The 72089-nt window shown below is 35.7% G+C and overlaps 5 protein-coding genes across 5 annotated transcripts; 1 reads left to right on the forward strand and 4 right to left on the reverse strand.

Moving 5' to 3' along the window:
• Positions 1 to 5535: 5535 nt before the first annotated feature.
• Positions 5536 to 7040, reverse strand: LOC142541652 (uncharacterized). The gene is made up of 3 exons (XM_075648134.1): positions 6219 to 7040; positions 6075 to 6146; positions 5536 to 6012 (listed from the first exon to the last, which is right to left on the reverse strand). The coding sequence occupies exons 1-3, from the start codon at positions 6825 to 6827 to the stop codon at positions 5662 to 5664; spliced, it is 1032 nt and encodes a 343-aa protein (XP_075504249.1). The 5' UTR covers positions 6828 to 7040; the 3' UTR covers positions 5536 to 5661.
• Positions 7041 to 18780: 11740 nt separating this feature from the next.
• Positions 18781 to 21419, forward strand: LOC142543305 (protein REGULATOR OF FATTY ACID COMPOSITION 3, chloroplastic-like). Its single transcript, XM_075650489.1, has 5 exons — positions 18781 to 19136; positions 19650 to 19704; positions 19833 to 19889; positions 20341 to 20418; positions 20730 to 21419. Exons 1-5 carry the CDS (start codon positions 18873 to 18875, stop codon positions 21134 to 21136), a joined length of 861 nt encoding a protein of 286 aa, XP_075506604.1. The 5' UTR covers positions 18781 to 18872; the 3' UTR covers positions 21137 to 21419.
• Positions 21420 to 21638: 219 nt separating this feature from the next.
• Positions 21639 to 26146, reverse strand: LOC142543304 (galactokinase-like). Its single transcript, XM_075650488.1, has 13 exons — positions 25764 to 26146; positions 25482 to 25669; positions 24794 to 24840; positions 24494 to 24588; positions 24295 to 24377; positions 24025 to 24093; positions 23614 to 23799; positions 23097 to 23231; positions 22745 to 22879; positions 22431 to 22501; positions 22259 to 22336; positions 22043 to 22184; positions 21639 to 21954 (listed from the first exon to the last, which is right to left on the reverse strand). The coding sequence occupies exons 1-13, from the start codon at positions 25924 to 25926 to the stop codon at positions 21844 to 21846; spliced, it is 1503 nt and encodes a 500-aa protein (XP_075506603.1). The 5' UTR covers positions 25927 to 26146; the 3' UTR covers positions 21639 to 21843.
• A 6253-nt stretch (positions 26147 to 32399) lies between these two features.
• LOC142541653 (peroxidase 40) lies at positions 32400 to 34113 on the reverse strand. Its single transcript, XM_075648135.1, has 4 exons — positions 33834 to 34113; positions 33530 to 33721; positions 33103 to 33268; positions 32400 to 32957 (listed from the first exon to the last, which is right to left on the reverse strand). Exons 1-4 carry the CDS (start codon positions 34089 to 34091, stop codon positions 32545 to 32547), a joined length of 1029 nt encoding a protein of 342 aa, XP_075504250.1. The 5' UTR covers positions 34092 to 34113; the 3' UTR covers positions 32400 to 32544.
• Positions 34114 to 64958: 30845 nt separating this feature from the next.
• Positions 64959 to 66274, reverse strand: LOC142542006 (protein ANTAGONIST OF LIKE HETEROCHROMATIN PROTEIN 1-like). Its single transcript, XM_075648454.1, has one exon. It carries the CDS (start codon positions 66024 to 66026, stop codon positions 64959 to 64961), a length of 1068 nt encoding a protein of 355 aa, XP_075504569.1. The 5' UTR covers positions 66027 to 66274.
• Between the last annotated feature and the right edge of the window lie 5815 nt (positions 66275 to 72089).

Consider the following 72089-nt stretch of genomic DNA (forward strand, 5'->3'; position numbering starts at 1 on the left):
TCACACGCCAAACCCATGTTGTTCTGACAGATAAGATAGCCCACACCAATACACTCGAGTGTGGTGCGCTTCTCGAGGTAGCTCGTGTAAAAAGTACCAGGGACCTTGCATGATAGACCGGACTCTTAATTGCCCGGGAAGAGAATAAATACCCGGCTGATGAGGAGAGTGCCCGGCATATTGGCTCTGATTTGGGCTATCCAATTAGTCCCTCGGGTCATCCATGACCCGGACTCTTATGGAGGTATCATATTTGAACTGTTATTTCTGGAAAATGTGCAATGCTAATCTCATAGTCATAATACACAATGACTGATGTAAGTGCATACCTAATATCAATATGTGCAAGTCACTCCCACAACATGTATGCTTCACCGTTGACAAGCATTGCCTGTTATATAATGGAGAAGGTATTATACAAGTGAACAATGCCGATAAATGGCAACTAAGGAAGAACAATGTCAAATATAAATATTGTTTTCCATAAAATCACTTAGCATTGCAGAGAAAAACTAACCATAGAAAATACGTGAATGCATACCGTTTTTCCAACAATTAAGTGAACAAAAAACATGGCTTAACATGAATATGCACAATAGTATCTTACAAATCATTCATTACTCTTCCTACATGATATACAGTCGCAAATATTCACATATCATCGTAAAAAATCAAATAGATTGAATCTTATAAAATTTGCAAACTAATTGCACACAATATATATATCACTTACTTCAAAAGTTAAGAAAGTACATGTCATATGGTGTTCAACGATGAAATGTTAAATTAGATGAAAGAATACATACACAACCAAGTGCAAAATATCACATCTTATTGAGAAGGAATATGATGACTACAAAAAATAAAGAGCCATATGAACCCAAAACAACAACAAACTTGTTCACGCGCATAAGTGAGCTCTTCATGCACTGATTTGGTACCACACATCTTGTAGCCGACAGTCCATTTCAGTAGATTTATTCATGTCATATGACTGAGGTTGGTTTAAAGGACAAGCACATGGGCTGGATGTGTATCAAAACAAGTCAGCAATCAAAGAAAAAGAACTACCCAAAATATACCGCCAAAAATCTGTGATTTTCTCTTCCGAACACATCCCTTACCACATAATGTTCCCAAATTCAAAATTAGACGAACAATAATTTCGCAGACTCCGGAGATTTTTTTTACTCGCCAGATGATGAACCTTTCTTCAAGGGGTTTGTACAGTAGGGATCTCAGATGTGATTTGTTTTCTATAGTTGAAAAAAATTTAATTATTTATGGGTAAAAGTTAACATAAATAACTCACAAAACAACGTATTCTCCGCTTCGTGTTGTTTATTAGAGGCGTATTGCAAGCATTTTTCTGCGTTTTTCAGTTGTTATCTATGTTTAAACACCAAAACAGAAAAAAAGTCGCCAAATAACAACATTTTTATCTAAATAATACTCAAAACTACCCATATTCACCTGTCGGTTTTCGTTACTTCAAGGGTTTCGCGAGTATCTTTCAGATCTCTTCGCTGTGAGTGAGAAAAGCTCGTCAAAGATCAATCAGTTAACGTTGTCTGTGATTTGTTTTCAGTAGGAGTATTCTTATTGTGTGGAGTTGGTGGGTGAGAACACAAGCAAGCAAAATTTGAGGGTATTTTGGTCAAAATGTACATAATTATTACTTTATTTCAATTTTAAAAATACAAAAATGATTTCCGTACAACTAAATTCGTATAACAATTCTTATAATATAAAAAAATTGATACAAAAATTTTATTTATCAAAATCTCATGATAAATTCATTACAAAATCTAATGAGATTATAACAAAATATAAAACATAATAATAAAATCTCATTATATAATTTATAAATATCGTTATACGATGTATTATTATATATTTAACATTACTCTTAAAAATCACACCAAATATAATATAATTATCACAATACATCTCTCTTTATCAATCATATTATTAGTCACTAAATTCCTTACTAATATACAAAATGTTAGATATACATTTTATATTATACATCTTGACTTATATTAACTTACACAATTCTTTATTAGAGCATCCACAATGGTGGGTGTTATAACACCCATCAACTCATCAAATATCGTGGGATCCACTGTCACATACTCATTATAACAATATATCTCTTTTACTCACATTCCTTTTAACATTCAAACTCATTATTTATGGGTCTCACAGTCCACTCAATCATCTTAAAATTTTTTTATATTAAATATATATGTTTTAAATATATTTTACATTATTTAAATCATTATTCTAATTTTTAAAATAATCTTATGGTCGATTTGACTCTATCTTTTCCCTTTCTATTTAAATCATTACTTGTAGATATTGGTGAACATATCTCTTTTACCCACATTCCTTCTTCTATGGTCGATTTGACTCTATCTTTTCCCTTTCTTCTTGCTGCCCTTTGTCCCATTGGACGAGTATCTTCATCATCCAGGTCTATGCTTACCTCTTGGTTAGAGGAGGTGTTGCTTGCTCCCGACTCTGAAGTCTTCGTCTTCTTTGTGACCACATAGTGATCAGTGGACTGTGGAGTAAACATCGGACGGTCTTTGACAATTCTCCACATATGCTCGAGATTAAATGCAACACCATTGTTTTCGGATCGATATCTTTCACACGCAAACCTCAATATATCTTCGTCACTGTGACCACTTCCGATATGAACTGTAAACACTATTATAATTTGCGTTGAATCGATATACCTTATTTTGGATTTTATTGTGCCAAAGTGACCCTATAACATTTGCACTTCTGGTGTTTGAATCTGAGGGACGATTCTCATTGTAGTAGCTTGCAACATGTCCCCAAAAAGCATCCATCTTTTGATCATTGTCGATTATTGGATCATCGCTGATAGTGACAAAAATTCTCGCTAAGACCTCGTCTTCAATCTTTGTCCAACTTGAACGCTTTCTTGAACCCTCAGCATTTGAAATCGTTTTTTTCTAAATTGACCACCTCAATTGGGGATTCACGATCGGAAAGTTGCATTTTCGGGACAAAAGTCGGAGTTGCAGGTTCATTCGACATTGGAGATGTGAAAAGCATAACATTTGTGTGCGGGGTACTATATCCATGAACAACCGGCGGCGTGAAATACGGATGACTCATCTTTTGCCAATATTTGGCTGGAATCGATTGATATGGACCTCGATGGGCATTATTCAAATGATTCATAGAATTTTCAAAATATTGGAAATTTTGAAGATTTTGGGGAGGAAACGTCATATTTGGAAATGGAGGTGGTTATTGATAATTTGGTGAAATTTGTGGATTTTGGGAAGATGAATATTTTTGCGGGTTGTTTGTAGAATTCAAGAAATTTGTAAAAAATGCTTTATTATTTTTCATCCATTTTGGATAGAAAATAAGATTTTTGGAACTTAAAAAAAATAGATGGGAGAATATTATAGAGTAGAATTGGAGAGTGTAGTGAGTTGGAATGAAAATATGTGTACACATTTGTGGGTATTTATAGAAGAGAATTGAAACTAGCCGTTAAATCGTCGTTACAAATATTTTGGATTTTTTATAATTAAATTCGAATTTAATTCAATTTTTTTAAAAAAAAATTGACAACGGTATGAAAATCGAAAATTATTAAAAAATTTACAACGATATGAAAATCCAAAATTAATGAAAAAATTTTAAAAAATAATTTCAAAATACGTGGGGCCCGCTTAAAAACAAATTTTAAAACCAAAACAAGCCGCCCCACGCATTTTGTCTGGCACGCGCCAAATACAAAAAAAAAATTGAAAGAGGAGCATTCAATCTCTCTCTTGTGAGAGCACCCATTTTGGTGTATTAATGGGTAATTATTACCACCAATTAATATTCATGCACCAATGTGGAGATATACATTATTAATCTTGGCTGCCATGTCAGCATAAAAATTTATCAGAATTAATCTCATTAATTCACATAAAACAAAAAATCCAAACGACTCTTTTGATATATTATTTATTCTTTTTATTTTGTTCTGAAAAATAAATATTTTCAAAAAAAAAATTTATTTAAAAAACCAAATGATATCAAAGAGTTAAACTGTTTTTTAATTTTTTTAATAATATTTTAATCAATATTGAAATTAAGTTATTTTTAAAATAATAATACTATTTATTTTCAATAATATTTATTGTAAATTTTTAAACAAAATTAGAAAGATATTTAATTAATATAAAATAAAAAAATGAATAAATGGACAATGAGACCCATAAATAATGAAAATTGATATTAAATGAATGTGAGTGTGTATTAATAATGAGTAAATGTTAATATAATGATTATGTGGCTCGTAAACCCCACACTTTTTGAAGAGATGGAAAGTTAATAACATACATTAATTACTACGGATGCGGATGCATCACGCCTACTCACAATAGAGGAGGATTGTGAGTGCTCTTAAATATAAAACTACCTATAAAAAAAAATAAATATCTTGTCAGGATAATTTTGTAATTAATAAAAAAATGTAAATCAAGATATACACTAAATGCATATCTAACATTACTTTAATTATATATAATAGTAATTATTTAACTTGAAATATCATAATAAATACTTGATTAAAAATGATATTTTAGATTTGGGGAAATTGCATATACTACCCCCGTGATATCCCGAGTTGGCATAAATCCCCTCGTGAAAAATTTATCATCTAAAAACTCCCTATGTTTTTTAATGTCCAGCTTATGCCCCCTCGCCAGTATGGTTTATACAACACGCGCATAAAGTTGCGAATTGTCATTGTTTTATGAGTTTTTTTTGTCTAAAATGCCCTCGTTCGGTATAGAAATAGAAGACCTCTTCTTCTTCATTTCGCGACTTCTGCATTTTCCCATTTTAAAAACCCTAGATTGATCCAAAATTATGAATCCAAATGTTGATGTAAGATATCCCCAAACTCCACTGTGCAAGTGCAATGTTAGGGCAGAGATTAGAGTTGTTCAAACCGAAACCAAACCATCGAAGGGACGTCTGTATTATTGTTGTTATTTTAAAAAATGTGGCTATTTCCGCTGGTGTTTGCCTGAAATTGTACGAGGTGTTGATGTTGGAGGTTCCTCCGAAGTGAAGTCTGAGATGGACGCTGGGAATGCATCGACCTCAACGCCAAGGCCAGCAACCGAGAGCTCACCCGACAACGGCAATGAAGAAGTGATACTTTAATTTAAGATTTTAAAAGTCCGATCCAACACTTAATGCAGATGCAAGCTTTGATGAGTTTGTGTAATGGATGCTAGTTATTTAGTAATAAAGTTCCTTGTGTTAGGTTGATGTAATTTGGGGTTATTGTGTTTTGCTTGTAATTTGAGGTAAATGCAATCTACAGTAACTATGTATTGTTGATTATGAAAAATTTGTTCAATCAACTCTAAGGTAATCTGAAATATTAAGTGTTTCGATTTATATCTTTGTTATTTTAGTATTTTGCATCTTTTTTTAGTATTTTAAAGCATGAATGCAACATGAAATGCAAATAAATACCATTGACATAAATAGGTTGCAAATGTCAACTTTGCAAGTTTTGACATCAAAGTTTTCCTTACAATCAAAGGTACACTGGTTCCAAAAGTAACAAAACTACACAATGAACTTTGTTAGCATATCAATGTTTTACATCAAAGTTTTCCCTCCACATGATGCATTTGCCACTGCACTCACATTTTCACTTCCCATTGCACTTGCTGTTGCATTTTCAATTGTTCTTGCACTTGCGGTTGCACTTAAATTTTCACTTGCCTTTGCACTAGCACTAGCACGAGCACGAGCAGTGATAGAATTACCACTACAAGACCTTGCCTTCGGTGGTTTTGTTGCACTAGAGGATTGTTCTTGCTGTGAGGATGATGGATGTCGTTGTGAGACTAAAGTATACCGTGAATGAAATGGGCTTGAAGACAGTGATTGACGTTGTGATACTGGAGGTGAAGTTGCTGCTCTTTGACTCTCGCTAGGAGTTGTGCCCTGAAAATATTTTGCAAAATGAAAGTTCTATGAGTTTTCTAAATAATGCACAATATTAATACCTGATTAAAAATTGTTCTGAGACTCTTGGATGCATTTGTCTTTCTTCCCCTGCTTTGAATTCTTGATGAGCCCTGAAAAATGAAGACAAAGTCAGTCATTTATTCGTTACTCAAGCATCAACAAACACAATCTCAATCTCATACCTGATAACAACTAGACCTATCATGCGTAGGATTTGTGCAACTAGATTTATTATGGCTTGTTTCCAAGCAATTATAGCATGTGTGGGTCAAACCTTGTCTTGTAGAAGTCTTTTGTACCTCATCCACTCCCTTTTTCCTTTTTTTCTTAGGCCTTCCAGCTCTTTTCTTCACCTCGGATGGCCCTAGAGGCTCATATTCTGTCTTACAATAATCATCTTCACCTGGTACTGCATGAATCATGTAAGAATATGTCCTTAAGTAGGCTTCCTTCTTGTAATATTGGTGAACAAATTCAGAAACCTGCATCCGATGTTCTCTTATTGCTGCACAAGCATGTGCACAAGGATATCCACACAGTTGAAACCTCCCACAGCTGCATTCTTTTTTTGCTAAATCAACAACATTTTGTCCATTTGGAGTCTGAATCTGGTACTCCATCATTCCACAAAAGAAAACAACACAATTTCTGCTCTTTTGTTCGTTCTCATTCAATGTTTTAACAATGTTAGGACAAATCTCACCCCCGTACTTCTCTATTCCCTCCCTTTTCACCTGAATTCTTGTCATTAATTTGGTTCTAATCCATTCAAACATAGAGATTATGGGCATATCTCTTGCCTCCAAATAGCTCGCTATTAAAAGATTCAGTCATGTTATTAACAGTAACATCGGAAAATGAAGAAATAAGGAAATGAGACCTGGCCCAATGAGCAGGTGGGATTTTGTTCAACCATTCAGCTGCAGTCTCATGATCTGGAGAAGTCTTTCTATCAGCTGCTTCTATTCTTTTCATCCACATAGCAAACTCATTCTTGTTTGTTGTACTTGCGGCTGTCCACAACATTCCTTTCAATTCTAAACCAGAATGCTTTCTTGCAAAATTGTGGTACAAATGGCGTACACAAAATCTATGTTCACACTCTGGTGCAAGCTCATTAAGCGCCTCTAACAGCCCCTTTTGTCCGTCACTGATGAATGTCCATCTCTCGAATCCGATGTCTTCCAACAACTCACTAATGAAACATCTCCAATTATCAAAATTCTCTACTTACACCATTGCCATTGATATTGGGAAACAATTTTCATTTCCATATCTGCCAATAGCTACTAGAAGTTGTCCACCGTAATTTGTTTTCAAGAAACATCCATCAAGACCTATAACAGGTCGACAACCAGCTAAAAATCCAGACTTCAATGCTTGAATACTAAAATACATTCTTTGAAATGTAGGCACAGAAAATGAGTGATCCTTTTTCACTAAAATCTTGCTACCTGGGTTATATTTCCTAACAGTCTCACAGTAATCCCAAAGTTTAAGATATTGATCTTTAAACTTTCCTTTAAGTTTTTCTTGGCCCTGTATGCTTTATATTTGCTCACATCTACATTACATTTTCTTCTGATAAGTCTTTTAAGCTTGTCCACTGGAATTGTAGGATTCTCGCACACAATCATTTCAATCCTTTTAGACAAATATTTATACGTTGCCAACTTGTTGCTACTGGCCCTAACACATATATGTTTTCCAGTAAGAGTTTTTATCTGAAATGTTGGCCCTCCCATTACCAAACTGGCATGCAATCTCCATTCACATCCAGCCTTGCACACTGCAGTAACCCATTCTTTTCTCATTCTTTTTAAATACTAGCTCCACTCCAGATCTCACAGTCCAATCAACAAGAACACTTCTAAATTCATGCACGTCTTTGAATTTCATACCCACTACCAGTTCAAACCTTTTCATGTTCATTCTCTCAGAGAAGACATGATGTTTTGGACAAGAATCATCATCATCAGAACTTGCCAAACTAATAAGTTCATCCTCTAACTCAATGTCGCTATACCAACACTCTGTGGCCTTTTCATTATGTGGCTTCGGTTGACTTCTTCTTTTATCATCTCCTGCATCATTCTCTGTAGAAGAGTCTGAATCAACATCCTCTTCAGATTCATGAAAGCTACCATCTAATGAGTCTTCATCATCTCCAATTGAAACATCATCAAGTCCAATGTCATTATCATCTATCGGGTCACTCCCAAATGACTCACTTGTCCCCCCTTCATTATCATCAGTTGCATTCATTACTTGTGGTCCAGCCTTTGTATCATCACTTGGATTACATCCAACACCAATAATTGCATCTTTCAGTGGGGTGAAATTATTCTCTTGTGACCACAATGTTATAACACTATGATTCCAAAAGCAATTACACATCGTACGGATCTCTGCATCACCAACAATCTTCACCATTTCAGTGGTAAATGCATTTTTTGGCAATTGAAAGAAAAAATGCACATTCATTTGTTGTCCTCCAGCCGCTTTTAACATATCAAACAAGTCATCCAGGCAAAACCTATCAAGATCAACATCTGGAATCACAAATTTCTTACCATCTCTGTATAAGTTGTTGTGCTGCTCATCAAATTTCCCACCATGCCACAACTAATCCTAACTGTCGATTCCATGATGTCTCTATACTGTAAAGAAAAAACATTAACTTACAAAGGAGATCTACCATACACAAGTCGCAAAGAGAATTCTCATTTCAAAGGAGGGAAAAAGTTAAATTTAAGCACAAATTTTATCAGAAAAACAATAACTTACTGAGATAATCGATGAAAAACCACCCAGCACAGGTCATAAAGAGCACTTCGTTGACAATATCATCTCCCAGCTCCAACGCTTGGTTTCGAGAAGGTTAGGGCAAAAGCTTCATCGGATTCCAACCCAGCAAAAATGAAAATGAAATAATTGAGCTTATTATTTAAGGAGGGACATTTTGGACAATAAAAAGTTTTGTTTGACTAAAAGCATGGTTGGCATGCGTGAGCTGGACATTAAAAAACACAGGGAGTTTTTAGATGATAAATTTTTCACGAGGGGATTTATGCCTACTCGGGATATCACGGGGGTAGTATATGCAATTTCCCCTTTAGATTTTGACTAAACAAAGTAAAAAATCATTTAGTTTGAAAAACAAATGTCCCAAAAGCTAACATCACAATTAACATAAATGACAAAAATTTGTGTGAGACGATCTCACGGGTCGTAATTTGTGAGATGAAAATCTTATTTAGGTTATCAATGAAAAATTATTACTTTTATGCTAAGGCATAGTTTGGTACATGAGATAAGGGAGGGATAGATAAATATCCTCCTTATCCCATGTTTGATACCTTTTTAAAAAGCCCATGATAATATCATGTGCCCTTGATAAATAATTTTTTTGAAGGATAAAATGTCCCTTCTATTATGTGTGATAATTTTAATTTAATGATAAAATACACTACAAATGACTTAATTGCCCTCAATTTATAAATGATTTTTATAAATCTATGCTAGTAGGTAGAAATTAAAATCAAATAAATATTTTTATTTATTTTTATATATTATATAATATGATAATTATATAAATGAATTCGAGATAATTATATAAATAATTTTTATAAATATCAATAAAATTATTAGTATCACTCGATTAACATTAAAAATTGATATTTGACTTGACTCACAAAATCAATAGCTCAATTATCATATTATATAATATATAAAATTAGGTAAAAATAAATAAATCATGCAAGCACTATCGGCGCATGAATAGATAAAAATATGAACTCAAACAACTTTGAAATTATAAAATTTATTATGATAAGGTTAATTTTGTCATTACAATCTAATATGTAAATTTAATCACTCTTATTAAAATCATACCAAATATTAAATATAATATTCTACATCTTATTTATCCTTATATTATATATCACATGTTTATTGAAATCTCTGCATATTCGTTTTCTTAAAAAGTACTAGAATTTTTATTTTTATTTTTTTAAAACCTCGCATAGCATTCGGCCGAACCATAAAATTTCATAAAATATTTTTGACATCATTTTAAAATAAACAACCAACTAACATTTTTCTAAATCTAAAAATAACATTTGAAAAGTATAGCACATACTATAACCTCTCAAAAACCACTCATACTCATGATAAAAGTCATAGAATCTTTTAACATAAATCATAACATATATGCGGAAACTAGCGTCGGTCCTCGGGTCATGTGCACCTTCAGTCCAGTCGGATCAACCATCAAGACCTCCCTTAGCATTATCATAATAACATGCATCCATCACACCTAGTGAGTCTAAAGACTCAACACACCATAATCTTTATAACAAGTACTACGTAATACATCTAACATATAAAAAATACTTGTACTTAAAATATCGTTTTCATGAAGATGCATAAACATAAACATTTTCGTAAACATTTTCATGATGCATAAAACTTTAAATATAAACATTTTCATAAAATACTTTTTCATGACATGCAATCATAAACCTTAACTTTTTCCTTTTTCCTCAACATGACATGACATAAAACCTTTAACATGATCATGAACATTTTCCTTTTCTTTTTCTCTTTTCTTTTGTTGAATTCAGATCGTTAATTGTGACTTTCCTGATCATGCTCATGAGGGTCGATGGATCCATCTACATAAAACCACAGTACTGGGCGGCGGGGGACACCAGCAACACTCTCACCGGTCAACTGGGCCCTGGCCTATCATGATTCAAATAGAAATACGATCGTCGGGGCTCCCTCTGGGGCCTTTTACCATAAATGGGCTCCCTCTGGGGCCTTTTCCCCTCACGATATTCCCATTCTTCCGTTACCACAAAACCGTTACCACATATCCGTTACCACATATTCGCAATGATGGAAATACGATCGTCGGGCTCCCACTGGGACCATAACCCTCACGACGTCGCCAACATTAACGAATTAGTCACAATTATTTCACATCCTTCAACATTTTTCATTCACATCACTTTAGAAAAATCATGAATATCATTACGTTTTTCATTTTTGAAACCAAGCATGCAACATGTATTTTAAATGTCTTCTTAAATCATAAAAATCCCTTAGACATTTAAAAATCATCATTTAATCATGAACAATTCATAAACATTTAAAAATAATCATAATATCATAAAAACAGCATTTAGGGCACTGTCATGACCTTTACTAATTTCTAGGTGTAAAAAGACCGTTTTACCCCTAGACTCGACATTTTACGATTTCGACTTTTTCTTGATTTCATTGACTCTAAAATGTCCCAAATAATTATTTAAGCCTACATGAATTTTCTCATAATTTTATTTAGCTTAAATCGATGACTTTTAAATTAATCTTCAAATAAGACGTACTAATGCGTTTTAATCCCGAATTAAACCAAACCTTAATATAAAAATCCCAAATTAAAAACTTAGACTTCTAATAATTATTAATCTTAACCCTAATTTTTCATAATTTTATAAGGCATAAACTAGGCGTTTCAATTAACTCGTTAATTACCGTTTCGTGTGGCGATTAAATCCCGAATAAATCCAAAACTCATTATTTTGATCCCAAATTTTAAACATAGCATTTTTACTATTTATTCTACCCTTTCCAGTCATGAGCCACACCCGTGGGCCCATGGCTCAATTTTTTCCTTCTTTAATTTTCGTTTTTGACACACTAACGAACCTACCGAGCCATCTCCCAATTTACTCGAGCCACGCCCGAGCCACCTTGAGCCAAAACCTAGCCAACCCATCTAGGGACCCTACTGACCAAGCCCAGCCCGAAAAACAAGCCCCTAGCTCGCTCAAACTCCCTGGAACCGAGACCCAAAATTCTGCATGCTGTGTGTGTGTGTTCCTTGATGCAATAGGACTCCTAACCCAACTAAGACTCTCCCAGCCGAGCCACCACCGAGCCCACACGACCCTAACCTTCCCTGGACCAAGCACAGACCTTGCCCAGACCAGCCATGCCACTTGAACTCACGCACAACCCACCTAAAGTACACAGAAGCTACACGCACTCATGTTATCACTCACGCTACAAGACTCCCAGCCCCCTTAGGACTCCTCTAGCCCCTGAACCAGTGATCACCTTGGACCCTCACCCACCCTGGACCATTCCCAGACCCAGCCCAAGCCTAGCCCAGCCCCTTAACTCAAGCAGCGAACTCCTTGAATCAGGAACAAGCTGCGCGCCCCCCTCCTCGTATGCGGCTGCTGTCAATCATCGCGTGGAGGCTTCTACCCAGGCAACCACTGAGCCCAGCCCTTCCTAACCCTCACTGGACCATCCTTGGCCACCGTCCAGACCACCTAGCCCAGCCCCTACCAAGCTGCAGCCCCATGCAAACTATCAAGCCCCCTCAAGCACCACATGCACACAAGACTCCACAAACTCACGGCTCTTGCTCTAGCTTTTCCCCTTCGGTTCCAGCTTGATATCTCCTTATTATTTATCATGTTTTTTTGGCTATAAATCATTCTATATTAATACCCTATCCATGGCAGCCCCTTAAACAAAATAAAAACATGAATTTGGAACAAAACCCAAGCTTCAAAAATTCTATGATGAAAAAAACGAAAATAAATAACATGTCACTTGTTTTTTTCATGCAAAACACATTTAAACAAATACTATGGTGAGATGGATGAGTAAAAAAAGAATATGGCGTGCCTTTGCGTTATATACGCTCGAATATCCGTTGACGACGAAGAACGGGACGAGGAGACGAAGGCTATGAAGTTTCCCTTTGAATTTTTGAAAATTCCTTCTTCCATTGTGAGTGTGTGCCGTGTATGTTGATGAAAGGAGGAGTTTCTGAATTTGAAAGAGGTGTGGCCGTGTGATCTAGATGCCAAGTGAAGGGTTTTTGCACTTTAAATAGATAATTAAAACACTAACCAATCTTAGGCCCATTAAGTATGTAGATTAGGCCCAATATTGCTTAATTAAAATATTAAAAATAATTTTGCTTAAATAAGTTTGTAAATTTATTAGCCGGGTTGCCAAAAAAATTCGTATTTTAGTGAAAAACCAACACCGATAAAATTTACGTCTCGGCGTATAAAACCACCTCCAAACTCCTTATTTTCAAAAATAATAAAAAGCATCAATCATATTTTAAATAATTAAAAACAATTATTTAATAAAAACATTTGACATTTTTCACCCCTCGGTCCCCGTTCCTCGATCTCAACTCGAATAACCTATAAAAATACATTTTAATGCAACCATGTATAAAATATAATTAATTCATGCAATTAAAACATTTAATTAAAATACAAAAGAATTTAATAAATCGTATGCATGTGGTTCGCGTGGACCTTTAAATTTTCGGGGCGTTACAATCTTCCCCCCTTAAATTGAATTTCGTCCTCGAAATTCGCTTATCCTTAACAACCCAAAGTTTAGACTCAGTTCTAGTATCCCAAAAAAACCACGCTTCCGCTGCGCTACTTGGATCAAACTTAAGTTCTAGAATGTCTTTACGTCTCCTTGATTCCAATTTATTTTCCTTCTAAATCCTTATTTGTGAATTGCAACTTAAAAAGATCCATAATGACTTAGTGCTATTCTATTATAACCCCGAATTTCAATTTTTCTTACAATTTCCAATATTAAAAGATGGATGACCATACTTATCGTATATTACTTTCCTTATTTTATACCCAAAATATTCATCAACTTATCATATTTCAATCTTAAAATCCCAAACGCATCCGCTAGCGCTTAAATTTTTCAAGCCTAATATCAATTCATCCTTAAAAACCTTTGATTAACATTCCTTATAACACTATATCCAAGATATCCCAAGTTTCCAAATATTCTTAAAAAGTCTAAATCCTCAAAATTCTTCTCATTTAACCCATTCAATTATTGCTTATTGCTAAACTAGTCCCCAAGTTCCTTAGAAATTGCAAAAATCAATTCTTAATTTCCTCAAAAATTATCTTAATTGGTCTTTAATTTCAAAAATCCTACGATTAACCCATAAGCTCTTGGTATTCTTAATTCTCCTATACGAGTTTTCCATAACATAAATTTCGATAATTTAAACTTAATCATCCAAAAATCTATTCATATAACCAATATTACCTTTCATCAAAATTTAAAATCTCAATTTATACATTTTCTTAATCCTAAAGTCGTTGCAATCCTCGAATAATTATTCCTTATGTCTAATTCCCAAAAATTAATTCAACTAGTACCCAAGAGTCATCAGTATTTTCTTAGAAAATCTACGTGTCCCAAAAGCATTCATAATATTCACGATTAACTTACGGCCCAAAAAGTAAAACGTCAATACTAAAACCCGAAATTCAACATCGTCCAATTCCACCACGAAGCCAACATGCGTTGAAATCAAATAATTTCTTATTTCATATCGTATCACGTATAAAAACTCTAATGTATATAAAACATATATCCTCATAATGCTATTAAACATGTGACGTGAACATATACTTCATGTAGTCTTGCAGGTAACAACATATAAATCATATAAAGCATGTAAAACTTACAGATTGAGGCTTGACGACTGATCTTTCCGGCGCTGATGGTGACACAACCCTTTACAGGATCTTTGCTCTGATACCAACTGAAACCTCTGCCTATTCGTTTTCTTAAAAAGTACTAGAAATTTTTTTTTTTTTTAAAACCTCGCATAGCATTCGGCCGAACCATAAAATTTCATAAAATATTTTTTACATCATTTTAAAATAAACAACCAACTATCATTTTTCTAAATCTAAAAATAACATTTGAAAAGTATAGCCCATACTATAACCTCTCAAAAACCACTCATACTCATGATAAAAGTCATAGAATCTTTTAACATAAATCATAACATATATGCGGAAACTAGCGTCGGTTCTCGGGTCATGTGCACCTTCAGTCCAGTCAGATCAACCATCAAGACCTCCCTTAGCATTATCATGATAACCTGCATCCATCACACCTAGTGAGTCTAAAGACTCAGCACACCATAATCTTTATAACAAGTACTACGTAATACAACTAACATATAACAGTGAAAAATACTTGTACATAAAATATCGTTTTCATGAAGATGCATAAACATAAACATTTTCGTAAACATTTTCATGATGCATAAAACTTTAAACATAAACATTTTCATAAAATACTTTTTCATGACATGCAATCATAAACCTTAACTTTTTCCTTTTTCCTCAACATGACATGACATAAAACCTTTAACATGATCATGAACATTTTCCTTTTCTTTTTCTCTTTTCTTTTGTTGAATTCAGATCGTTAATTGTAACTTTCCTGATCATGCTCATGAGGGTCGATGGATCCATCTACATAAAACCACAATACTGGGCGGCGGGGGACACCAGCAACACTCTCACCGGTCAACTGGGCCCTGGCCTATCATGATTCAAATAGAAATACGATCGTCGGGGCTCCCTCTGGGGCCTTTTCCCATAAATGGGCTCCCTCTGGGGTCTTTTCCCCTCACGATATTCCCATTCTTCCGTTACCACAAAACCGTTACCACATATCCGTTACCACATATTCGCAATGATGGAAATACGATCGTCGGGCTCCCACTGGGACCATAACCCTCACGACGTCGCCAACATTAACGAATTAGTCACAATTATTTCACATCCTTCAACATTTTTCATTCACATCACTTTAGAAAAATCATGAATATCATTACGTTTTTCATTTTTGAAACCAAGCATGCAACATGTATTTTAAATGTCTTCTTAAATCATAAAAATCCCTTAGATATTTAAAAATCATCATTTAATCATGAACAATTCATAAACATTTAAAAATAATCATAATATCATAAAAACAGCATTTAGGGCACTGCCACGACCTTAACTAATTTCTAGGTGTAAAAAGATCGTTTTATCCCTAGACTCGACATTTTACGATTTCGACTTTTTCTTGATTTCATTGACTCTAAAATGTCCCAAATAATTATTTAAGCCTACAAGAATTTTCCCATAATTTTATTTAGCTTAAATCGATGACTTTTAAATTAATCTTCAAATAAGACGTACTAATGCGTTTTAATCCCGAATTAAACCAAACCTTAATATAAAATTTCCAAATTAAAAATTTAGACTTCTAATAATTATTTAAGCTTAAGCCTAATTTTTCATAATTTTATAAGGCTTAAACTAGGCGTTTCAATTAACTCGTTAATTAGCGTTTCGTGTGGCGATTAAATCCCGAATAAATCCAAAACTCATTATTTTGATCCCAAATTTTAAACATAGCATTTTTACTATTTATTCTACCCTTCCTAGTCATGAGCCACACCCGTGGGCCCATGGCTCAATTTTTTCCTTCTTTAATTTTCGTTTTTGACACACTAACAAACCTACCGAGCCATCTCCCAATTTACTCGAGCCACGCCCGAGCCACCTTGAGCCAAAACCTAGCCAACCCTTCTAGGGACCCTACTGACCAAGCCCAGCCCGAAAAACAAGCCCCTAGCTCGCTCAAACTCCTTGGAACCGAGACCCAAAATTCTGCATGCTGTGTGTGTGTGTTCCTTGATGCAATAGGACTCCTAACCCAACTAGGACTCTCCCAGCCGAGCCACCACCGAGCCCACACGACCCTAACCTTCCCTGGACCAAGCACAGACCTTGCCCAGACCAGCCATGCCACTTGAACTCACGCACAACCCACCTGAAGTACACAGAAGCTACACGCACTCATGTTATCACTCACGCTACAAGACTCCCAGCCCCCTTAGGACTCCTCTAGCCCCTGAACCAGTGATCACCTTGGACCCTCACCCATCCTGGACCATGCCCAGACCCAGCCCAAGCCTAGCCCAGCCCCTTAACTCAAGCAGCGAACTCCTTGAATCAGGAACAAGCTGCGCGCCCCCCTCCTCGTATGCGGCTGCTGTCAATCATCGCGTGGAGGCTTCTACCCAGGCAACCACTGAGCCCAGCCCTTCCTAACCCTCACTGGACCATCCTTGGCCACCGTCCAGACCACCTAGCCCAGCCCCTACCAAGCTGCAGCCCCATGCAAACTATCAAGCCCCCTCAAGCACCACATGCACACAAGACTCCACAAACTCACGGCTCTTGCTCTAGCTTTTCCCCTTCGGTTCCAGCTTGATATCTCCTTATTATTTATCATGTTTTTTTGGCTATAAATCATTCTATATTAATACCCTATCCATGGCAGCCCCTTAAACAAAATAAAAACATGAATTTGGAACAAAACCCAAGCTTCAAAAATTCTATGATGAAAAAAACGAAAATAAATAACATGTCACTTGTTTTTTCATGCAAAACACATTTAAACAAATACTATGGTGAGATGGATGATTAAAAGGAGAATATGGCGTGCCTTTGCGTTATATACGCTCGAATATCCGTTGACGACGAAGAACGGGACGAGGAGACGAAGGCTATGAAGTTTCCCTTTGAATTTCTGAAAATTCCTTCTTCCATTGTGAGTGTGTGCCGTGTATGTTGATGAAAGGAGGAGTTTCTGAATTTGAAAGAGGTGTGGCCGTGTGATCTAGATGCCAAGTGAAGGGTTTTTGCACTTTAAATAGATAATTAAAACACTAACCAATCTTAGGCCCATTAAGTATGTAGATTAGGCCCAATATTGCTTAATTAAAATATTAAAAATAATTTTGCTTAAATAAGTTTGTAAATTTATTAGCCGGGTTGCCAAAAAAATTCGTATTTTAGTTGAAAAACCAACGCCGATAAAATTTACGACCCGGCGTATAAAACCACCTCCAAACTCCTTATTTTCAAAAATAATAAAAATCATCAATCATATTTTAAATAATTAAAAACAATTATTTAATAAAAACATTTGACATTTTTCACCCCTCGGTCCCCGTTCCTCGATCTCAACTCGAATAACCTTTAAAAATACATTTTAATGCAACCATGTATAAAATATAATTAATCCATGCAATTAAAACATTTAATTAAAATACAAAAGAATTTAATAAATCGTATGCATGTGGTTCGCGTGGACCTTTAAATTTTCGGGGCGTTACATTTATCTTATCATGTGTACCAAACTATGCCTAAGAGTATTATTTTTTATTGTAAATATCGATAGCGTTGACTCGACTCACAGATAAAGATTAATGAGACCGTCTCACAAAAAACCTAGTCAACATAAATATGCAAGATATGATTTAGGGATGACAACTTTCCCCACGGGTTTGGGGCCCGTAGGGAAAGCCCGAAACAGGGATGAGGATCCCCGATTTTTTCGAGTTCGGGTTCGGGGATTTAAAAAAATCTCCGATGTAATTCGGGGTGGGTATGAGATTACTATCCCCATCCTCGAAATCCCTGAACCCGCCCCGAAAATAATATCAATAATAAAATATTAATATTAATAATATAATAATATTATTATTTATTAAAATATTAATAATCTTATTATTATTAATATTGATATTGATATAAATATTAATATTATCTCTAATAATAATAGATAATTATAAAATCTCCGAATTCGTCATCGTCTTATCATATTAATATTTTTGAAACGAGGATGGAGGCGGGGATGAGAAGTTGATCTCCGAAGTTTCGGGTTTGAAGATTCTCCGACCCGAGAAAACGGGGATTGGGACGAGTATGGGGTTGGGATGAAATTCGAGGATAGAAATGAGGATGACAGATCCGTTCCCGTCCTGGGCATTGCTATCCCTAGATATGAAGAATAGTCGCAAGTTACCTAAAAGACCTTTTGCCCTTTGAAAATCCCATAAACCTTCCCCTTATCTAGCTCAACGAAGTACTGCTGGAAAATTCGATTCCATGGCACTAAACCCTCCTAGAATCGCGCTCAGCGGAAAGAATCGCATATGGGTGCCTGCTGATGGACGAAAGCATTCTTCTCCGTCTTGCTTTTTTCCATTCTTTTCGCAGGGTTTGAGGCTCAGGGGCCACTCAACTACTGTTGCAGCAGCCAAGAAAGAGAATAAAAACATTAATAAGAGGAAAAAAAATGATGGCCATAGCTTTGCTTCAAATCCTGATGAAGCCACGGGGCCTTTTCCTGAAGCTGTACTCCTTAAAGAGGTCAGTTTTTATGCTTTTATTTTTATGCACACGTACTCACTGTGTATTTATTTTACTTGTGCTGTTTTAGAGAATAACGAACACAGAATTTGTGTATGTTGCAAGAAGGTTTATGTTTTTGTTACCCACGCATTTATGTTTTAGTGCCTTCTTAAATTTGGGTGCTTCTGGTCTTGAGTTTACTTGTGCTTTGAGTTATGTTTAATACCAAGAGTTTTTTTATATGGGTTTGTGATTTTGAGTGTAAATATGGTAGCACACTGCAGATGGTTTAGGTATATGGAACTATCTTGGATCAATTGATAAAGTTGGAAACTTTTCGCTGATTGAAAAAGTTGAGGAGAACGTGGAAATTTAAGATGTTGGCTCGTTTTCCCTTTGTTATTATAATTGTAGGATTGTCTTAAGTGCTGATGATCTTATTATGTTTCAAAAAAAATTTAGTAATTTTATTTTTCTTTTTCCATTTTCCTCCTATTGGACTTGGCTGAGAGATGTTGATTATTTTGGCAGAGAAAGATTGAGGAGGATGGTCGGCTAATGCCAGAGTTTTCCGATGTAGAAGAGCGTGAGTGCTGTCGTAGTACTTTTTCATCTTCTTTTCTGTTTGGACTAACAATATCTGCTAAGTGGAAAACAAGAACATTTAATGGATAAATGGTAAGTGAAGCGATGAGACCAGATTTTGATTTGCAGGTGAACTCTTTGAATTTCTGAACCTGGAGCTTGAAAGCGACACGGGAGTAGGTCAAAGTAAGAAGCATCTCCTACTTTTCCCTACATTCCATGTTTAATTAGTGATCGATTATTGTGTTGATAATTGGGTTGGGAGGGAAGAAAGTTCCTTATGTTGTAGAATTTTTTTACATATTTAAAAATGACATTTATGGTAATGACAACCCATTTTCTTTGTCAATCATTATGTAACGAGGAATGAGGAAGATTGGTCTGATTTTTGAAAATTTTAACGGTATCAAGTAATATGTTTTCCGATACGAAGTAGACTTTCCTTGCCTCCAGTTTTGTCAATACCTTTTTCTACGTTGGAGAAGTATGTTTTGGGATTTGGTTAAGACTTAGGTCTCATGCAGAAGCTATATGGATTCAGAGTTCTAGTCTTTCTTATGTTCGTCACGATTAACTTGTAACATTTGATATCGTTCTTTGGGTTTGACATGATAATTTGCATTCTACTTTTGGGCAGTGCGTCACTATGAAGTGGTGTATCTTATTCATGAGAAACACGAGGAAGAAGTTGAGAATGTCAACATTAAGGTTCAAGGTATTTTTGCTTTCCACTTCTTTTTCTTCAATCACTGGGTGTTAGAAATTTGTACTTCTGGAAATTGCCAGCTCTTTCATGTCCAATGTGTAAAACAACTCACTTGTGAACTACCCTGACTTGTGCGGCCCTGGATTACATTCTTGATGGTTTTGATTTGACCTTATCCTTTATCTTTCAGATTTCTTGTCCTCATCGGGCTTTCTAAGTCTTATTTTTCCAAATACTCTATTACATTATCATGCAACGAAATAATTATATCATTTTCTCTGGCCTCAGATGTTCTTTCTTTTTGTGTAACACTTGAGCAGAATTCTTGAATGAAAAGAAGGGCAGGGTGTGGAGATTCAGTGACTGGGGTATGCGTAAACTGGCATACAAAATACATAAAGCAAAAAGTGCCCATTATATCCTTATGAACTTTGAGCTGGAAGCCCAATTGATCAACGACTTTAAAAGCATGCTTGACAGAGATGAAAGGATCATCAGACACCTTGTGATGAAGAGAGATAAGGCTGAGACGAAGGATTGTCCACCACCACCGGAGTTTCAATCTTTAGGTTCGGATATGAATGACGATGAGGATGACATAGATTATGATGATCAGGATTTCGATGACGATGAAGAAGTTATCATCTATGTGGATGATGAAGATGACAGCAGAGAAATGAGTGGTAGTTTTGAGATAAATAACCAAAAACCACAGAGAGTAGGCTGACAGTTTCTTCTTCATGCATTCTTTTGAAATACAACTGTCATCCCAGGAGATGAAGCAAATATTATGATATATCCCAGTTTCTCGTTTTGGGATTTTTATTTTTTATTTTTATTTGTACCCCCGATCCATAAGCAGTCCGGCTGGCTTGTAAGGATTCTTTTTTAACTCCAATTGTTTCTACAACTTCAGGGGGATTCGAAAAGAAATCTGAGTAAGAGAGATACAAGCTCCAACAGAAAGAAATTGTTCGTTCTAAGCTATTTTCCATTGTTTATTGCTAACATATCTAAGCTTGGCTATTTTTTAATCATTGTAGTCGTTGGCTTTATACTGGACTTACCCTTATGTTTTGTAAATTTCATATTTATGCTGTAATTAAGCTTGCAGTGACTTCTGCTGCTGCTTCTCTTTGATGTTTAAGCCAGCCACACGATGTAATGGTCTCAGAATTTTACGCAGGATCCACACATAAGGTTACGTACGATCTAGTAGTTATACGGTATGGAAATCAAACTCTATTCAAGTTTCAATCCATTAACTTCACAGCACAATCCCCCTCAATGAAAGGACAATTTTTCGAGGGAACACATACTGCATCTTTATTCTTCCAGCCAAAAAATATATAGAAAGCGATCCATCATCAGTAAGCAGTGGATGAACAATTCAATCAACCATGAGCACAGATGATTTATCAGGCAGCACAGCGACTAAAATTTGATAATTGCAGCACCGCTCGATGGCTTGGATGCAAAAACGTAAAGGCCAAGATCGCGGTTGTTAATCACCCCTTTATCAATTCTTGATTGATAAAATTGGTCCTGACAAATAAAAAACCGTATACATTGATGTTCAATGGCCATATGAAGGGATTTTGCCACATTCAAAAGGAGGGAGAGAGACACTAACCTTCAAGTTAAGGATAAACTGTGGAACAATGTTCTCCTTCACTAGCGCAACAGCACAACCACCCCATCCGGCTCCCGTAAGTCTCGCCCCCAGAGCACCATTATCCCGACTAATCTTCACAAGCTCTTCCAATTCAGGGCAGCTGAAGATTATACAAGGTGAGGGAAAAAACACCTAGGAATGAGTAAAGGTAACCATAAATACTATTATTCTTACCTGCATTCGTAATACACGCTGCAGCTATGATGGCTTTCATTCATCAGGTCCCCGAGCTTTTTTAGCATTTCTTCCTCGCTGTCATAAAATAAACATTAATCAGAACTGAAAATACAAAAAGAAAAAAAGGCATGCATAAAGAAAACAGTATTATATAGCACTCTCAACTCACCTAGACTTCGAGGATACAGTATCTTTGAAAGCAAATACACGTTTGGCTTCGGAGTAAACGTGTGCAGCCCTCTGAAAAATTGTTTCAGTTGAGCCAAAAAGTATTGGAAAACGTAGCATATCAACACAAAACGAAAATGGAAATTGAGCTTCTAGTGGTTAGGAAGACATAGTCGACAGGACATAGAATTGAAACAATGAGAAACACTAAGGCTGAGTACTAAGAAAATAAGTAAAACATGAAACAGACCGTTGATGAAACAATCACTACCATCAGAATCGGACAATAAGAAGAGTAATACACTGCAAATTTACCTGGTACAACTTAAAATGCTTGGCAGCTCTCAGCACATCCAAGGAGGAAGGGGAATTGGTAAATATAGTTTGCAGCTTTTCATTTATAATGTTCTCAATATCTTCAGCACTATAAGGTTCTTCTTTCAATAGTTCCTGTGGATGAGACCGACCATCAAACCCCAAAGAACAAAATATGCAAGATGCCCACAAGAAACTAAAAGTTCAAATCAAGGCACTAGACAGGCAATCGGATTCGGTAAAAAACACTGAATGATTCCCAGAAAGCACGATTATGGCAATGCAATAACCAAGTATATTTGGATCCAGCGACAAGATTTTCTTTCAGTAAGTTTAGATGATGAATAGATACCTTGACAGCAATAACTGGATCAGAAGATCCATGTGTGCCCGCAAATGTCACGCACAGACCTTCAACATCTGAAAGTGTCCTGATTTTGGCTATAGCCTCCTCCGGCTTCAGTCCTAGCTTTATGCCTAAGACAATCTGGAAACATTCAAACGATTAAGGTACTCCAAGAGATTGGGAGGAAAAGAAACAAAACTGTTGAATAAACCATTTTGAACTCAAAAGGTTACGACAGTTGGAAAGCGTTTTGAACTCAAAGAAATTATTGACATTCGAAAAAAAATTTGAGATACAATCAATAATTAATGAGACATTTAAGCATTCTCAAATGCCTAAGAATAAGGAATTGAAATTTTTATGAGATTCATACAATCAAATATTAATGAGATATTTAAGCATTCACAAATGCCCACGAATAAGTAACTTAAAAAATTTTAAGGTACAATCTTTTATTAATGAAACATTTAAGCATTCTCAAATGCGCAAAATTAAGGAAAACCAGAAGTTAAAAAGAACTCACAGAAGCTAAACGGCATTCGACAACCCTGTTGTTGTAATTAGTCGCAGCAGTAACCGCTTTCTGAGATTCAGCCAATGAATGAGCTATGACAAATGTTCCACCTGCAGGGAGCTGCACCTCAGTAGCATGAATAGGGTTGAAATCAATAAGCGCTGCGAAACCAGATTGAGCCATCACAGAGATTGCCTGTCCAGTGGACCAATGAATCTCTTGTCAGCGATGAGTAATGGAGATAATCCAAATATATTTGCCAGGACAATGAGAGAATCATCGTACGTAAAAGACGAGCTAATCTTGAATGAGAATGCCGAAATTCGCTTAAAAAATAACCACAGTATTTTTTTAAAGTAATAGCTTTTTTAAGGATACACAACAAATAATAAAGGAGTACTCTTCAAATGCGATAAATACCTGGTCCATTCCACCAGATTGAGTGCCAATGTGTCTTTCGCACTCACAAGTAAGTTGAGCAAGTTCTTTCTGGAATTTGAAATTTTAAATAACAGTGTTACAGATACCGATGATCAATTCATGCATGAAAACAGCAAACTATTATTGACTAATTGCTGCTCACCACAAACAAGAAAGGATAGAAACCAACATATGGACTTACGGTGATACAGCACCTTGGATAGGACTAATGTATGGCTTAAAAACTAAAGCACTTATATGGTAAGATACCTTAGCAAATTTTGTGCCAAATACAGCCATTATTGCTATTGTAGATGAGCAAACAAAAGCGGCAGAACTCGATAAACCAGATCCTACATGAGAAAAAACCATCTAATCTAAAATATAAAATAACGGAATTAATGAATAGTTTCATCAATATTAACAGGTCAAACTTAATGCAAATGTTCATTAAAGTGGATAAAACTACCCGTAGGGACGATGCCATCAACCACAACCTCAAGTCCCAATGTCGCACCAACATCAAAACCTTTCGATTTTGCGAAGTCATAGAAACCTTTATACCTGAAAAAAGAAAAGAACATAAAAAGAATAGGACGGAAAATTTTGAATTATTTTAAGTATCATTCAAACAATATAATTGCAAGGAAGTTTTGATCCTACAACTGGATAAGTACCACGCCTAAGTATGATTTTCCCTGGAGCCATGGGGCATAGGACCGATGGAAAATAGTGTACACCAGTTTAAGAAGTATAAAAAGCACCTTACCCACAAATAAAATAGTGACCCCATCTGTGATTCTTCAGATCAATTTCCTGCCAAAAAAAATGTCTTCATTCAATGGAACACAGAAATAGTTTTACTACCCAAATTAGAGTGTATACAAATGACTGAAATGTGAAATCTTGGTTAAGATGTAAAGATTTCCTGATCATTCAAGTTATTACAAGTTAATTTTAACTTCTCTCACTTTCTTCGAAGCTTCCATCACTTTGGCCTCTGTAATATTCAAAAATCGAAACCATCCTAATTCCTAATTTTTTTTATCTTCAGTTATCACACAATCCATGCCAAGATTAATCCAATAGAACACAATTCAATTGAGAAGAATTTTGCAGCAGAAAATTCCATTTTAAACCTCATAATTTACAAACAAAATCAACTAAAGATCCAATTCCAAATGCCACTTAATTAAAATACAAGCCAGCAATCAACCAGATCAGCTTATGCAAAATCACATCTCACAAAGACCCATACTTGACCAGAGATAAGCAATATAATGATTCAAAAACAACCAAAAATCCCGTGATACACACATGCACACATTAGGACTAAGCCAAATTGTGCCGAACATCAAGATCAACAAAGCAAGTACGCGGTGTATCTGTCACCACTCACATTCAAGATCCGGCACACGTGCGCGTACACACACACACTGAGCTAAATCTCATCACACCTGATCAGGATCAGCAGGATATGTGCACATATGATACTTGTCACTATTCACATTAGCGATCTTTAGCACTTTTTCCGCTCCACTTTCATCACACTTGCGTATTGCCACGATGGTATCCTGCCTGATAGCCATTGGCAAAACCGAATATCCTTCATAATCTATGTGCTCCCCAATCAAATTCACTCTCCCTACACACACACACACAAAGAACATTCAAAAAGGAAAAACAAAACCAATATAGATGGATTACAAATCTTTAGTCCGTATGTGAATTCACATAACCTGGAGATCGAGCGTAAATCTCAGGGGGGTGGCCGAAAAACTCGACGAATTTGGATTTCAATCTGGCAAATCGGAGTTCAGCCTCTTCTAGCTGTGACCCGGTTCCATAAACAGGTTCGAGAGAACTGAAAATGGGGATTGGCAGCTCCTCGCTTTTCGCCATTGACTTCAGATAGATATTTCTTCACAAGTTTTCAGATTTTTAGGAGATAAAAACTTGTAGAGAGGGTAGACGTTCTGTTTCGGCAGATTGTGGAGCCTTATGGGTTGGTTCGATTAGATGGGATTAGGATAAATTTAGTGAAAAGATTTGATCTTTTTCCAAAAAGTTGCATTGCCTTTATGAACCGAGGAAAAGGAAAAGATTCTTGATAAAGTTTAGATGGCGACCTAAACAAAAGATCCGTCTAACAAAATACGACTCGTGAGACCGTCTCACACAAATTTTTGCAAATATGATAAAAGAAACTCTCATATATAGTCATATTTACTGGATAAATATTTTATTTTGTCACCTATGAATTTTATAAACATGATTGATTTTTCTCACAAATAAAGATACGTGAAACCATATTTTTGGTTTATGATTCAATGATATGTCCAAATTATTTGTGGCTTATAATATATGTTAATTTTCGTAAAAATGTGAGTTAATGAAAATACTTTCCACGTAGCATACGGATTTTTGTGAAGTTAGAAAATGCCAAACGTTTGCAAAGACAAATTTTTGGGTGGTGGGGAGGGACTCGGTTGGGTTTCTAGCTAATTTAACATGATTGTAATAAGTAATAACTATCACCCAAATAAACAAATGAACGAGCATTCATTTTAAAGTGCAATTGAAGCATCCCCACTTGCCATTATAATTTATTGTAGTGATTATTTTGAAGCATCCCCATGCACTGCCATTATAATTATTTATGATAAATTAAATGACAATAATATTATTAAAAAAAATTATGTAGAGACAAATATAAACACTATATATTTTGATCAATGATAATCGATAAATCTGTAATTAAAGATAATATCTCAATGTAACATCACATTAAGATGTCATTTTCTATCGCCATGAGAGGGGCATACAGAAACTTTGGGATCCAAACCTTATTAAAGCATTCTCGTCTTCCCGATGCGGTGCTCTATGGTTTTGATAATTTATTTCGAAATAACAGAAAATCAGGCCTGAAAAATTCAGTGACCTCTACTAGTTACAAGAGACACATATCTCATCAACAGAGTTTTAGAAAAAAATTGTTGATGATATTGTAAGAGTTAAACGATCTGACAATCTAGTTTAAATATTATGTTGGGAATTATTTACACAATCGTGTCCTTGCATATTTAAATCATATGGGATTTTATGAGATTTTAAAATGTGGCTTTCGAATGTTTGACAATCGTTTGATTACTGGTCTTGTGGAACGATGGCATCGCGTGAAACACATATTTAATTTTATATGTGGTGAAGATGTTTTGACAATTTGGGAGTCTAACAATTGATGGTGACCCAGTAACTGGAATAGATGTTTCACATACAGTTGGACAATGACAATATATATGTCTCGACTTGTTGGGATTTAAGCTGTAATCATCGTATTTTAAAGGTGTTAATTTGTCTATGATTATACTACATGATCACTGCATGTCTACCCTTATTGATGATAACAGTTAAGAAGTAGATGTCGTTAAATATACCTGTTGTGTTGCGTTGATGATTATTTGAAAGAATACTGTTATCATATTATCAAGAAGAGTCGGCTAGACTCATGTTTTTGCACCTGCTGAGTGATACTGATCGTGTAAAATATTATAGTTCGGAAAGTGAAGTTTTAACATTCTTATACCGCGAGCTTTGCAATGTAACATGTATAGGAAAGTCTACAATATTTGGATCTTTATATATCCTGCAAGTATAAATAATGTATATTCATTATTTAATAAAACATATATCTTTTTAACTAATTTTGTTATTCTTAGCTAATATGGGCATGGAGCAGGAATAAATTGGTTAACCTCGAACGAGGTAGGTTAAAAACTGTTGTACCTCCAAGTCATTCTAAGGATATTTTTCCAATTGCTCCTATGGTGCACGGTAATTTTAAGGTCCAGAAATTCGAATAACTTAATCTAACTGCATGCAAATCTTGGTTTTTATTAAAACGTCTCAGTTATTATTTCGAATGCATCAAATACACGATTATGACATTATTATATGTTTTTATTTAATATATGATATAATTGATATGTAATTTTTAAAAATGGGACATATGTGATATTTTTACACGTCGAGCCATATTGTAAACCGATAGTCGATTTTTAGCAAAATGGAGGATTTTTTTATGGTTCAGGTAATATTTTTGAAAGCGTATAAAAAAGAAACATTTTACGTGCATGTTATTCGGCATAAAAGGCTTGTTTTAGTAAACTTTTGGGCCAAACCCACTACACCTCGTTGTTTTAAACATAGGCACACTTTTCATTCATATTTTTACACACACCACAACCTCAAACCCTAGCCCAGACCCTCAGCTCACGGTAGCCAGTAGCTCACATCCAGCATCTAGGGTTCCCGTCGTTTTTGCAAGTATTTTTCATAGAAACGTCGTCCCGTCCCTCTGGTGCTTGTCCCTCGCTTCATTGGTTCGATTTTTTTGAGCGTTTATATGCAAAGGCACGTACGACACCTTAGTTTTCTCATCTTTCACAATATACCATGTACTTTCGAATTATTTTGCATGACAATTGTCAGATATAATGATTTGGATCAGTTTAAAGGGTTTATACATGAAATATGGAGTTTGCCTGCATTATGATTGACGTTTTTTATGTTACAAGTGGGCTGTCGACTTAGGGACCATGTGGGCACGAACCAGGCAAGGTCTAGGAGTCCTAGAAGAGTTCGAACCATTCTGGTACAGCAGCATACGAGGGCCGAACAATTTCTTGGTTTTCTTGAGGTTACTTGGATGTTAGGGTTCGGTTTGAGTCTTGGAGGGTACAAGCGAGTTTTTTTTTTCCATGGAGGCTGCGTCTAGAAGGTATCCAAGGCCTGTGTAATGGTACTAGGAGGGTCTGGTATCGTCTGGGATAGAGCTAGCATGTAGCCGATCGGGTTTGGCTCATGGGATGGTTTAGGCGAACGTTTTGGGGAAAAATTTGCATGGAACTGCAGCTGGGTCCTGGTTCGGTCCAAGGGAGTCCAGTATGGTCCTCTGTGGTCTATTCAAGGTTTGATTTGGGTCTGGTCCGGGCTGGTTCGGTGTAGGGTTGAGTTTTTGGCTTGGATATGAAACTAGGGTTCGGTTTCTTTTGTGCAGGAAATTTCAGCAAGGTCCAGGAGGTTTTTGAGGATCCTAAAGGGTTCGAATAGGGTTGTTTAAGGTCTGGTTATATATGGATAAGGTATGATTCAAGTATGGAAAATTTTGATTAAGTTTCGGGTTGACTCGGGTTAAAATCGGAACTCCGGTCTAAGTTTTAAAGCGAATTATGAAACATGGTCGTCAGGATTAAGTTCACGTCTAAGAAATTAAATGATGATGAGTATGTTTTAAGGCATTTTGAATAGTTCGGATAGATTCGGATTGAAGTTTTAAGGTCCAGGGGTAAAATAGTCAGATTAAGGTTTCAGGGGAAAAATGGTTCTTTTGCACCTGGGTCGAGTTAGCAGTCCTGACAGTACCGTGATAAATTGAAAATGCATTTTTAGAATGTATATGTTGTTATTAAATATGAATTTTATTAAAATGCTGAAAAATACGTTGAATGCCTGGTTTTAAGAATATGTATGTATATGCATAAATTCTACAAGTGATGAATACGATAATATGTTTTTGAAGGAGGTAAATTGGTTGTGACTAATACAAATACGAACACGAAACATGTAAGTCCAAGGCTCATTTGACGGGTGAGAATGTCACTGATGTCCCCGTCGCCGGGTACCACGGTTATACATAGATAAATCCATCGAACAACAGCTAATACGAAAGTCACAACTAATGATCTGAATTCTATAAAGGAAAATGAACACATATATGATGATATGATATGACATGATTCGATATGACCCCAAATGTTGGTGTTTATGCTTTGAACACGAAACTTATTTTGGTTACAGTATTTTTCACTGTTGCATGACATGTATATGTACTTATTATAACGGTTCATGTGTACTGAGTCTTTAGACTTATTAGGTGTGATTGATGTAGGTGATCATGAGGACGAGGAGACTGGAGGCGCTGAAGATTGACTAAGCTGAGATGGGGGGTGCACGTGAAAATCCGAGGACCTTGCATTTCTTCCGCACATTATGAATATCGTGACATGGGTCAAAACAGTATTTTTAAATGTTTATGAATTTTTAACACGTTGTTGATTTGACAGACTTTTGGAATCATGTTTGAGTTTTTCTTTTAAAACAGTTGACTAGGAGATTGATTACATTTTAAGATTTGATTAACTGCAATTATTTTTATTCAGTTGTTAGATGACCTTATAAATTTGCATGGTTTATGAGTATGTATATTTTCGGCCATAATTTCAAAAAAAAAAAAAATCAGTAGTATTGAATAGTAGACGTTTCAGTGATATTTGAAATTTTTTGTCCTAATATAACATATAACTATTTAAATTTTTTAATATGTAATCATATTTTTAAAATTATGGGTGGAAAAATGTGCACATATTGTAAAAATAATAAAAGAATGTCTTGATCATATGAACATTAATTAAGTATTTTTGAATTATTTAAATTTTGTAATAATTATATGAATTTTAAAATCGATTTTTTATTTTGCAGTTTAACTAGATCATTTAAAATAAAAATGATAGATATGTAAAGAAAATTATTGATTTGTACAACAAAATATGGCGATGTGTTTGTCCTCTTAATTGTTTTATAGTTGTAGAGATACATCGTCTCAATCGAATGATGCGACAATTCAAAATATGACATTCTATTTTAGTGTCTGCTTTCGACAAAGATGAGCTTCATAATATCATGAGAATAGGCCATCACAATATAAATTGGAAAGAATATTATCAAAATGCAATTCTTGTATGGAACAGAAAGTTGAGATATGTTTTCCAAGAAGAGCGACACTAGAGATCGAAGCAAATTGATCATGACGATTATTTTCAATGGTATGATTGAATAAATGTACGCATTATAACTTCTACAGTGCATGGGGTTGGTTTCCGGCCATATCCATACCCTATGTTTGCCGAACAACGTAATGCTCAACAAAATTTCAGTATGTCGTCTCTTTATTCACATCACTCATCATTAGGGTGGAGGAGTGACATTGTTAGGCCATCAAGTGGGATTGCCACTACTGGTCTAGTATCAGCTGAGTTTAAATATTGTAGGACCTTTTTGTTGGATATAAGACTACATAGACATTTGGACCATCATGTTTTTCGGTAATACAGGGACAAGTGTTTTCGGTGATTCACGGATGTAACTTTAACGCATGAGTCATGCATATTCAACGTGAGAATCGCGCTAAAAATGAAGCAGTACTCTTTATGAGAATTGCGGCTTTGAATGCAGAGGGACTGGGAGAGCTGCGACACTGACAAAATGTAGCGTCCGCTATCAATAGGAGCGGATGCAACATCCGCTATTGTTGGTGGCGTTTTGTAGTATTCTTGCAAAACCCCACCTGCCAAATTATTTCGAAATTTTTTAAATTAATTATAAAAAAAAACCGCACTTAGTGGGATAAGAAAAGTTCTGAATATACGCCATATGGACGCTATAATTATTGAAATGATAGAATAAAAATGGTGCTGAATTATTAAATGGAAAAATTAATTATACTTTTGTGTTGTACTTATCTTTTATTTTTTGTTGTTTTGATAGTTTATATATTATAAATTTTAGTATTAGTCTGCTATTTTATTTATTTTCAAACTTAGTCCTCCGATGTGGTGTTAATGTAAAATCGATGTTGTGTCAACCCGACGATAACAACAGTTTTGATTAAAATAAATAAAAATGTCGAAAATTGAAAAATACAATACTAATGTCGAATTTGTTTTTTTTTTTTTAAACTAAACATCTGCATTTTATTTCTCTTTGTAATATATTATATCATTTTGAAAAAAATTAATATTGAAATTCGACAATATAAATTATCGAATAAATAAATTCATATGACCAAAATTGCAATATTTTGTTATTAATCTAATGTTTACATACTCTACAATCACTCCCTTTGGAAGCTAATTGTATTTAATTTTCTTTCTCTCATCAATTTCTTGACGGTGATGTTATTTAAACTATAGCATAAAGGATATACATATTTTCATTTTATGAGATTATATACATGTAAGATATGTATTGGGGATACAAAAATAATCTTTTTTTTTACAGTCTTATATGCTGTGAGTTGAAAATATTCTCAGTTCAGTTCGTTAGAATGTGGGTCTCCAAAACCCGGATGTCGTAGGTTCAAATCCTACATTAGATTACGTACTCACATTCATTGTCTGAAAAATAATCGTGGGCTCCTAAATTAGTGGAAAATACATTGTTTTTAACCAAGCAACGTATGTTATATGATGATTAATTTTACTATCTTACATCTATCAACCACATAAAACATAGACTAATTAAGTACATTAGAAGGTTTTAAAATTTCAAGACCAAATACTTTGTTACAATTTATTGCATTAGGAAATTTCAAACTACAAGGAGCAATAGCTTTCTTGAGAAGCTTAATTATATAGAACACTTAACTAGCATAGCTTTAGTTCTATTATTTATCACGGGGATTCATTTGTTGAATTGATTAACAGCCCTACAGTTTCTACGAATTTCTCCATCATTTTCTGATGCGGCCAAGCTTCCCATTTTCAGCATTGCCCTTTTGAAATCGTCGAAAAATGCCCCCGTGTCATCCACGTAAGATTCGACAAGTTGCTGTGTCTCCGCGCTTCCGGAGACCAAAGCTTGGTCGGAGCCAAGCAAGCCCTCGCCTGAAAGAAGGTTAACGTAGTATTGGTTGTCGAATGTCGATGGGGTCATACGATCAAGATCAGCCAGCGTTGCATTGGCATCGGAATCCGAACAAAGTTGCTGAAGCGACTGCAAGAAGTCGAGGTTGACATCGGGACCATTGGAACCGTTGCCGCTGCTTATACGACTGTTGAACGTGAAACATCGAGCTTTACCCATGGTGTGTGCACCTGCCCATGCAAACATGCATGCTTACGTGAAACACATACACACACACACACACATATATATGGGTGGGTGGGGTGTGTGTGTGTATATATACATATATGTATGTATGTATGTATGCATATATTTATATTTGAGCCATTATATTACCAGAGAGTGCAACCATATCTTGAAGTGAGAGCCCAACATTTTGAAATTTAGATAGCAATGTTGGTACATCAGAATTTGGAGCAGGTATGTTGCTGTTAGCTGCTGCTAAGCTAGTACTCAAACTATCCTTCCTGCCCATTTGCACCTCCCATCCAGGTCCACCAGACTACAAATTTCAACAAATATTAACTTGGTCAATATTATAATGAAAATATTATGCTTTTGGCAACCCTTTTTCACAAAGCACACATGGCTTTAAGTTTATTGACTAATTTTCTTTGCAGCGAAAACCGGTGATCCGGGCTACTGGCAAATGCAAAGCTAGCATCGTCAAATCTAGGGTTAATCTCTGGTATTGATGCATGCATGGTATAATATTAATTAGATCATTTGATGGGAAAATGCAATAGGTAATAAATATTCTCACCAAAACAACAGAATCCCTAGCAGCAACAGCAAGAATATCAGCACAAGAAACTGTTTGGGGACAAACATATTCAAGATCAGCTTTTATGGCATCGATCACTTCAAATCCTCTAAGTGAGTTCAAGTTTGGCCCTGCTGTTTTTTCTCCAACAAAATTTGATGTGTCGTCAAGTAACACAGATGCATCACATCCCTGCACACACATATATATAAGTAGTATTACTCATACATACATATAGCTATTAAAATATATATCTCCATACTATATATTTTCTAGCCAGCGTATGTGATACAAAGTGACTTGCATTAACAAAGCAATCGTGAAAATGCAGGCGAAGCAACGACGCGGCCATCCTTGGATCATCAGAAACAGCCTTTTCAACCCATGAGAAAATGATGGGTTCGGCCTCAGGGCAGATGCTTTTGTAGAAACCGAAGGTTAACACGATGGAGGCCGTGGCACCATCCACGCATTCCTTATTCAAAGCCTCGTCTGGTGTGCTGCACAATGCTACTGAGAACCTGAACAGGATCATGTACAAAGCAACCAAGTATACCGACATTTTTGCTTCTAATTAACTTAGTTTTTTGAGCTAGCTAGCTTGTGAATAAAACTATTACTTATATTACTGTTTATATAGAGATAATTTGGGTTGTACTTGAAAACTTATTAAACATTTGGTGAAAGAAAGACATTGTCAAGCCATGCAAAGAAAAGGTCAGTATTGTATCAGGATGATCACTCTAACTGTTCACCTAATGCCATGTGCATGCATGCTAGCTTATGTCATAATCACTTAGACCATATTTTATTAGATATTATTATTGTAATTAACAGTCGCTTCTCGTGATTTTCCAACATATTGTTTTAAATATTATTCAAATTCTGTCCTCGACTTTTTTATTTTCAAGTGAAAAACTGATTTATTTTGGTGGTTACACAAAATTGATGTATTTTTTTTGTGTTTTACATATGAATACATTGGCAAGTCAAGAATTAACAGTGAAAACATTTGAATGCGAGATGATATTGTTGTTAGAGTAGGTATAACTCAACTGACCGACGCGATTTCTATTATATGTTTGTGTGATGAATTAATGACGTCATTTATATTTATGATAAATAATTTTCTTAATTTTCATGCACACACACACGCGTGAGTTTCTTTATGACTGTGAAACCCACTTGGAATGATATTTGTTGTGCATCATCATCGAGATGTATTAGCATTCATGTGGCGACACATTGCTGTATAATTAAGGGAGATACATCAATATATATATAGATAATATAATGATTTATAATTTTAAAATTATAATTTAATGTAGAATTTGAGACAGGCGTTGAATGAAACGAAAATATGTAAAATTAAGACCAAATCTTTAGCATCAAACGGTGTCACTATAGCTATCATAGCCTTAGGAGTATTCTTTGTCCAAACCACAAAATGTGTTTATAGGAAATTTATGTTTACACCAACTCACAAGTTGGTTTCTTTGCTATGAAATATTCACACGTTATTGGATCATTATTGAATTATGAAGTCTAATTGGACCAAGATCAGTCTGACCAGGATATGCGGAATAAAATGACCATTTTATATGTTAACTATGAATATAAAAAAATTGTTAAAGATCGGGAGATTGATTTAGAGGGGTGAATAAACGATCTCAAAAAATTCTCAAATTAATTTATTTAAGTTAGCAACGCTGAATTGAGAATCTTGTCAGTTAGATTTCAATAAACCAGCAGTTGGGCACTGTACGGAAACAAGCTCATTGAAACGATTTAACACTAAAAAAATGACAAGGCTAAATATCAATTAGACTACACTACAACAAAAATGACTTTTCGCAGCGCACAAATTCTCTTTCCACGGCACACATTGCACGCTGCGAAGTTGCAAGCTGTTGAAAGTTCAAGATTATCCGCAGCGTACATGTGCACGCTGTTAATATTATTATCAACGGCGTGCATATGTACGCCGTTAATACAACTATCCGCAGCGTGCAATGTACGCCGTTAATAATCAAAAAACATAAAAATCGTCGCTAATTCGCGACGGTTTAAATCCGAAGACACCGTCGCTAATGTAGCGACGGTTCAAAATCCGTCGCTAAATTAACGACGGTGTTTAAATATTGTAACCGTCGCTACATTTCGCGACAGTTTAAAAACCGTCGCTAAAGTTTGCGTAAAAATAAAAAGGAAATTTACTTTTATAATTTAATAAATTTAGTAAATTGACTGATGATCTTAATCAACACTTAAAAAATTAACCAAAAATTGAAACAAAAAAATGTACCTAAATCGAAATTAAAATCGTATAAGAGAGAAAAATTTTAAGTGTTATGAAGTGGAACGGAAATCGGTTATTTATAGACAATTTGCGACTATTAACTACGGTTTTCCAACGGTTTTAATATAATCGTCGCTGATTTACAGCTATTAGCGACGGTTTCTAAAAGCGACGGTGTTTTATAAAACCGTCGCCGATTTAAAATCGGCGACGGTTTATCGTATACCATCCTTAAAGATGCGACGGTTTTGTAAACCGTCACAAATTTTAAATTAGCGACGGTTCGTCGCTTATTTAAAAATTCGCATCTATTTTCCGCAGCGTGCTTTTAATGCACGCCGTGAATGTATAGGATATCAACAGCGCACATTATTGCACGCTGCGGATAGTGTATAATATTACTTTCCGCAGCGTGCATTTAATGCGCGCCGTGAATGCATAGGGTATTAACAGCGCACATTATTGCACGCTGCAGATAGTATATAATGGTAGCTTCGATGCTACATGTGGGGGCACTGCTCGTATATGGTTTATATGGACAAGATTCACACACATATGTGATTTTAAAAAATTAGTGGACCTCATGTATGTGTGGCTAAATTTGGGTCATTGATTCTATCATGGGGGCACTGCCCCTACATGTAGGATGTAATCAACCGTATATAATATTACTTTCCGCAGCGTACGTTTAATGCGTGCCATTAATGTATATGTTATTAACGGCGCGCATTAAAAGCACGCTGCGGAATTATATAATATTTACAGCACACATAAATACACGGTGCGGATAGTACTTTCCGCAGCGTGCTTTTAATGTACGCCGTTATTTCTGTCAACTGCAACAATATTAACAGCGCACTTATTGATGCACGCCGTTAAAAGTACTATTCGCAGCGTGCTTTTAATGCACAATGTTGATGATGTGCTGCGGGAAATCATTTTTCTTGTAGTGCTAACAAAACTAAAAGTAACTGTAAGTCACAAACAATTGTTTCTGAATGTTCGGATATTTGAACAACTCCTATGTCTCTCATTCTTCCACTTAGAAATGATTCACCAAATGAGTTTGTTAATTACAAACTAATTTGCAACAACCCACTTCACCATGGCTAATCTCTGGCTTAATGACACTCATCGATATCTCATAACTTAAACAAAATGACCAGTAAGACTCATATTGTCAAATGCAAGTATTTCTCAAGGAAATATGATAGCACGATTGATTCTCAAAGATCATATATAATAAATTAAGTATGTGCTGAAAAATACTTTGATCAGTTTGGCTCTGAAAGATTTTATCACATAGTGTAGATCTGAAACGTCCACTAATTTTTAATTTTAAAATCCTACTAATTTTTTTATATATAAAATTCGAAACATTCATACCAAATTGACTCAACATTTAAAAACCTTAAATGCATAAAAATTCATAAATCGTCAAATACCAAGATCATATGTCAACATTTAAAAATAATCTAAAATTGAACTTCAAAATAAAGCATAAATCTCTAAATAGAAAATCATCAAAATCTTTTCGTAAAATTTTAAATACTAATATGTGTGGAAAATAAATGTCCCTCTGGAGTGTACTGTCGGATCGATCCACTCAAGCATCAACGCTTCCCTAAATCTCATCTTCATCTGCAACCATCCAAAACTAGTGAATTTAATGCCTCAGCACGTTCTAATCATGAGTAACAAATAATACATATACAGACACATGCATAAAAATCATACATTTATTTAAAATAGCTAGCATAAATTTGTAAGCATAAATAAATCATAAATCATTAAATCGTAAAGTTTTTCATCATCGTATTGTTAAAGTAGGTGCCCGTCGAGCCAAGTGTTGGCCGAATGTTCTCAATGAAACTCTATGTATAAACAATCTTTATTTTAATAATATTTGAAATTATTGTTTTGGCACATCTTTATCTGTATACACATGCTAGTTGCATAGATAAAGTCCTTGAATATACAAATAGTAGAAAGAATATGAGATGTTCAAATGATGAGTATCATGAAACTCATATTTGCAATACTGTATATTCTAAACAGTTCCTAGTCGATTCAGCCGCCGCTAAGAAGGATATAGGCCGCTCGAGTTTGAGACTAGTATCTGCGATGTGAGTACCATGTTTCATTGGTAGGGGACATTGTGATGTCCGAACATGCAGATAGGTGCTCCTTGTAGAGTGCACTGAACAACCCTCCATAAAGGACTTTCCAAGTGGTTCTCACTTATCGAGTGGAAACGTCTTAGTTTATGGTTGTACACCATTAGTCCTTATGACCCGGGACAACATTGAGACTCTATGTGCTAGCATTACAATTTGACTTGTTTACCGACTCTCATGGGGTCATCAGGTGGCAAGGTTGGGTGTTTTGTCGAAACATATAGGAGTCGATGCATTGTAGTCGGGGATTCACCGCTTACCTTCGGGTATGGATATCCTATGTGATCACATGTATATGTAGTATGAAATCTCTGATCAGATTATGGTGGTAATTATGAAAGGGGTTTCATAGATTACACCATCGATGCAACTACGACATGACACATAGTATCGATTGTTTGACAGCTCTCGATATACCAATAGTTGTCGAATCGGTCGGGATATATGATATGAAGGGACCGTACTGTACGCTAATCATAATTGAATGGTTCTTGCAGGCACTATCATTTGATACCTAGGGAATCATGTAAGCGATGCTGCTAGGCGTTTAACATGATTGGTTGGGTACTATCAGACTTGAGTTCTGACGTTCTTATTATCAAGGAGTTGATAAGTAAGAATGGAGCAACTGAGGCATGCTCATATAAAGACATGTTTAGTCCCGAATCATATTGAGATGTGAACCCACGGCTAGTTGTATCATTGAACCATTGATGGTCACACAAGTGCTAACTTTCTAGATCATGTTGAGAAGTAAAATAGTTCAATGTGTTGAACGACTTATAAAGAAGTTTATAAGCGCAAATAAAAATAGAAGTATGACTTCTATAAGGAGAATGCGACTTTTAATTTGAGGAATTGTTCCTATATTAAAAGTTGACCAAACAAATAATATATTTGAAAATTGTGATTTTTATAAACATTATTATGGACTAAATTAAATTAATTCAATTGTTGAATTTATTAAACACTAGTGGACCTAGTAGAGTCCAAATAATTAAATTAATTAAAGTGTTGAATTAATTAAACAATATTGGGCCCTTTAGAGCCCAATTAGAAATAATTATTAAACTAATGGGCTTGAGTAAAATCAAGTAAAGGTTAAATGGTCTCAAATGTGTTTGAGACATTTAAATAAAAAGTCCATGGGCCTTGTAATTGTTACAAGCCCAAGTAGAAAGCATGCAAGGGAGGTGAAGGGTTGGAGGCTGCATGGCATGCCTTTGGAATACACAACAGCTTTTTGCACAACCAAGGAAACTCTCTCTTCTCTCCTTGCATGATGTTGGCCGAAATTTTTTAAAAAAATTCTTCTTCATTTTTCTTCATTTTGTTGATGAAACACTCTCTTCTCAAATGAAAAATGCTCTAATTTTTCTAGTGCAAAATTAGAGTAGATTTAGCTTGTTTGTGGTGAATCTAATTTGAAGGAAGAAGTCCAAGAGCAAGGAAAGCTTGTAGAGGGTCAACCATTCAAAAGCCAAGTTGTTTACAACTTGGTTGGAGCCAATAATCAATCTTTGAGATTGATAGGTAATTTCATAAAACACTCTATGAATGTCATATTTTGTGTTTATTGTTATTTGCTACACATATTGTGAGGTGCTCGGTTTTTGCTAGAAAAATAATTTTGAAACTTCCGTTGCGCAAGCAGGCACCTTAAACGATCCCCTTCCACGTATATCATTTTTTGGGTGAAATTTTATCCTTGAAAGTGACTAGATGTAATCGTGTCATAATGTGGTCAATTGATCAGTATTAGCTCACCATTGTGTATGGGGATGGACATTAGGCCTCGTCGTAAGTGGAAATACGATCGTCGGGCTTACTCTGGGGCCTTCTCCAATAAATGGGCTGCCTCTTGGGCCTTCTCCCTCACGATATTCCCAATCATATCATATCATATCAAGTTTGTCACAGTCAATTCACATCCTTCAAAATATTTTCTTTCCTTTTTATTCATAAAATATCAGGTCCTTCAAAATTTTTAAACTAGCATTTTTCTAGAAAAAATCATACAGCTTTAACATATATTGTAAAATACCACATTTTCATCATAAATATTTTAAAATATCATTTAGCATGTATTATGATTTTTCGGGACACTATCAAGCCTTTCGTACTATCCGAGATGTAAAATAACCATTTTATACCTGGACTCCAAAATTCTCGATTTTGACTTTCTCTTACCTTTATTGACTCGAGTCTATCCCATAGTATCATATAAGCTTAAATTTTACTTCTAATATTTTTCTTAGACGTAAATCCGAGCATTTCTATTTAATAACTTAATGACTATATCATTAAGCGTTTTTAACCCGAATAAATTCAAAACATAATATTTTCTTCCCACATTTTAAACATAAACTTTTAATCCCTAAACTTAATATGAAACCTTAAAACACACCCATAAACATTCTTAGACGTAAAATTAAGCTCCTCAACTAATTTTCTAATTCGTTTTAAAACTTAAACGTACGTGCCAGTTTTAAACCATATCGACTCAAAACTTAACCAAACTTTACCAAAATTAAATCATAGCTTATTAACACCTTACTAACCCTTTTTCATCCCAAATCAAGCCAATTAAAACCCTTTAACAAGCCTAGAACCATGCTTGAAAATTCTGCTCATTTTCAAAAACTCTAGTTTGCACAAACCCTCCATCCCTTCGACCCTAGACCATGGCCGACCCAACCAGCCCCTAGCTGACCATCCTAGGACCATGACTGAACCCTAGAGACCTGCTGGACCAAGCTTAAAGAGTCTAGAAACCCCAGCCCTAAGTCGTCCCCTACATGCCTTAAACAACCCAAAACGACGTGCAACCTTTATCCTCTCTTTCCAGCCCTTGCACACCCATCTAGGACCATGACTAGACTCCCTTAAGACCCTTGAACACATCACAAATAGCAGCTAGCAGTCTCCCTTGACTAGGAACAGAAACGCAAACCCTAGCCCCATTTGATCCCAATTTTCGTTCAACATCTTTCCTTACATGTACAGCCCTTAACCATGGCTCTTAACAACCCTTAAACATATTGAAATTCATCCCTTCTCATAGCCCTATGATGGCAGCCCCTTTATGCATCATAATCATGAGTTTGAAAGCATGAATACAAGCCTTAAAAACGAAAATAAAAGGAGAGTTTATATTATTCATGCAAACATGATTAAACACACATAATACGGCTTGAATGGTGCAAAAAAAAAGTTTAGAAACGTGTCTTTACATTTAAAGCGCTCGAAATACGAATACCAAAGCGGTGGAAGTCGGTAACGAACAGACGACAATTTCTATTTTTTTTCTAACCTTTTTTCTTGTCAAAACCCCACCAAAAACCCACCTTGGAATGCAATAAAGTCGAGTGATCGTTGTTGGAAGGAAGAACGAAGGAGGAAAAAAATCGGAATCTTCCCCCCTTGACAAGCCTCAAAGTTTCGGCCATTTTTTCCCTTACCTTATTTCGGTCCCTGCACATTTACGTGATTTGTGTGTGTTTTTCGGTGTGCGTGTGTGAGCGAGACTCTTTTTAAAAAGGATTTAAAAAAAAGTTTTCTAAACACTTAATTAATGAACTTAATTAACCTTAGTTTTTAAATAATTAATTAGGCTAATTAAGATTAAAATCATTAGGTCTCAAATTAAAAGATTTAAAAATATCTATATCCAAAAATTCTTTATAAAATACAGAAAATCTCTTGCTCTCATTAATTAATTTAAACTTGATCTTAAATATGTAATAATTCTTAAAATATTTAAAATAAATATTTTCTTAACTAAAACTAAAAATTTAGCTTAAATCTTTAACACTTTAATCGTCTCTGGTCCTCCCTCTCCAGCCAACCACCGATATTCGCATGAAAATCTTTAAATTATGCAATCGAGAATTACATAATTAATTATTTAGTCACTCAAAATATATCATTCATGCATCCAAAATCATTTAATTAAAATATTTTAGCAATTGAATAATTTTCATACATGCGGTCTATGTAGACTGATTTTCGAGCGTTACAAGATCGTGGATAGATAGATTGTAGATTTTAATCTCTAGCGTCTGAATGTCCACCCGACTGATCTATTTATAATTCCATCCGACGGTCAAAATTTTGAATCTGATATCTATTTCCAAATATAGAGGTCTTTGTGTCATTTTACTGATCTATTTATAAAATTCCATCCAACTGTTGAATTTTGAATCTGATATCTATTTCCAAATATAGAAGTCTTTGTGCCATTTTATCGTCATTTCTAACAATAGTATACTCTGGTAGTGTGCATGAATTCTGAAGTTCTAACAGACTAAAAAGTTGTTAAGGTACGGAGATTTTATTTGAATGTCAATAGGGACCTGATCTTCGAAAGAATGTTATGGAAATCTTCAGAGAACATCCACTGGAAAGGTTGGTTGATTCAGTTAGGTAGAGTGATAAGTAGTCATCGAATAAGTGGCCTTCGATAATCAGTTATCTTTTGATAAATAATTACGCTTAATTTCAGTTAGGCTTAGTGTTTGTCTTGGTAAACATTAACACATGAATAACTAGTTTTTCTTATGAATTCAGTTTGAATAGACTTTTGTTAAATGATCATCATAAATCAGTTGCCTTTTGTTAAATCACTGAAACTCAATTGATCCAACAATTCTCCTTTTTTAGGTGATTGAAAAAGTATGTGCGATTAAATAGAAAGATTGAATTCATATAAACTTCAAACGCTAAGATAAATGCTAGACATTTCTGCTAAACTGATGCTAAAAAGGCCATCTTCTATAATGTTCTTTATGATGGATTGAGTGCGACCTATGACTTGATTCAGTCTTCTTTTAATTCTGGATTACTTCTCTTTTTTGTCAACACCAGTGGGGTTTTAAGAAAGTCAAGCACCACAGTCATTTGAGTGGTAACACCATAAATCTCAAATAGTTGAGAGGTAAAATCATCAATCTTGCAAGAGAGCTAAAATTTATTACTCTGAATTTATCAACCAAAAGTAGATACAGATGCAACATGCATTTTCTTTAAATGCTCTAAGTTCATAAAGACATCTTTGTTGTGCATTGAAAAAGATGAAACTTATTTGAACATCTTTTCCTTGAAATCGCCAACTTCAGTATGTGAGTCCAACTGTCAACGCTGTATATTTGTCAGACTAGACAAAAAAAATGTTAGTCTTCCATTGATGTCATCAAGAAGATCAGTTGGGGTTTCCATTTCTAGAGACTGCATGATTCTTAGTATCTCTTTCGATCCAGTTGGAGGAGGTGTAAGGTATAGTATGATTCTTAGTATCTCTTTCACTTGAATTTTTTTTCGACCAGAGAAACAACGGTCGGAGCTAGAGACTTCATTTGTTGAGATGTAGATGGCTCTTCTTTAGTCCGAGTCTTGAGTTCTAACTCATTGTCCTTAAGATCAACAAAGAAGTCATGCAGCTCTAGCTTGTTTAGATCCATGGATTCTCTCACTGCTATCGTCTTTACATCACATTTTGTTGTCAAAGATTTCATTACCTTCAAATCAATTTCACGATTAAAATATTCTTTACCTAGAGATGTAAGTTCGATAATAATGTTGCTAAACCGTTTATCAAATTCATTGAGAGTTTCTCCAGGCTTTATTGATATTGTCGAACTTCTGGATAACCATAGTTAGCTTGTTCTCATTCATCGTGTCATTTCCCCCACAAAGTTGAATCAGATTTTCCCAAATCTCTTTAGCTTTGGAACAAGTTTTAATTTCACTAAACATATTTTTATCAAGAATTTTATAAAGATATCTTTGACCACATTTTCGAGATTGGATATTTTCTTATCATCAACAGTCCACTCAGATCGGTGCTTCTCCACCATCTATGGAGCACCTCCAAAAGCTGCAACGACTGTGTTTTCCTTTAAGATCTTCATAGGACAATCAATGACGATATACCACATGTCATCGTCATGTGCAGGTAAATGTGCCTGCATACAAATTTTTCAATTGGCATAATTTTATTTAGAAAACATTGGAATCTTGTTGAAAAATGTCATTTAAGTATATGTATATCATAAATCGAGAAAAACTCTATCTAATACCATTTGTTAGGATTCTGTTAGAGTTTAAAGTGGGGTGAATAAAATCTTTTAAAAAATGTATCTACGATAATGCTAAATAGTGCGACTGGTCTTGATAGTATTACCTACACAAGACCTGATTTTCTCAAGCCTTAAGAGACGGTCGGGCCACATATTGTGCAGAAACGGTACAATATTCTTTAGATGATATAAACTCAAATATAACAAGTAAAAAATATATATAAATGCAGTAAATTAGATGAGACAATGATTTTATGGATGTTCGGATACTTAAACCCCTATGTCACCCCTTCTTCCACTAAGGAATGATTTCGCTAGAATACTTTGTTTTGCAACTCTTTGTAACAACCTAATTCAATCTTAGGACTTATGAAGTGGCAAATTCGAAACTCCTAGATAAACTCAAAAGGTTTAGACACTCATCCTAACAACAATAGAACATCAATAAAATAAAGAGATGATTCATCATATTCAAACTGTCAAAAAACTCTTCGATTGTCTTGAACAGAAATGTTCGAAAGGTTTGACAGAAGACCTTGATGATCCTTGAAAGATCTGATGGAAGTTCCTGATGTGTGGGCTATTGAGCAATGGAAATTATATGAAGATTAAGATTTATCATAAATCTTCTCAAAAGTTTCAAGCTTTGAACATGTGTTCTCGTGAATTCTTTGTGTCTTCAACGCTTATTGGAATCCTCTATTTATAGTATCTTTTTAAATTTTCCATTCAATGATAACTTGTTACATTTCCCGATAATATGGACATGTCACCATCAGTTACAACAACTATCATTTAATGCTTATTATTATCCTTCATGCTTTTGCGAATTTAATTCAATATTTTATCAAAAGATGTCGTTCTGCAAATTTTGTGTCATTCGAGAGTAGATAAGATTTTTTTGCGAGTTTGTAATATCATTATGGGAAACTTCAAATCCGGCAGTTCGCAGTGCTGTTGGGAATCAAAATTTTGAACTTTATAGACTACTTTGAATGTTTTCGACCGGTCAATTAGAGTAATAATAAATCCGATGGTTGGACGGGTCTGTATTATAATGCCGGTTGAATGAGGCCTTGAGATCCGTTGAATGTTGATGGATCGGTTCGGGCACCTTTGAAGGTGATTCAAACACAATATTCTCAATGAGATGTAATAACTCGTGTTCTAAGAATGTAAAAACCGACGAATTAGATCGAGTTTGGTTTTAAACCAAGAGAAAATACTCGAAATAATCCTTCATTAAAAAATCTAACCAGTTTAAAGCATTTAACTTGTGTAAACTGGTTAACTGATATAAGTGGGATCAATTCTTGCATTTATCAGTTCAGTTATGGTGAGAACTGAACTGATAACAGCTTGAACTGATCAAATCAGTTTGAAAATAATAGTTAAACAGTTAATTACACAAGATATGCTTATGGATGTTCGGAGACTTCAACTGCTCCTACGTCACCCCTCTTCTACCTCCTCAGGTAGGATACACTAGAAGACTTTGATTTATACAACACCTTGTACAAACCACTAAGCTTATGACTTACTCTACTACCTAACTGAACTCCTAGTCTAGACTGAAGGCAATATCTTCCAGCCAACACTTGTTTAACGTTTGTGAGTCAAAGACTACATACCCAAGTTTTACGTGTTTGTGCAAGACTCACTCAACTGATCTTTTAAGTTCTACTCTCTGATATATGTGAGTGATAGTGTGTGTGAGAACTAAACAAATGAATACATCGTGAAGGTGTTCTCACACACTGAGGGAAAAGAGCTTCTATACTAACCTGATAACACGTTGAAGTGTTGCCTCACAACTGGGTTGATTACTTCTTGTAAGCTGATAAGGCTTTTAGCGTGTCCTTCTTCTTCACACACTCTTATTGTTCTATTGTCTTCATTGATCTTCATCTTCTATTTATAGGCGCGAAGTTTGATCGTACAATGAGACTCATATATTGTATAAGTTGCATTTTGAATCCGTTCCTTGATATTTGTCTTGTACTTTCCGACAACCATTCTTGGACGTTTTGGCTTTAAACATTGATGAAACATCTATTATTATTATTTGACTGGACAATTGCTTTTGTACATTTGTGCACAGCTAGATTCCATTGAATAAGCATGTCGTGTTCTGTAACTGATTAGTTCTAACTGATGCTCTTAACTGGTCATCTGAACTGATCTTCAGTTGGGCTGGTGAAATAAGTTGACTCGTCAGTTGAACTGATTTCACTCTTTCAGTTGAATTGGTCAGCTAGGTTCTTCATCACTTGAACTCTTCATGTAACGTCCCGAAAATTTGAAGGTCTAGTGAACCACATGCATGCGAGTTATTAAATTTCTTTGGTATTTTATTAAATTGTTTTAAAGCATTAAATGCATATTTATTTCATTAATTTGTGTTTAATTATTTTATGCACAATTCATGCATGATATAATTTAATTCATGAAATTTTAAAAGTTCATGCATTAGGGTTTCTAGATGCATTTCGCTCGAACGAAAAACAGAGACCGGAGAATTTTCAGAAAAATTATTTTATTATATGATCTATTTTTATAAATTAATTTAAAGTGTTTTTAAGGGTATTTTCAAAAATGGGATTTTATTTGGGTATTTTTACCCGCAAGATTTTATTTTTAATAGTACGCGAATTTTATCGATTCGGGGGACTTTTTAAGGGTTCGGCTAATATTTTCAAAATCTTTTCAAGACGAAATTTCGGGAGTATGTTTGGATTTAATGGGCCTATTTTTAATCTTATTGGGCTTAATTAGCTTGTAAACTTTTAATTGTTATTTTAAAGCCCATTATATATTATTTATCTATTTAATTACTACCCAAGGTGCTCATTAACCTAAACCTAAATCCCACCACAGCCGACACCCCCTTTCAGATTTCAGTGCCCTCGGTTTCAGAGAAAAGCTTCAGCTGAAGGCTCGATCTTGAGCTTGTTTTGAAAAGGAAAAACTTCATCCGGGTTCTCTCGCAACGTTCTTGATCTTCGAACTCGCAAGGCATGCTTCGTATCACCTTTGCTACATCATTCACGTAGTATATTTTTGATTTGTATGTATGATGCATGAAGGAATTCGATCTGTCCAGGAACATGAAGGAAATTTTCGGTTTTCATCCATATTATGCATTCCTCTTATTGTACTCACGTTTTTCCCTGGTTTGTGCAAGGAGCTGCGACCTAGGGTTGTCAATAGATTGTTAAACGAGTCGAGGGTGGTCCTGAATGAAACACTGGACGTTGGTTGCTGTGAGTGGTAGGGGCGAAGGGATGAAATCGTGGTGGGGGCTCGGGTTTGCTTATATTGAGGGTAAGGGAGAGAGCCATCGGTGCTAGGGTGAGCCCAAGCGGTGGACCTACTTCTGGTGGGTCCGAACCACGTCTTGGGAGGGCCCTAGCGCTGCTGTTCCGATCCTTGGAGCAGCACACGTGAACTGTATGCAAGGGAGCACGGGTTAGGTGATTGAATTCTAGCGTGTAGGCTGGTAGTGTAGGCTGCATGGGGCTGGATTCTTGGTGCTGGTAGGCTCCTTGGGGTCTGGTGTAGGTCCACAATAGGCTGGTTATGGGCTGGAGCCATCGGCTTGGGTGTAAGAGGAGTGTTTGTGTGTAAGTAGTTCGGTTGGAGGAGAGGGGTGAGCTGCTGGATTTTTCAGCAGCTGCCCAGGGGAATTCGAAGGCTTTAAAAAGTTGGGTTTCAAGTTCTTTAGAGTCCTTTAAGTGTTTTTAAGACATGGTTTAAGTTTGGTATAATTTGGTTGTGTTTCGAGTCGATTCGTATTAAAATCGGGACCCCGGTCCAAGTTTTAAAACGAATCGATTAAGTTATGATTTTTGCTTGGGTTTACGTCTAAGAATACTTTTAAAACTGTTTTGGGACATTTTAAGGAGTTTGGTAAGTTTCGGGTCAATTTTAGAGGTCCAGGCGTGAAACGATACTTTTTGGGTTTTCCAGGGGCAAAATGGTCATTTTGCACTGGGGGTGAGATTTTGGTTCTGGCAGCGCCCTGAGCAAAAAAATATGATATTTTGAATGTTTATGCATCATGTTTATGATTTTTACGCAATTATGATAATACGGTGCATGCTTGGTTTAAAGGAAAAATTATGTATATGCATGCTTTTATTAAGTGATGAATATGATGACACGTTTTGAAGGAAGTGATTTAGTTGTGACTAACACAATGACATGATGATATGATTGGAGATATCGTGGGAAAAAAAAGGCCCCAGAGGGAGCACGTTTACGGGAGAAGGCCCCAGAGAGATCCCCGATGATCGTATTTCCATTGAGAAGATATGATGACATGATAGGCTCGGGCTCAGTTGACGGGTGAGAGTGTCGCTGATGTCCCCCGCCGTCGGGTACCGTGGTTACACGTAGATGGATCCATCGACTGACATGATGATACGAAAGTCACAGCTAATGAATGGAATTCAAATTAAGATTTTAACACGTATAACTGATACGATGATACATGCTATTACCATGTTTTGACAGGTCACAGTTACGCATAAGATATGATAACATGATGAGAAATATTTTGACACGTTACGATTTTACACGACACGATATGTTCGTGTTTTTAAGCTCATGAAATGTATGTTGATTATGCTATTTTTCACTGTTGTATGCTACATATATGTACTTGTTATTACTGGTACAGGTGTGTTGAGTCTTTAGACTCACTAGGCGTGTGTGATGCAGGTGAGCATTTTGATCAGGGGATCAGAGGTGCCGAAGACTGAGTAGGCAAGCGGGATGTGCGGTGACACGACCCGAGGACCATTATTTTTCCGCATATTGATTCATGTTTTTTTGAGAGGAGTTACACATTTTTATATGTTGATGATATTACGATTTTTATACGTTTACATTGATTTGGACGACGTTAGTTATTTTTAAAACGGCTTCATTCTTGTTGGCAAATAAATGCGATTATTTTAAATGTTATTTTATAATTGCGAGCTTTAAAAAAAATATTTTCGCACTTTTAAAACGGTAGACGTTTCAGTTGGTATCAGAGCAAGGGTCTTGTATAGGGTTATGCCACCGCTAGCTTCTGCAGCTCAGTCTTCAAGCCTCAAGTCTGTAAGCTTTTATGATTTAAATGTTTTTAATGTTATCACCTGCATGTTTACATGATATATGCTTTACGGTACATGTTTATCTGTCTTTAAGATTAGATGCTTTAAAATTTTTATGCATGTTACGACATAAATTGAGAAATTATATGATTTTCATGTATGCTGGCTTTGTGGTGGAATTGGACAGGAAGAAAATTTTGCTATTGGGCATTAGGAGAGGTCGAAAATGATTTGACTATATTAATTTCGGTTAGTAGTACTGATGTTCTACTCGTGGGCCATAAGTTAAACTTGAAAATTATGAATACTTTTAGAACTTGTAGAATTTGTAAGAAATTACTGATGGTTCGTGGTTGCTAGTTGAATTAATTTTGAGGATTCCATGTAAGGATTAATGATTCGAAGACTACGATGATCTTTGAAAGTACAAAAACATAGAATTTATTTAAGATGTATGCTCTACCTAGTTAGATTTAAGGATTAAATTGCATGAATTGAGAACTTTAAGGACCTAATTGTAATAACCAATTATATTAGGACCAAAGTGCAAAAACAAAATTCTAAGGGACTATTTTCGAATTTACCGAATTTTGGGATTAAATTATGAGTTTCGAGAATTTTAAGGTTTAATGAGACTAAAGTCGAAAATTTTATGGGGACCGAAATGCAAATTTCGAAGAGTTATAGGGCCAAAAATGTAATTTTTGAGAACTTTAAGTGCCAAATTGCAAATTCCAAAAATTTTGAGGATTTAATTCGGACTTTGAGGAACACTTGGGTTAAATCAGTAATTTTCGAGGGTATGAGAATTAATTTTGGGTCTAATAATCTTAAAATTATTGAACTTTATGTTACGAGGAACCTATAAAATGGAATTAGGAATGCCAAGAACTTATATGTAATTGTTGGATTCTTGAGATTAAGGACAAATCAGATAATATTCGAGGAAAGTAAGAACTAATTTTGTTATTTTTAAGAAATTTGGGGGATTTGTTTAGCAGTAAGCGAGAAGCGAATGCTTTAAATGACTGGAATTTTTGATGATTTAGACTTGAAGGGATATTTGGAATCTTGAGATATCTGGGTTATAATGCTATAAGAAATAATAATCAAGGACATTGTAGGATGAATCAATCTTGGGCTTGAAAATTAATGTGTTAGTGAAATAATGTTGTGGCAAATTAAGAATTTAAAGTGATGACAATTTAAGGTGAAGTTGATCAGTTTGTTAAGTTATAAGAGTAGACATGGAGCTAACAAAATTTTCGGAACTTAAGTTTGATGTATCATAATTTTTAATCGTGATCTTAAGAGTTAAAATTATACCTTTGTTGGAATTTAATTTTTCTAGAAAGTTGGGTGTGATTGATGGTTAAGATATTTGATAGACGCATGTAAGAGGTGAGGTAGACACATTGTCTTGAGAAATTTTGAAAGTCATTAAGAAACATGGAGCTAAGCGGATATGTGTATTGGAATTATTTTATCCAAAGCTATTTGGATTAGAAAAGTTTGAATTTCAAATTTATGGGATATTTGTTCATACGGAAATTTTGAGTGAAATAAAAACAAAAGGGAGTTAGTTGTGTTCAACATAAGTTATCAATAAATGAATATTAAGATTTTTATCGAGTAAGAAATCTAAAAGCTTGATATGGGGATTCTAGAACTCTATGTGTTATAAGTGAAGTTGATTTATAAAAGTTAGTCTAATGCTACCATGGGATAACTTATTAAGTTTTATACGGTAGTATTAATTAAGCATTAAAGATACGTAAAAATACGACATTCTTTTGAATGAGGAAAGTCCAAGAGTCTTAGGCCTCAACTAAATTGTAATTGGGAAGAAAATAGTTTAAGCTTGTGATTGATGCTAGAAGGGTTTTACTAATTAGGTAGAGGATCAATATTGTATATTTTGGATTGTATGGATTAACGTTACTCGAGGTTTAAGATTTGCAACAATTTTACATCCGGGATGTACTTGTAAATAGTAAATTACGTAAGATAAAGATTCGATTCAAGGATCTTAGGCTAATATTATTATGAAGTTGAGATAATGTTTAAATTTTAAGTGTATTACCGAGGATAGAAGTCGATAAGTAATTTTGGTGCTAAGGTTTCTTAAGTTGAACTACATAAATGATAATGTAATAGGTTGATGAACATTATGGGTATTGTATAAGAAAAGTAAAGTACGATAAGGTTGGGCATCCACCTCAATTATGAGGAATTACGAGATAAGCCAAATTCGAGGTCTTAGTAGGATAGAACTAAGTCAGCATAAGTTGTTTTAACTTACGAATCGCAATCAAGGATTCAGTAGGCAATTTAATTAGGATAGAGGAGACTTGAGGACAACTCAACATTTATTTTATCAGAGTAGCGCAGCGGAAGCGAGGACTATTGGGATTCTAGAATTAAGAGTTTAAACTTTTTGTTTGTCAAGGATAAGAGAATTTCGGGGACGAAATTCAATTTAAGGGGGGAAGATTGTAACGTCCCGAAAATTTGAAAGGTCCACGTGAACCACATGCATGCGAGTTATTAAATTTCTTTGGTATTTTATTAAATTGTTTTAAAGCATTAAATGCATATTTATTTCATTAATTTGTGTTTAATTATTTTATGCATAATTCATACATGATAGAATTTAATTCATGAAATTTTAAAAGTTCATACATTAGGGTTTCTAGATGCATTTCGATCGAACGAGGAACGGAGATCGGAGAATTTTCAGAAAAATTATTTTATTATATAATCTATTTTTATAAATTAATTTAAAGTGTTTTTAAGGATATTTTCAAAAATAGGGATTTTATTTGGGTATTTTTACACGCAAGATTTTATTTTTAACGGTACGCAAATTTTATCGAATCGGGGGACTTTTTAAGGGTTCGGCTAATATTTTAAAAATCTTTTCAACACGAAATATTTTTCGGGAGTGTGTTTGGATTTAATGGGTCTATTTTTAATCTTATTGGGCTTAATTAGCTTGTAAACTTTTAATTGTTATTTTAAAGCCCATTATCTATTATTTATCTATTTAATTACTACCTAAGGTGCTCATTAACTTAAACCTAAATCCCACCACAGCCGACACCCCCCTTTCAGATTTCAGTGCCCTCGGTTTCAGAGAAAAGCTCCAGGTGAAGGCTCGATCTTGAGCTTGTTTTGCAAAGGAAAAACTTCATCCGGGTTCTCTCGCATCGTTCTTGATCTTCGAACTCGCAAGGCATGCTTCGTATCACCTTTGCTGCATCATTCACGTAGTATATTTCTGATTTGTATGTGTGATGCATGAAGGAATTCGATCTGTCCAGGAACATGAAGGAAATTTTCGGTTTTCATCCATATTATGCATTCCTCTTATTGTACTCACGTTTTTCCCTGGTTTGTGCAAGGGGCTGCGACCTAGGGTTGTTAATAGATTGTTAAAGGTGTCGAGGGTGGTCCTGAAGGCAACACTGGACGTTGGTTGCTGTGAGTGGTAGGGCGAAGGGATGAAATCGTGGTGGGGGCTCGTGTTTGCTTATATTGAGGGTAAGGGGGAGAGCCGTCGGTGCTAGGGTGAGCCCAAGCGGTGGACCTACTTCTGGTGGGTCCAAACCACGTCTTGGGAGGGCCCTAGCACTGCTTGTCCGAACCTTGGAGCAGCACACGTGAACTGTATGCAAGGGAGCACGGGTTAGGTGATTGACTTCTAGCGTGTAGGCTGCATGGGGCTGGATTCTTGGTGCTGGTAGGCTCCTTGGGGTCTGGTCTAGGTCCACAATAGTCTGGTTAGGGGCTGGAGCCATCGGCTTGGGTGTAAGAGGAGTGTTTGTGTGTTAGTAGTTCGGTTGGAGGAGAGGGGTGAGCTGCTGGATTTTTCAGCAGCTGCCCAGGGGAATTCGAAGGCTTTAAAAAGTTGGGTTTCAAGTTCATTAGAGTCCTTTAAGTGTTTTTAAGACATGGTTTAAGTTTGGTATAATTTGGTTGTGTTTCGAGTAGATTCGGATTAAAATCGGGACCCCGGTCCAAGTTTTAAAACAAATCGATTAAGTTCTAATTTTGGCTTGGGTTTACGTCTAAGAATACTTTTAAAAACGTTTTGGTACATTTTAAGGAGTTTGGTAAGCTTCGGGTCAATTTTAGATGTCCAGACGTGAAACGATAATTTTTGGGTTTTCCAGGGGCAAAATGGTCATTTTGTACTGGGGGTGAGATTTTGGTCCTTGCAGCGCCCTGAGCACAAAATTATGATATTTGAAACGTTTATGCATCATGTTTACGATTTTTACGCAATTATGATAAATATGGTGCTTGCTTGGTTTAAAGAAAAAATTACGTATATGCATGCTTTTATTAAGTGATGAATATGATGACACGTTTTGAAGGAAGTGATTTAGTTGTGACTAACACGATGACATGATGATATGATTGGAGATATCGTGAGGAAAAAGACCCCAGAGGGAGACTGTTTACGGGAGAAGGCCCCAGAGGATCCCCGACGATTGTATTTCCATTGACATGATATGATGATATGATAGGCCCGGGCTCAGTTGACGGGTGAGAGTATCGCTGATGTGCCCCGTCGCCCGGTACCGTGGTTACACGTAGATGGATCCATCGACTGATATGATGATACACAAGTCACATCTAATGAACGGAATTCAAATTAAGATTTTAACACGTATATGCTGATACAATGATACATGCTATTACCATGATTTGACAGGTCACGGTTACGAATACGATATGATGACATGATGAGACATGTTTTGACACATTACGATTTTACACGACACGCTTATGTTCATGTTTTTGAGCTCATGAAATGTATGTTGATTATACTATTTTTCACTGATGTGTGCTAAGTATATGTACTTGTTATTACTTGTACAGGTGTGTTGAGTCTTTAGACTCACTAGGCGTGTGTGATGCAGGTGAGAATTTTGATCAGGGGACCGGAGGTGCCGAAGACTTAGTAAGCAGGCGGGATGCGCGGTGACACGACCCGAGGACCATTATTTTTCCGCATATTGATTCACGTGCTTTGAGAGGAGTTGCACATTTTTATATGTTGATGATATTACGATTTTTACACGTTTATGTTTACGTGGGTTTTGGATGACGTTAGTTATTTTTAAACTGCGTTATTCTTGGTGGCAAATAAATACGATTATTTTAAATGTTATTTTGTAATTGCGAGATTATAAAAAATATATATTTCCGCACCTTTAAACGATAGCCGTTTCACTTCATCAGCTGGCCAGGCTTCTGAATGTCTTCTGCTGAACCAGCTATCAGTTGAACTGGTTTATGATTCATCAGTTGAACTGATTCAGTTCGATTAATCAGTTGGTACTTTCAATTTGCATTCTTCGTTAGCTTCAGTTACGTTCAGCTAATTGAACACTTTGGTAAATTCATTAATAACAAAATAATAAGTTTTGTTAACATCAAAATCAAGTAAGATTGCAAATATGAAATGTTCCAACAAATGTATATATTCTAAATCTTAATAGAGACATGGTCGGGTACCTGCAATACACTCAAAAAGGAAACTTGTACTAATATAATGAATTATTGTTTGTTATCACAAAAACTAATGGTTCTAACAAGGGTGAAAGAGTCTTACTCCATTTGCAGCATTGTCCAAGAAGATTGTTGTTGTTTGTAGTATGATCATTTTGGTTCTCTTCAGTTTTCCTATCATCTTGCTTCTCATCAACTTGGTTTTCATCAGTTAGGATGTCACAAGTCTTATTTATTTCAGTTTGGTTCAAATCATCTTGGTTTTCAACAAAGTCTCCTTGTTCCTCAGTAACATGTCTAACTGACTGAACTGGTATCTTAGATTCAGGTGGCTGATGAATTTTTTTGTTCGCATTGATCTCATCTTCGATGTCATCTTCTAAACCATTATATTTTCATTTAGTTACTTAGATCAGTAATGTTATTTGATGATTAATTAGTTTAGTTTCATCAAATACGACATGAATATTTTTTTCTACGTTCAAATACTTTTATTAAAAACATGATAAGCCTTACTAACATCGGAATAACCAATAAATATTTCAACATCAAATTTGGCATCAAAGGCGGACATATGATTTTTATCATTATTATGAATATAACATTTACATCCAAATATGTGAAAATAAAAAAGATTAGGCTTAGTCTTATTCCATAATTTGAACAGATTTTTAACAGCTTTCTTGTTAATCATCGTTATGTTCTGTGTGTAACATGCAGTCTTGATTACTATGTCCAAAATCTATGAGAAATCCCAGTCTGAAAGCATGGTTTCTGCAGCTTCTTTCAAGATTTTGTTTCTTCGTTCAACAACTCTATTTTGTTGAGGTGTCCTAGCTGCGGAATACTCATACTAAATTCCCTATTATGATAAATATGCATCCAAGGTTTTGTTAGTAAAAGTACCATGATCTCTTTTGATTTTGATTACTGAAATTGATTTTTCATTTTTAATGCATTTAAGAAATTTAATCAGTTGGACACATGTACAATATTTACCATTAAAAAATATTAAACAAGTAAATATGAAAAAATCATCAATTATAACAAGAGTATATTTCGTTCCCCCTAAGTTCATTACATGTATAGGTCCAAAAATATCCATATGCAATTGTTCTAAGAATCTAAATATCAATTTGCTACCTCAATTTTTAAATATAGATCTGAATTATTTACCTAGTTGAGATGCTAAACATACATGATTATTAACAAATTATATTCCAGAAAATCTATCAGCTAGATTTAATTTACACAAGTTATTAACTTATCTAAAATTTAGATGCTTCAAACGCTTGTATCATAGCCATTTTTTATCTTGATTAACAAATACAAAGCATGTCGACGAGACTAGATAATTACTATTCCAATCAATTTTATATGTATTACAATTTCTAATTCGAGTCAGTAAGGTTCGATTATCATCATCCTTAATCAAGAAATTACTTTTATGAAATTCAACTAAATAACCATTATCACAAAGATGATAGATACTGATTAAATTATACCACATGTTCTCAATAAGTAGCACATCATGAATCACATCATTTTCGTGAGTAAGCTTACTTTTACTCATGGTCTTATTGTTTGCGTTGTCACCAAAAGTGATCTTGGGTCCTTCACATCTTATCAGTTCTGTCATCAGTTGGGCTTGTACTGTCATGTTCCTTGAACATCTACTGTCCAAATATCAAAATAAATTCTTCAGTACTTTCTTTGTTATTAACTTGCAGAAACATAAATGGTCAACTGGTACCCAAACTTATTTGGGTCAAATCGGTTTAGTAATTTTGGAATCCACATTTGGATCAGTCTGACAGACCAATCGACCAACCAATTCGATTGTTCACAAATGATTTTTCAGAAACATGTTTGTGTGGTGTTTTGTGTGTGGTAGAAACAAGGTGTTGTTTCAACTTTCTTGAATTCATTGATCAACCTACATTTCTTTTGAACATACTTATTATTACGGTATCGGTAGGGCTTATCATTCATAGAGTTGTGCTTTACCGAACTAAATCCGTGACTAAACTAGTTGGGCTTGGCATAGGAACTCTTTGGTGTATGGCATATACCAAATTTTTTGTCATTGTTCATCTGTTCAACATGCATTTCAACTTTAGAGGTCTGATCCTGATGTTCATATATTGTTCTTGATCTACCAAAATTAATTAATTTAGTTTTGCCTTTGTCTAGGCACACTTGAGCATTGTTGTCAGTGAGGTTTCTATAATTGCTACTGAAGCCGAGACCTGTCTTGTCTCCTGATGGCTTTTGCAGCTCCTGTATTTTCTTGAGGTTGACTGACAACTTGTTCCAATGTTTGATTAGCTCGGTTAATTTCTTATTCTCAGAAATGCAGTTGCTGATTCTTAACATGTACTTGTTCATTCTTAGTATTTTAGCTTTGGAACTTCTACCTTAATACTCAACACTTCAGCCGACTGTTCCCAATTAGGCTCAGTATCTTTGTCAAGCAATTTGGAATGCTTAGCCTTGATTTCATCAAATGATTGAAAAAGTATCTTATTCTCATTAATCATGTCATGCACATCTCATGTAAAATCGGTTTAGATAAATTAAATTATCTCTTCACTGGTGGATTCAAGCTTGACATCTGCCTTGAGGCATTGAACCTCTTCTTCATCATTGCTACTGCTGGAACACTCCAATTCAGATGAATTAGACTCAGAATCCGCCCACTTCTCTTACTTTATTCAGCCACCAACACTTTTTGATCCATATTATTTTTAAATTATTTATTGCCATCTTTGAATCTCTTCTTCTTATCATGTAATATTTTTTCCTTATCAATTTACCTCTTGTCATCTTTCTCGGTTTAGGATATTCAAATTTGAAATGGCCAATTCTTCCACAATTAAAATATGCATTATCTTCATCAATGGACTCCTTTTGGGATAGATTTCCCAGTTGGGGCTCTGAAACTTCCCCTGATTCTTCCTTAGAAAATTTCTGAACTACTTTATGAATAATGATATTGTGTCATTACTCATTTGTTCAGCATACTTCTCTTTGGAAACTGATGGCGTGCTTGTTTTAGTAGCCAGTGCTTTGGTTACTTTGAAGTCGACTCACCATCACTCATCGATTTTAACTCAAACTCGTAAGCTGTAAGATATGTGAAATACCATGCAATTCAATCTTGTTCAGGTCCTTGAATTCTCGCATATTTATTGTTTTGACATCCATTCTTTTGGGAATTCCCTCATCATTTACGAAACTATATCTCTGTTTCTATATTCCTTCTTGAGAGTAGCCAAATCAATTATTAACTTATGGACTCTTTCATCAAAATCGGGCATTGATTAACCAGGCTTCATCTTGATATTATCAAACTTCTATGTCGCAACAGAAAATTTGTTTTTCTTTATTTGCTCATTGCCCTTAGATAGCTAAATCAACTTCTCTCAAATATCTTTAGTAGTTGAACACATTTTAATTTATTGAAATTGTTTTTGTCCAATATCTTATACAATAATATCCCTAGTCATATTATCCAAATTGGCTTTCTTTTCGTCTTCACCGGTCCATTCCATACGAGGTTTCTCAATCGTTTGCAACACACTTTCTGTAATGGCAACAATTTTATTAGCTTCCAAAATTTTCATTGGTTTGTCTGTGATGACGTACGACATATCATCATTTTATACAGATAAATTGTAGAGCCCAAAATCAGTACCCGTAAATTCCATGCATCTATTTTATTTTAAATAATTTATTTAAACTTTAAATGATTTTTAGCGACGCATGATTTGTGTAATTGCACTATTTCAAATCATTTATGCTTATGTGATGCACGTTAAAATATTATCTCGAGTTTCATGTTTCAGGCGATTATTCGATGCGAGATCGAGGAAAAGAGACCGAAGATGATTTTGGCAATTTTTAAAATGTGATATTTTATCTTAAGTTAGGATTGGGGCATTTTAAAAGATTTATTTAGTTATTAGCATTTTTAAAGCCTAATTGATTCAATTAGTGATTTTAGGATTTTAAAACTTTTAAAGTTTAGCAAGTGTACATTTTATTTTAAATTAAGAGATGTTATTTAAAGTTAGAGGAAGGTTAGTATTTTAATTATTTGTTAATTATCAATTTAGCAAATAATTACCCCTAATTACCTACACTAACTCATGAACACACACCTATACGTAAAACATATACACACAATTCTCTACACTCTATTTCAGATTTTGAGAGAGAAAACCTAGGGTTCCTGTCTCTAGAGCAGCCGCCCCTTCCTCAGATTTCTACCAGCAAGTTTTCGTTGATTTCATTGCAAGAAAATCGTTCCACGATCGTCTCGGATCAACCCTCGCTTCTTTCCCGCCTTGATATCGTCATTTCAGTATTTCAGATTGTCAAAAGGCATGTATATTCTTTCGTTTCTGCATCGATCTTGTCATAGTAAATATATTTTGATGTTTATTGTATGAAAACCATGTGTATGTTATGTAAGAGTTTGAGCAAATATGGTTGGATCACTTTTGAAACGGTTTTTGGATCTCAAAACTCAAATTTGATGTCTTTTTAATTACTGCGACTTTTCGGTAGATTTTCTGGAAAAACTTTCAACATATGAAACGTAGAACATTTCGATACCTTCAATTTGATATAAAATTCAAAATATTTGGATAAGAATTAAGTGAGTTATGGCCGTTTTCGTATGACTGTTCAAACTGCGTTTTTTCCGAAAAATATGTTCTTGATGTGTTCTTGAAGTTTTATTGTTGCAGGCTTCGTTGGGGATCGACAGGTGAGCGCTGCTGTGTTTATGTACATCAAGAATGATGTTGGGATGATTATTGGTGTTTCGTTTCGTGTCGTTAGGCAATCGATTGAATTAGAAGTCGTAGGAATTGATTTGGTGTCAAATGTCGTGTTCACGGATTGGGTTGCGTCGTTTGTGATGCGTAGTTGTTTTGAGGTGTTTGTTGTAGTTTTATTAAGTGTCATAGCATCCTAGGATGGGTCTCGAGGCATTGGTTCATGGTCCGTATGATCGAGTTAGGAGGTATAAGCCTTAAATGTAGTGTTTCTTCATTGGTTCGCGATTCCAGCACCTACACAGACCTGTAGACGGACCCTGGCACGGGGTCCGTGCACTTTTTCCTTCAAAATTCGAATTTCAATGTCTACCCGGACCCATACACGGGGTCCTACCCCTTTTAAAAAAAATTTATTTTTTTTATTTTTTAATACGAATATAAAATGTAGGATTTGGTTTGTGGTTATGAATGTAAAATATAGGATTTGGTTTAGGGTTTTATGTCATGATTTAGTACGATAATTAAACGAGGTCAAGTCCCGAGAGATTTAGAATGTCATAAGGAAAATTTTCATTTTTGGAAGTGAGCGTGGCTATACGTCTAAGCTATGAAAGATAAGTGTTTGAACTCATGTTAGTATGTGCAGCAGTAGCCCTAAGTGAGATCCAACGAATCCCTCAACGCCAAGTAAGTATGTTCGACGTGCAAAAGAAAATATTTCAAGTTTTGAGGTATGCTAAATGTCTTGTGACCAAATTATGTATAGGATTGGAAAGCGGTAAAGCATGATCAGGGACCAATCCACCCCGGTAAAGCATGACCGGGTTTAGATCAAGATCGGAAAGCAGTAAAGCATGACCAGGGACCAATCCACATGTTAAATCATGAACGAGGATCTCATGTATGTGGCAATGGATCTTCCCTGTCAGCCCAGTACTGTGATTTAGTCTGATCAGGTGTATTTAAGTATGAGTCACTTGCTTTGAAACATATCTCTACGCAAAATGATGAAGTTCATGTATGTTACAAGCATGTTTCAGAAAAGTTTCACGTTATAACATGTCTATGTTGTGTAAGTGAGTTCAAGCTTTTACACGCATGTTCAAGTTTCAAGTATGTATGCTCTATTTTAAAGATTGCATGTAGTTTTACTACGTAGTACTTGTTATGCCTAGTTTATACATGTTGAATCTTTAGACTCACTAGACTTGATCGATGCAGGTGAGGATGACTTTCAGGAGACGAGGGGTGAGGACGAGTGAGCTGGCTTGGACTGAGTGGGAGGCTAAACCCGATGACCGCCCATGTTTTTAGTTTTTATGCAAAGCTTCAATTACTCTGATTTCATGTTTTGGGTTACGATGTTTAAACAAGTGTTTTTAGCAAACTCTATTCACGAAATTTTTATTGCAATTATTTTTGGATGAACAGTTTATTTTAAATTGAAATTTGAGAGTTTATTTTGTATTTAAGAAAATTTTTATTTTTTCGCAAATTTCAAGTAGTTAAAAAGTACGATACGTTACAGTTAATATCATAGCGGTGTTCTTGTAAAGGGTTATGCCTACTGTCAGTTGCGAGAAGCTCACAAAGCCACACCTCAAGTCTGTAAGTTTTAAGGTTTTGAATTATTCCATGTATTAAGCATTAAGTTATGATTTCAGCATGTCCATGTTTTAAGTCCAAGCTATGTGCATCTTATGATATTAGTATTATGTTCATGCATGTTGGGTTTACGTGTTGGGCGAATTGTTGGAACAGTATGCCTCCTAGACGCATGGTTAACCGGGAAGCAAGGGATGAGGGCAGAGAGGCTCCAGAGGAGGGGAGAGACGCTCCTCCTCCTCCACCGCCAGATATGCAGGCACATATGCTTGCAGGTCTGACTCAGTTCTTCGCACAGTTTGCGGGGAACCAGGCGGCTAGTGGACACGGGGGCGAGGCCCAGACCAGAGGCTGTGTACGAAAGGTTTAGGAGGATGAATCCTAAGGAGTTCTCGGGGACTACTGACCCGATGATAGCTGAAGGATAAATTAAGTCCATCAAGGTGATTTTTGTTTTTATGGAGCTGCAAGATGCAGATAGGGTCAAGTGTGCCACATCCCTTCTGACAGGGGACGCCAGACTGTGGTGGGATAGTGCGTCGGTGTTAGTGAACTAACAAACACTAACGTGGAATGGATTTAAAGAGGTATTCTACTCCAAGTACTTCACTTAAGAAGTACGATCCAGATTGACTAGGGAGTTCATGACGCTGCGACAGGGAGACAGCAGCGTGGCAGACTTTGTCAGAAAGTTTGAAAGGGGGTGTCACTTTGTGCCCCTGATAACTAATGATGTCCAGGGAAAGCTGAGGCATTTCATGGATGGTTTGCAGCCGATCTTGCACCGTGACGTGAGGGTTGCTGGTCCGACTACGTATGTCATTGCCGTGTCTAGAGCCTTGGCGGCAGAGCAAGACCAGAGAGATATCGAGGTTGACAGGCAGGGCAAGAGTCCCTGTCAGGCACCGCAGCAGCAGTAACAGCGACCTCATTTAGGAGGCCTTACCAGGGGCAGCCAGGGAATAAGCCATTTCAGGGATCATCGAAAGGCAAGGGTCCTGTTCCACAGCAGAAGACTCCCAGAGGCCGGGTGAGTACCCGGTGTGCCCGAAGTGCCACCGCCAGCATCCGGTACAGTGTTTATATGGATCGGGCAAGTGCTTTAAGTGCGGAGCTAGCGATCACATGTTAAAGGAGTGCCCACAATGGAAGAAGCCGACCCAGGGAAGGGTATTCGCCATGCATGCTCAGGAGGCGAACCCAGACAAGACATTATTGACCGGTAAACTCATTTAGTTAAGCCCCATATTATTTTGCCATGCATGTTTTGAATTTGGTTTTGGGATTATTAGTGTGCTAGTTAGTAATTTTGGTGACTTGGGATATAAATTTCTACTGTGCTTGAGGCTAAGATTAGAATTTTGAGATATAAGTCTTTGTGTTGTACCAACGTCTCTCAGGAAATATTTTCATAAAAAGAGTCGCGACAAAGGCCTTGATAGATTCAGGGGCCACCCACTCTTTTATCTCAGAGACGTTCGCTAATCATCAGGACGTTAAGTCTATTGGAATTGACGTGAGCTATTCAGTGACAGTCCCATCAGGGGAAGAATTATCAGCTACTAGCGTGGTCAAAGACATCGATCTTGAACTGTAGGGCCACCTAGTGTACACCGATCTAATCGTATTGCCGATGCTAGAATTTGACATCATTTTGAGAATGGACTGGTTGACGAAGAACAGAGTTCTTATCGATTTCCAGAAAAGGTCAGTGTTGGTAAGACCTTTGGGCATGGAGCAGTTTCTCTTTGAGCTAGCGAGATGGAGGAGTTTCCCTCGCATGATCTCTTGCATGTAGGCGCGGAGACTTATGCACAAGGGTTGTCAGGCTTTCCTGGCCAGCATTGTGTCTGCAACTGACGTACCCACTCCGTCAATAGCTGATGTACCAGTAGTCAGAGATTTTCCTGACGTCTTCCCAGATGATGTCACGAGCCTTCCTCCAGAGAGAGAGGAGGAGTTTTCCATTGATCTTTTGCCAGGCACCGTGCCAATCTCTAAGGCACCGTGCCGGTTAGCTCCAGCTGAGATGTTAGAACTCAAACAGCAGATTCAGGAGCTTCTAGACAAAGAATTCATCTGCCCTAGTTTCTCATCATGGGACGCACCAGTGCTCTTTGGGAAGAAGAAATACGGGAGCATGAGGCTGTGTATCGATTACCGAGAACTGAACAAGGTAACGATCAAGAATAAATACCCACTTCCAAGGATCGAGGACTTGTTTGATCAGTTGCAGGGAGCTACAATGTTCTCTAAGATAGATCTTCGATCGGGGTATCACCAGCTGAAGGTGAAAGATGCATATGTTCATAAAATAGCCTTCAGAACCAGTTATGGGCATTACGAGTTCTTAGTGATGCGGTTCGGACTGACGAATGCTCCAACGATTTTCATGGACCTCATGAACCGAGTATTCCAGCCCTACCTAGATCAGTTTTTCATAGTGTTCATTGACGACATTCTTATCTACTCAAAGAGCAATGAGGAGCACGTTCAGCATTTGGGTACAGTTTTACAGGTCTTGCAGAGTCGCAAGTTGTTTGAAAAATTCAGTAAGTGCGAATTTTGGTTGGAGAAGGTAGCATTTTTGGGTCATATAATATCTATCAGCGGTATCGAGGTGGATCCAGCTAAGGTAGTAGCAGTTAAGGAATGGGTTGAGCCGAAGAATCCATCAGAGATCTGCAGTTTCCTAGGCCTAGCAGGCAACTACAGGAAGTTCATTCAGGGATTTTCTTCGATAGCAGTGCCACTCACGTCACTGACCAAGAAAATTGCTAAATTTATTTGGAGTGATTAGTGCCAGAAGAGCTTTGACACTTTGAAGCAAGTTCTTATTTCAGCGCCAGTGTTAGCCATGCCGGCAGGGCAAGGTAATTTCGTGTTGTACACCGATGCATCTAAGCTCGGGTTAGGCGCAGTGTTGATGAAGCATGGTCGGGTTATAGCTTATGCTTCCAGGCAGTTGATAGTGCATGAGAAGAACTACCCGACTCATGATCTTGAGTTAGCTGCAGTTGTCTTTACGTTAGAGATATGAAGACACTATCTGTATGGCGAGAAATGCCAAATATTCACTGATCAGAGGAGTCTCAAGTATTTCTTCACGCAGGAAAGAGCTGAACATGAGACAAAGACGGTGGTTGGAGTTGGTAAAAGACTACGATTGTGAGATTAGCTACCATCCAGGGAAAGCTAATGTTGTGGCAGATGCCTTGAGCCGTAAAGTTGCAGTCGTAGCACAGATGTCAGCACAGAGATATCTTCAATCAGAGATACAGAGGTTTGATTTAGAAGTTTATCCTAAGGGCAGGGCTCCTAAGCTGTCTAAGGTCATCTCCAACCCATTACACTATCTTAGTGTCACACTAACTTTAAAATAGTGTAATTCTTACACTAAATCTAAAATTCATCTCCAACCCATCAACTCTAAACTCTACACCAAAAAGAATATTCTCAGAATATTCTCTATTATTTTATTCACAACAAATAATTTATTTCACAAAATATTTTTAAACACAATAATTAAAATATCATTAATATCTAAAATAATGTATATATCGAAATTCATTATAAATATACATGAATTAAAATTTTAATTAAATAAATTTTTTTGAATTACGTTAAAATTTTTTAGTATTTAATATTATTATTTTAAATATTTAAGCTTAATACTTAATTGAATGTAATTAATTAATCTTTGAAAAAAATTTCAATCACACATATAAATAATTTGAACATAAATTACTAACATACAATCAATATTAAAATGATGCATATAAAATAGAAATGACACACAAATATCCAAATTTTAATTAATGGAATTACTATATAAATCCCATAAATGATCGATTAGTGCATCTCATAGTGCGAAGTAAGCCTCCCTGTCCCTTACTTTTTTATACCGAGCAAAAAATTCTTGAAATCTTATATTTTGATCCGTAACTATTTCCACATTTGCAGTTGGTGCTTCCATCGCATCTTGAATTGGTGTATTCAAGTCACGTTCATCCTCGATAATCATATTGTGCATTATAATACATACAGTCATTATAGCTTGCAAGTCTTTCTTCTGCCAAGCACGTGCCGGAGATGATACAATTGCAAATCGTGATTGAAGTACTCCAAACGCACGTTCGACATCTTTTCTACACGACTCTTGTTTCATTGCAAAATATTTTTTTTTGGGACCGCGGGGATCATGAATAGTTTGAACAAGAGTTGACCATTTAGGATATATACCATCAGCTAAGTAATATCCTCGATGATATTCTTTTCCACCAATTAAGTAATTAGCCGGAGGTGCGATACCTTGTGCAAGATTTGAAAATAGATTGGATGCTTTGAGAACATTGATGTCATTGTTAGACCCTGGCATACCAAAAAATGCATGCCATATCCAAAGATCATAATCAGCAACTGCTTCCAAAATAATGGTCGGAGAACCACTACGACCCGCATATTGTCCTGCCCATGCTGTTGAGCAATTTTTCCATCTCCAATGCATACAATCCAAGCTTCCCAACATTCCAGGAAATCCACGTTTTTCACCAATACGTAGTAGTCTCTCAATATCAATGTGGGTAGGTGACCTTAGGTATCTCTCTGCAAACACCTCTACAATGTCTCGACAAAAACGTTGAAGACATTGAATTGTGGTCGATTCTCCTATTTTAATATACTCATCTGCAGCATCCGCTGGTGTACAGTAGGCCAACATCCGCATTGCAGCTGTAATTTTTTGATTAGTAGAAAGTCCAAGTCGACCAAGACCATCTATCCGTTGTGTGAAAAAACGATCATGATTCTTCACGGCATCGACAATACGGAGAAAAAGGCCTCGTGACATGCGAAAACGTCTTCGAAACATTACTTCATTGTATCTTGGATTCTCAGCAAAATAATCGTTGAATAGATTACGATCAGCCATTTCTCGATCACGCGGAATCACGATACGACCGGGAATCGACCCTCCATGTTTGACTTCAGATTCATGTTGCTCGAGATATGAAGCCGCTAAAATGGTGTTATTGGTGGCTAGACTCCCTAATAAATTCTTTGTTTCATTGATGGACTCAAATTGATCTATAACCTGTGAATCAAATTCATCAGATGAGCTAGATGATGCTGAATTGAAAAAAATGAAAATTTTGAAAATTCATGGTGTCTAGTGATAGTTGTAAATCTGTAAGTATGCTTTATGTATCTTCATATGATTTATATTATATAGCAAAACTAAATCCATCCACGTGATCTTTATCTTATATCCAGAAAATCTTATCCGATTTATTAACCGTCGGATTAGATTTCTTTCAATCAACACCTTATAATCTTTATCCTAATTTCTACATTTACATGACACATCATTTTCCTTGCTATTATTGTATCAATTTCTTTGTTCTTATCTTGTGTTTGATGACTCAAATGGTGTGCCATGTTGATGTTGTCCTCTGACCTTTTGTTGGCATGCATGCCCATTTCTACATACATATACTAATTCATGGTTATTGTAGACGTGAGAGGTAGGCAGGAGCCGCACCATTCTTCCTACCTCTACGTGTAGTTACGGACAGCAAATGCAACAGATATCATCAAGATCGGACCTAATGAATAGAGACCAAACACACCACCTAAAGATATCTACTTGAAATCTTATCCGATTTATTTACTATCGGATTAGATTTTTTTCAATCGAAACCATAAAATATTTATCTTGTATCTTGAAAATCTTATCACATTTATATACCGTCGGATTAGATTTCATTCAATCACAACCATCAACTTCATATCATCTAACACTACTCAGTCTATAAATAGATATAACATTATTCCAGAATTGAGTCACTATTGACATTCTCGATTTACTAAATATTATACTTATCGCTCAACAAATTTTAGTTTCAATGTCTTCGAATGCACGAAGTGCTTCTTATTCATATCAAGAAGACATACACCTTTGTCATATTTATCTAGACATTTCCCAAGATCCTATCATAGGCATAAACCAATCTCGAAATCAATTTTGGAGTCGTATCGAGCAAAGCTACAAAAATTCCAAAGCACCTGACATGACTGAAGTTCGTAACAAAAGATCTGTGCAATCTCGTATGGGGTTAATATTGGCGGCAATTAGTAAATTAAAAGGATGCATCAAACAAATTGAACAACTCCATCCAAGCGGTGCTTCAGAAATGGATATTGTGAGTTTTGTTTTTAATGAAATATCTGCACTTATATATTATTATCATTACTTTTGATAATTTAATATTACATTAATTTTATATACAGCTAATTCGTGCAAAAGAGTTGATGAAACATGATGCGAATTTTAAGAAAGATTTTAAGTTTGATCATGTATGGTCTATTATGAAAGATATGGAGAAATTTGCAGCTTCATCAAACCCCTCACGGACATCAATTCAAAGAGGTATTGAATTTTTTGAATCTCCACAATCAGACACACAAGCAACGGATTCTCCCAAATCAGCGTCCCCTGGATTATCACCGTTTGAGATCAACTTAAGTGATGAAAATATTGGTGGTACTTCGTCAGAACGACCAATTGGAGTTAAAAAAGCAAAATTGAAAAAGAAAAAAGATGAATATATGTGTCAAACAATTGAATCATTGAGATTAGAACAAGAAAAAATTCTTGAAATTATCCAAACTTGAAATGTTTATCGTGAACATAACAATGAATTACAGATAAAACGTATGCAGCAAACTGAACGAAAATTGGAACAAAACGAAACAAAAATAGAACAAAATCGACAAATGTTGGATCTGAAAAAGTTTCAGGAAGAAAACAAAATTTTAGTAATTGATCTCAACTCTATTCAAGATCCATCTTTGCGTGAAAACTTTCGGGCTGAACAGTCAAGAATTTTGAATGAAAGGGAAGTAAGAAAACGTGCACGTGATAGTCTGAACTATGACAAATATTTTAGAGATATTGGAGGATCTGGATCCAGCTTACCAGAGTTTTAAAATTTATGTGCTTGTAAGGCTAATTTATTTAGTTGTATTGTGGTGTGATTTTTAATATTTTATTGTTTATTATCTTGTTTAAGTTTATGTATCTTAAATATTAGTGATCTTATTTTATTTTATGATGTATTGTAATGTCATTTTCAATAATAAAGTGATTTATTATGTTTGTTTATTTCATTCAATAATGTAATTATTGAATAAATAAAGTTTTTAAAAAAATGGTTACAAATTTACATGATAATATAATTAATTTATTAATAATTAGGTTTAAAATATATTACAATAACAATTAAAATAAAAAACACCATAATTAATTAATTAATTGCATAAAATAATATAAGATAATAATTGCTAATTTTGATAGGATAAATTCATTTTAAACATAAATACATATGATAAAATAATTAAATAAATATAATAATTGCTAATTATATATATATATATATTGACTTAATTAGAAATACTTTGCTTATAAAATATTTCGTATGAGGGTATGTGCAATGTTCAATTAATCACATAAAAAAACCAAAAAACAAAAAACAAAAAAAAAAGGGATTTACGCTATTGCTACAGTAGGTGCAATACTGTAGGTGCAATACTGTAGCACACCACCAAAATGGAGTAGGAAATGGTGTTGGGTTGGAGAAGAAAAATTCACACTATGATGGAGTATCACACCAACATGGTGTTGGGTTGGAGATGGCCTAATCTGACAGTCCAATCTTCTTTGTTTGACCGAATCCGTGAAGGTCACCCTTCAGATGAGCAGTTGCAGAAATGGAGTCTGAAGGATGAAGCCAAGGGCAGTGTACTCTAAACAGTGTCTGATGGTATTGTGAGGTACAGAGGTAGGATGTGGGTGCCTAGTGTTGATTCAATCAGAGAGGATATTCTAAAAGAGGCACATATATCTCCGTACTCCATTCATCCAGGAGGTACCTAGATGTACAAGGATTTGCATATCCTGTATTGGTGGACAGGTATGAAGCGAGACATCCACCGATTTGATTCTGAATGTCTCACTTGTCAGCAGGTGAAGGCAGAGCATCAGAGACCAGTAGAAATGCTTAAGCCGCTCCCTATCCCCGAGTGGAAGTAGGAGAATATTACCATGGACTTCGTTGTTGGTTTGCCGAGGTCAGTTAGAGAATCCAATGCTATTTGAGTTATGGTGGATCGACTCACTAAGTCGGCACACTTCTTGCCAGTGAAGACGACTTTCTCCATGACGCAGTATGCGGAGTTCTATATCAGGGAGATAGTTCGATTGCACGGGATCCCAGTTGCTATTGTGTCCGACAGGGACCCGAGGTTTACATCGTCCTTTTGGAAGAGTTTGCATGCATCCATGGGGATGAAATTGCTATTAAGTACAGCTTTCCACCCTCAGACAGATGGCCAGTCTGAGCGAGTGATTCAGATTTTGGAGGATTTGTTGTGAGCTTGTATAATTGATTTCCATGGGGCTTGGGAATCTAAGCTACCTCTAGTAGAGTTTACCTACAACAACAGTTTTCAATCATCTATTGGTATGGCTCCCTGCGAGTCATTATATGGGAGGAAGTGCATATCACCGATTCATTGGGATGAAGTCGGTGAGAGATCAGAACTTGGCCCAGAGATCGTGCAGAAGACTGCAGATGTAGTGGTCAAGATCCGAGAAAGGATGAAGACCGCCCATAGTCGTCAAAAGAGTTATGCTGACAAGAGAAGAAGGGATCTAGAGTTTGCCACAGGTGATCACTTTTTTGTAAGGATAGCACCCATGAAGGGTGTTATGAGATTTGGAAAGAGAGGCAAGCTTAGTCCGAGGTTTATTGGACCGTTTGAGATTCTTGATAGAATTGGGACAATAGCTTATCGTGTAGCCTTACCGCCGAATCTGGCCAGGGTACTACAATGTGTTCCACGTCTCGATGTTAAGGAAGTACCTAGCTAATCCTTCGTATGTTTTGAGCTACGAGCCGTTGCAGCTTGCTCCTAGACCTGTCATATGAGGAAAGACCCGTCCAAATCCTAGACAGACAGAAACGGAGACTTCAGAACAAGGTGACCAAGTTGGTTAAAGTTCGGTGGCTACATCAATCAGTGGAAGAGGCCACTTGGGAGACAGAAGCAGATATGAGAAGCCGGTATCCGGAGTTGTTTGGTAAGATTTAATTTCGAAGACGAAATTTATATAAGTGGGGGAGGAACTGTAGAGCTCAAAATCAGTATGCGTAAATTCCTTGCATCTATTTTATTGTTAAATAATTTATTTAAATTTTAAATGATTTTTAGCTACACATGATTTGTGTAATTGCACTATTTCAAATCATTTATGCTTATGTGATGCACGTTAAAATATTTTCTCGAGTTTCATGTTTCAGGCGATTATTCGACTGTGGGATCGAGGAAAAGAGACCGGAGACGATTTTGGCAATTTTTAAAATGTGATATTTTATCTTAAGTTAGGATTGGGACATTTTAAAAGATTTATTTAGTTTTTAGTATTTTTAAAGCCTAATTGATTCAATTAGTGATTTTAGGATTTTAAAACTTTTAAAGTATAGCAAGTGTACATTTTATTTTAAATTAAGAGATGTTATTTAAAGTTAGAGGAAGGTTAGTATTTTAATTATTTGTTAATTATCAATTTAGCAAATAATTACCCCTAATTACCTACACTAACTCACGCACACACACCTACAAGTAAAACACACTCACAATTCTTTACACTCTATTTCAGATTTTGAGAGAGAAAACCTAGGGTTCTTGTCTCTAGAGCAGCCTCCCCTTCCTCGGATTTCTACCAGCAAGTTTTCGTTGATCTCATTGCAAGAAAATCATTCCACGATCGTCCCGGATCAACCCTCGCTTCTTTCACGCCTCGATATCGTCGTTTCAGTATTTCAAATCGTCAAAAGGCATGTATATTCTTTCGTTTCTGCATCAATCTTGTCATAGTAAATATTTTGATGTTTATTGTATGACAACCATGTGTATGTTATGTAAGAGTTTGAGCAAATATGGTTGGATCACTTTTGAAACGGTTTTTGGATCTCAAAACTCGAATTTGCTGTCTTTTAATTACTGCGACTTTTCGGTCGATTTTCTGGAAAAACTTTCAACATATGAAACGTATAACTTTTTGATACCTTTGATTTGATATAAAATTCGAAATATTTGGATAAGAATTGAGTGAGTTATAGCCGTTTTCGTGGGACTGCTCAAACTGCGTTTTTCCGAAAAATATGTTCCTGATGTGTTCTTGAAGTTTTATTGTTGCAGGCTTCGTTAGGGATCGACGGATGAGTGCTGCTGTGTTTAAGTACATCAAGAATAATGTTGGGATGATTGTTGGTGTTTCGTTTCATGTCGTTAGGCACTCAATTGAATTAGAAGTTGTAGGAATTGATTTGGTGTCAAATGTCGTGTTCACGGATTGGGTCGCGTCGTTTGTGATGCGTAGCTGTTTTGAGGTGTTTGTTGGAGTTTTATTAAGTGTCCATAGCATCCTAGGATGGGTCTCGAGGCATTGGTTCATGGTCTGTATGATCGAGTTAGGAGGGATAAGCCTTAAGTATAGTGTTTTTTCGTTAGTTCGCGATTCCAGCACCTACACGGACCTGTAGACGGACCCTGGCACGGGGTCCAGTGCACTTTTTCCTTCAAAATGTGAATTTCCAGTGCCTACTCGAACCCCTACACGGACCCGTACACGGGGTCCGTGTACCCCTTTTAAAAAAAAATTATTTTTTTTATTTTTTAATACGAATATAAAATATAGGATTTGGTTTGTGGTTATGAATATAAAATATAGGATTTGTTTTGGGGTTTTATGTCATGATTTGGTACGATGATTAAACGAGGTCAAGTCCCGAGAGATTTAGAATGTCATAAGGAAAATTGTCATTTTTGAGTGTGAGCATGGCTATACGTCTAAGCTATGAAAGATAAGTGTTTGAACTCATGTTAGTATGTGCAGCAGTGGCCCCAAGTGAGATCCAGCTAATCCCTCAAC

This window comes from Primulina tabacum, chromosome 4, assembly GCF_025594145.1.
Source record: "Primulina tabacum isolate GXHZ01 chromosome 4, ASM2559414v2, whole genome shotgun sequence".
Classification (NCBI taxonomy): domain Eukaryota; kingdom Viridiplantae; phylum Streptophyta; class Magnoliopsida; order Lamiales; family Gesneriaceae; genus Primulina; species Primulina tabacum.

What these genes read in the sequence shown, in the direction of transcription:
- LOC142543304 (XM_075650488.1), bottom strand. Translation starts at nt 25,926, where the DNA reads ATGGCGAAAAGCGAGGAGCTGCCAATCCCCATTTTCAGTTCTCTCGAA. An exon ending in AATCTGGTGGAATGGACCAG is followed by an intron (nt 23,800 to 24,024) that starts GTATTTATCGCA and finishes TCCACTGGACAG; the next exon opens with GCAATCTCTGTGATGGCTCA. An exon ending in ACTGTATCCTCGAAGTCTAG is followed by an intron (nt 22,337 to 22,430) that starts GTGAGTTGAGAG and finishes ATTTTATGACAG; the next exon opens with CGAGGAAGAAATGCTAAAAA.
- LOC142543305 (XM_075650489.1), top strand. Translation starts at nt 18,873, where the DNA reads ATGGCACTAAACCCTCCTAGAATCGCGCTCAGCGGAAAGAATCGCATA. An exon ending in CGACACGGGAGTAGGTCAAA is followed by an intron (nt 19,890 to 20,340) that starts GTAAGAAGCATC and finishes ACTTTTGGGCAG; the next exon opens with TGCGTCACTATGAAGTGGTG. An exon ending in TGTCAACATTAAGGTTCAAG is followed by an intron (nt 20,419 to 20,729) that starts GTATTTTTGCTT and finishes ACACTTGAGCAG; the next exon opens with AATTCTTGAATGAAAAGAAG.
- LOC142541653 (XM_075648135.1), bottom strand. Translation starts at nt 34,091, where the DNA reads ATGTCGGTATACTTGGTTGCTTTGTACATGATCCTGTTCAGGTTCTCA. An exon ending in TTCACGATTGCTTTGTTAAT is followed by an intron (nt 33,722 to 33,833) that starts GCAAGTCACTTT and finishes ATGTGTGTGCAG; the next exon opens with GGATGTGATGCATCTGTGTT. An exon ending in CTAGGGATTCTGTTGTTTTG is followed by an intron (nt 33,269 to 33,529) that starts GTGAGAATATTT and finishes TGAAATTTGTAG; the next exon opens with TCTGGTGGACCTGGATGGGA.
- LOC142541652 (XM_075648134.1), bottom strand. Translation starts at nt 6,827, where the DNA reads ATGCCCATAATCTCTATGTTTGAATGGATTAGAACCAAATTAATGACA. An exon ending in ATAGGTCTAGTTGTTATCAG is followed by an intron (nt 6,147 to 6,218) that starts GTATGAGATTGA and finishes TTCATTTTTCAG; the next exon opens with GGCTCATCAAGAATTCAAAG. An exon ending in TCAGAACAATTTTTAATCAG is followed by an intron (nt 6,013 to 6,074) that starts GTATTAATATTG and finishes AAATATTTTCAG; the next exon opens with GGCACAACTCCTAGCGAGAG.
- LOC142542006 (XM_075648454.1), bottom strand. Translation starts at nt 66,026, where the DNA reads ATGGCTGATCGTAATCTATTCAACGATTATTTTGCTGAGAATCCAAGA.